At 40.1% G+C, this 72,089-nt stretch overlaps 1 protein-coding gene and 1 pseudogene across 1 annotated transcript; both read left to right on the forward strand.

Annotated features, from left to right (window-relative positions):
- The first annotated feature begins 6,018 nt into the window (after positions 1 to 6,018).
- Positions 6,019 to 30,044, forward strand: LOC148020698 (proline-rich receptor-like protein kinase PERK1 pseudogene; annotated as a pseudogene).
- A 4,927-nt stretch (positions 30,045 to 34,971) lies between these two features.
- On the forward strand, positions 34,972 to 35,622 carry LOC148020699 (proline-rich receptor-like protein kinase PERK1). Its single transcript, XM_087698166.1, has one exon. It carries the CDS (start codon positions 34,972 to 34,974, stop codon positions 35,620 to 35,622), a length of 651 nt encoding a protein of 216 aa, XP_087554292.1.
- Positions 35,623 to 72,089: the final 36,467 nt, after the last annotated feature.

Raw genomic sequence — 72,089 nt, forward strand, 5'->3', positions numbered from 1 at the left:
TAAATTTGCAAAGGCTGCAAATTATGCAGAAAAAACAGCTTATTACAGGTTTAACCCAAGTTCCAATATTTAGATATTGGTCATGTATGTAATGCTTGCCAGTTTGGTAAGTAGTCGAGATTGCCATTTGTCAGGCATGTAAGGCAGGGTACACATCCGTTGCAGTTAGTGCACTCTGATGTTTGGGGGACTAGCCCATAATGCATCCATGGGAGGCTCGAAGTATTACATGACATTCATTGATGATTACAGTTGCTATACTTGGGTTTACATTTTGAAGACAAAGGATGAGGTGTTTGCTATTTTTCAGCCGTTTAAATAGCAGGTTGAAAAGGAATTTGACTGTTATATCTCTTGCTTGAGATCAAATAGCGGTGGAGAGTATGTATCAAATGAGTTTGACAATGTTTTGGCTCAAAATGGCATACGCAGCAGCTTACCTGCAGCTACGCTCCTCAACAGAATGGAGTAGCTGAAAGAAATAATAGGATGACGCTCTATTATTGGGCTGAGGCGGTTATGACAGCCATGTATATCTTGAATCGGACTCCCACTGTAGGTATTCATGAGATGACACCATTTGAGAAGCTGTATGGCTATAAGCCAAATGTCAATCACATGAAAGTCTTTGGCTATCTTGCTTGTGTGCATATTCCAGATGAAAAAAGGAAGAAGTTGGATCCAAAAGCGCATAAGTGTTTTTTCATTGGATATTCGCAGGAGAAGAAGGCATGCAAATGCTATGATCCCTCTACGAGGGAGACCTTGGTGAGCAGGGATGTTTTTTTAATGAGATGGGTTCTTGGTATGTATCACCGACAACAGTGCCATCGAATATGCCTTCCACTCCTGTATCTATAGTTGATATGCAGCAGAGCACTACTATGACAGGACCTAGTAGTCAGACAGTATCCCCATGGATAGGGAGATTGAGGAGCTCACCGTCCACCGACACCAGTATGTCAGTGAGGGGGAGATATGATGTTGTGGATAAAGGAAAAGAGAAAGTTACTGAGGATGTATCTGGGATGATGACACCTGGTAGAATGACTTCTAGATATGAGTCTACTGACACTTTAGACAGTGAACTTGGTATTCCGACTGTCTATACGCCTGGCGCAAGGCAAAGCAGGTACACTCCGCCTCATGAGAGAGGGGAATCGAGCAATGCACCACATCTTAGATGCTCTAGAGGGTCAGATACCCTGTTGACAGGTTTACATATAGTGGCTATAGTGCAAAGCATTATGCTTACATGACAAAAGTGATGGAGATCAAAGAACCAGGTACATATGCTAAAGCAGTGGAAAATGAGAACTGATGTGCAGCTATGGATGAAGAAATGAATGCCTTGGCTGAAAATAAGAAATGGGATCTTGTGCCACTACCTGAAGGAAAAAAGACCATTGGCTGTAAATGGGTTTACAAAATCAAATGTAAGTCGGACGGCAGTGTGGAAAGGTACAAATATAGGTTGGTTACTAAGGGGTATGCCCAACAATATGGACTTGATTATGAGGAAACATTCAGCTCTGTTGCCAAGATGGCAACCATACGCACTGTGATTGCCTTGGCTGCTGATAGAGGGTGGAAATTAGAGCAGATGTACGTTAAGAATGCATTTCTTAATGGTGACTTAGTAGAGGATGTCTATATGGTTCAGCCAGAAGGGTATGTTCACCTTGATTTTCATCATTATGTATGCAAGTTGAAAAAGACACTGTATGGGCTGAAGCAGGCTCGGAGAGCTTGGCATGCTAGGATCAGTAATTACTTGCAGAGGTTGGAATTTATTATTGGTAGGGCTGATCATAGCCTATTTACAAAGAAGACCGACAGTGGCTTGGTAGTGCTGGACATATATGTTGATGATTTGATAATCACGAGTGATGATGACTTGGGCATACAACATGTAATGAAGATGCTGAAATCTGAATTTGACATGAAAGATCTAGGTGAATTGAAGTAATTTTTCGGTATTGAGGTAATCAAGGCTGAAAATGGTTTACGGTGATGCAGAAACATTATGCCATGGAAATGCTGAAGAAGTATGGCATGGCTGAATGCAAACCATTGGATACACCCCTTGATCAGAATGTTAAGCTGGACATTAGCACTAGAGCTGAAATTCAGGATGTGACTATGTACAGGCAGATGGTTGGAAGTTTGATCTACTTGACCATCAATAGGCCGGATTTGAGTTATGTAGTTGGGCTCATAAGTTAGTTTATGCAGAAGCCTAGGAAGCCACATTTGGATGCTGTTAGGCGGATTATGAGATATGTTAAATCCACTGTAGATTATGGGTTGTTCTATATGAGAGATAAGCCCTTAAAACTAGTTGGATACACAGATGCAGATTGGGCAGTATGCTCATATGATCATAGGTCTACGATTGGTTATGATTTTGGCTTTGGAAGTGGCATGATCAGCTGGAGCAGCAAGAAGCAACCAACAGTTGCATTGTCTAGCACTGAGGCAGAGTATAGGGGTGCTGCATTAGCAGCATGTGAGATTTCATGGCTGCTCAATCTTATGGGGCTGATCTGGATATTCAGGTGGATGCTCCAGTGACCTTATTATGTGACAATCTCAGTAGTAGTGTACTCCTAGCAACGAATCCAGTTTACCATGCCAAGAAAAAACACATAGAGGTACACTACCATTTTATCAAAGAGATGGTTCTTGCAGGGAGAGTAGATCTTATTCATGTGAAGACTGATGAACAGGTTGTAGATATCTTTACCAAGTCTTTGGATAAAGATAAGTTTAGTAGTTTTAGACAACTACTTGGAGTTCATCAGATGATTTGAGCTTGAGGGGGAGTGTTAGAATATCATCCTCATAGTATGTGTGACCGACATTAGTCTTGTCCAGCTGTATCAGCAAGTGTGGGACATTAAATAAGTCGTTGGTCTTAGACCCAGTGTGAATGGTCCTATGGACCTTAGTACTATTGTATACACTTACTCTTTGTGTGTGGTTATGATAGAATGAATGAATGAAGAAGATGAGAGCATGCTTGCTCCTCACTTTGTCTCTGCCTCTCTGAATCTCAACACCAACACCTTGATTCTGTCGGCAGGATTATTCGAGTCACTTTCTCGTACAGATACGTGTTTTGCTTGACCTTTCCACTGCCAACATGTAGGGTTTCATTTGCGTGAGCCTCAACAAAGATGAACAGCTTCATGATCTTTAGGTCCTCCATCCACTTGATTCTTTTCAAGTTGGTTCGAAGGCACGCAAGTCGATGGGTAGCTATGTAATAAATTCCTGAATCACCCATCCATCTCTGTTCCATGTACAAGGGTGAAGGATTTTAGATGCGGTCAAGGATATTCATCATATCGAGTCTCCGACGATAATTCGAAGCTCGCATCGCAGTCATAAACATAACCTGGAACACCAAGAATTGTTCCATGCTTCGCGACTCTGCAAGTCAGCATTGATAAGTAAGTAAGAAAATTTCTTAACAACAACATTTGATCTACTTCTCCTCATTAAGTTTTCTTGTAAATATTAGTTCCTCCTTGGTTTGCTCTGATACCAACTGTAATGTGCCCACCTATTCACTTGTAGAACGCGTCTTAGTAGCCCATCAGAAAGAGAGTCCAGAAAGTGCCACCCGACACTCCCACGGAATGTCTCAGGGTTTGCGATCTAGGTCTTTCCGAGTCAGCCATGAAGCGGAAGCATTCCAGCCATTCCCACTTAGGACGACCTGAAATCAGGGTTTTCCTAGTGGTCAAATTCCTAGAATGATAGCTAGCATCGAACCCCAGGTGAACTATTTTATGCAAAAACGTCAGGGTCAAAGCGGATTCATACTGCAGTTGGTTCAAGGAGAATGGGAAACGAGAGGGATGCAAAGCTCGACCTCTCTGTCCATAAGGCATAGTCCCATTCCGTTCCCCTAAAACAACATAAATCGGAACTCTAGTACTGTAGATTCTAGGTCATCATTTCTTGCTGTCAATTTCCTTTGAGAAAACTTCCCGGCCAATGGGGACAGCTAACAACCCCCTTGGATAGGGTCAGGCAGACAGTCGAGGGTAACTGAGGTGCCTCTCCCTCCAGACCTTCAACCTAAAGCATTAATTATTTTTCAAGCTTTAATTCCTTGAGCAAAGAAGTACAAACAGTGCTCCTAACTGTACAAACACAATCAATATAGTGGTCGTTTATTTGGCCAACTGCTAAAGTGTGAATCCTTCTCTCCGAATGCATCTAGCATTCGGTCTGGGATCAATTGCGACTTGGCAAGATTCCCAAGGGTTTTGTTGTTTGTTTACCCTCTCTCCTTGGGTTAGGGTTTATACCCTATTAACCCAAATTAAAAAACACCTTAGGTTTCAGTACATTAGGGTCAATAATTCGTGGGCAACCTCATCGCCCTAACTTGATTGGTCAATTGCTTGCTAGGCAATTCATAAATCCCCCTAACTTGGCAATCAGCCCAAGAAAGGGTGATGAAGCAGGAAGACTACTCGTCCTCTTGCAAATTAAACTTGTACCTAGAACCTGCCAACCTTGTTTTAGGGAGTGGCAATACTATTTTGTGGTTTAGTCACAAAATCATGCAACATTGCAACTTGTTGCACGAGACAAGTGTTGCACCTAACTTGCAGGATCATTTCTCCCATCGCATGGTATTCCTTGGTCAGGAATACCTTTGGTCAAGGTGTAGGGTTTGGGATGTCCTCTTGACCCAACCCAACCCTAATCCTACTAGGCCGACAACGTTTGGCCCTAGGGTTTCTAAATTCAATCGGAAGTCTAGTATTTGGTCAATTGATCCTTAGGGTAAAACCCTAGATCATTCTTGCATAGGAATTTAGCTAACCGTAACATTCCGTGAATGTGGGTAGGATCTTTGGGATTGGAAATATTAAGTTGGTTTCCTTAGTGCAATACTAGGCATAATTTTGTCACGGCTTAGCTCTACTTAGCGTATTGAGGTAATTGTCATTTGAGTTATATCATTACAAGCGATTTACCTAATTGATGTAATTGTCTTGCGACAATAATTTTCCTAAAGGATGTCAATAATTGCAAGATATAGCATTCCATGCAAAATGCGATTCATAGACTTTTCCCTTCTATGCAACTATAAAATGTACATTTGACCATTTCTTTTCCTTGCCTAATCTATAATGATAGACAATTTACGGCTAACTCATATAAAACCTATGTGGAATTTCAACAAGAACTATGCTCATAACCCTTCGCTTAATGCATTGAATTCAAGCTTTAATATGAAATGCATTCTTTCCTAAATGCAATCTTTGATGGAAAGACTCCATGCATGAACGAATACCATGAGACCATTATTGATTTAATTCGTCCTTCGACACCTAGCCCAACCTAGGATGTAATTTTCACCACATGCAATTTCCAAGGTCTGTAAATCCCTTTCATGCAATGCAACTACTTGGACAACATCTAATGGATGTCAATGATTAACTCATACAAATCACCACTAGGAGATTATTATCTAAATGCATTATGCGTTGTTATTTTTCGCGAGGAAATCAAGGATGCATTTAGAGAAGTCCACCTTTTATGCAATATGCGTTTAGAAGTGCAAGCATTTTCAAATGCACGACATGCACTAACTTCATAAACAAATGAATAAATGCATTTAAACTTTTCCTAAAACCCGTCATGCTTAACGCATCCCTTTCATGCGAGAATACAATTGGAACCTGGGCATGAGGACTCGTAGCGTTGTCCACGCGTGAACTTGGGTTGGAGGCTCCCGCATGTGCGCCTCGCATCCTTTGTTTGGGGGCCATCGTTGACGTGGATCCTTGACTCTATAAACTTGTCCTTGCCTTTATCCGATCTCTGAACTTCCTCCAGGCTTGGCAAATCAGCCTCAAAAACTGCCTACTCTCCCCCTTGTGCAGGAATTTCCTTTACAAGATGTGGTTTATGAAAAACCCAAGAAAGGCCGTGTGTACAAGGCTTATGGAAGCCTTTATTTAGAAGCTTCTAAGATTTTGAGGTACAGGGATGACGTGGGAGGAGGAAATGATTGGGAAGGGGGAAGATGACGACAAAGGAGCTGAGGATGATGATTATGAAGGTGATGGTGATGGAGATGAGGCGGCAGTGGGCCAGCGTGGCGGTGGCAGGCAGCGTGGAGGAGGATGGCGGTGGCCTGGTTCCACAGGCGGGCAGCACGATCACAATCTTCTCTCCTCCCTTCAGCAGCAGCACGGCTCCCTCCTCTTCCCTCTTCTCAAGCCTAAGGGGGAGGTTCATATAGTTAGAGGGGGGGAGGGGATAGCCATACACGTGGCTATTGCATGCTTCCTCCTTCCCCCGTGCTCTCCTACTTCTCATCACTCCTCTCACACTCCCTCTCCCCCTAGCATTATCCCTTTTTCCCTCTAGAAGATGTGTTCTCATTCGGGCTTGCGGTCTTCAAGCCACGGCCTCTTATGCATGTCACAGAGCTAGAATTTATCAATGTACGCGGGGTAATCACTTAACCACCACATTTATCAATGCAGGGGATTATTTTAGTTTTCTTTTTGGCGTGGATTACGGGCCTTCAATATTTTGAGGTGAAAATATTAAACTCCATTCATCAGCGGTGGTCTTTAACACAAGATCCTCTTGTCGGCCCTCCTTCATGTTGTAGATAGTGCTCTTCTATTTTTCCTACAACCCCTTCTGTGGCCTTACCTCTAAAGCCCCTGTATCCCAATCTTGTCTGGCTTTCATTCCCATTAGCCATGGTCGCCCGAGAATGAGTGGATAGCCTTCCCCCTTCACTGGCATCACATACATGTCAAGCTCCAATTGCACTCCACACACCTTTACCTTGACTTTCTTTATAACTCCCAAACAATTTACTACTACATTGTTAGCCATTTTGACCCCAAATTCAGTAGTTTCATTTACCTCTAATCCCAAACGATGCATCAACTTTTCCGTCATGACACAAATCTCTGCACCTCCTTCCACATATGTCTTTGATACTCTCTGCCCATTGATTTTGGCTTCCACTAGAGGCACAATATCTTTCGTCTTTCTAGCCTAGATTGCATTCACATGTCTATTCTTCATGGGTCTAATGGTTACCATCTTTGACCATTTTCGCCGCACTGTTGGAGATAGATGTAGTAATTGTGGCCATGAACCTTTTGGTCCTTGATCTCTCACATCAGCAAGAAAATCATAAGCTCTAGTACCTTTACCCAGGGAAAAATCATCTGGCTCAATGTGTTGGCGTGAGCGAGCCCTCCTCTTTTTACTACTGCGTGTCTTTGCAGCCTTTGAAGACTCTGCCTCCTCATCCTCTCAATTCTACGGGCTTTCTTCACCGGCATTGCTTCAACCTTTGCTACTTTGGCCTTCCCTTTGACATCACTCTCATCCTGATATCACGATTCTCTGGCGAGGCTGGACAGGCAAGGGTGGCACCTCTACAAGTGGTCGAGGATGCTAGAGAACTTGAACCGGCGGTGGAGCCCTAGATTTGGTGGAACAAGCCTCTCCCTAGGTGGTGTCACTTTTTGTCCCCTCCTTCTTGGTTGGAATCCATTTCCTAGCAAGTGCCTGGGATGAGGGAAAAAGTACATACCATGGCCAGTCTCCCTACAATTATAGCAAACATACTCTCTTTCTTGTCTCCTTGGACCTTGATTGCCTTCATTTGTGAGGGGAGGGGGCCGTACTCCTTGTACTAAATTCAATAAAAGTCTTTCAAATTGATTAGTAATGCGTTATAGGAGCTCTTGCTATGGTATCTCTGGTTCGGGTGGGGCCTCTGCTATTTCTCTAGGCATTGGCATAGTTGGTAAAACCTGCATGGGCTCAACGCCCCCCTTCAATTGGGCTTGATACTTCAATTTTCTGTCTTTCTCCTTGGCATAAGTGACTGATTCTTCATAGGATGTGGGAAACTTTCCTTTGACCTTCTCCCTTAGTAGAGGATGGAGTCTGGCTAGAAAAAAATCTTTCTTAAGGCAATCAGGTACTCTTTCTCCCTCGGCTAAGAAGGCTGTCCATTTATCCCACAATTTTATAAACATGCCTTCATATGCTTGGTACTCCCCTGGTAAGGTTTGACAAAGATCTAAGAGCTATCTCCAAATATCTTTATGTGGCTCTGTATCTTGGTACTTGTGCATGAATGCCGTCTTAAGATCCTCCCAATTACCCCTTGTAGCCTTTGGGAGAGCTTGATACCACACTCGAGCATCACCCTTTAGAACTAAAAAGAATGCCCGTACTTTGGTTGCTTCATCGTCCCGGCCTGTGACTAGAAAGGCCATTTCTAAGTCATCCAAAAATTCTAGAGCTTTCTCCCCTTTGTGGCCAAAAAAGCTTGGAAAACCCATGATAGGAAGATGTTGATCTAGCTCAATACAAAATAAATATGAACACATCTAGGCCCAAGTCATATCTTATTAAGGGTAGAATAAATGGATTCACAGATGCATTAATCTCAGCAAGACGACGAGGGCCTAATAAGACCCTTATAATATTTTAAAACTTGAGCTTTGTGCTAACGATTATATGCACAGTTTGTCTAGCAAGTGAACGGATAGGTCCATACAAATCTCTATGGTTCATGGGATACACTTAGAGTAGAATGAATATGTGCACATTAAAGGAGATGTTATAATCCAAAATAGGGAGTATTATGGGATCAGGGAACAACAAGATCTCTCTCAACCTCTCAGCTCCAAAATAGAAGACCAACCTTTGCTGAAAATGCATCTTTCTACTAATGCAAACATCCACCCGAATGTTTTGAGCCAATTAAAAGTTGTAGAAAGTAGGAGTAGTCATTTATGCATTAACTACAAATTTTCACTACAAACTTTCATGAAGCGTGTTGCTGAAGCTCTGGCCTCTTAGATCCCACCATTCGAGAGATGCAAAGGATTTGCTCACCACTGATTAGCGTAGCTTTGGTGTGACCATCATCAGCCTTATAAAGTTCATAGGCTTCGATAGCTACCTTCTCAATTACTTTGAGTCTTCTTGCTAGTAGTTGTTGAAGCACATCACCATATGTAGCCTCTCGCCAATACCACACCCCATTGATGTGTAACTCCCCCTCCAAAAACTTGTTAATCCCCAAATTTGAAAGTGCATTCACCACTTGAAGACGAGGCTCATTTGGGAGTGTCTTTACACTAGATACCAAAGCACACACAATGCCTCGACCTAGAGACTTGATGAGAGCAAGATTTCTCTTGAAGCAAAGAAGGGTGTGTGTAATTAACTTGCTTTACCTGCATACGTGTCGTTTGTTGATAAAGATTCTTCTTCTCTCGAGCTTCTTTTGGAGACCATAGTGGTACTCTTGAGCAATGAATTCCTTGAATAGGGTTTGATGAAGATTCCTTCTTAGTGATTCCTTGACAAACACTCGTTGAAGAAGAGGACAACTCCTTAGATGTTTCTTCCTTCATAGAAATTGTAGAGCATAGCTTGAGAACTCCTCAGTGGGGGCACAAAAAATGAGGGCAAAAATGATGAATGGGTTGCCTCTTACCCATCCAACCTCCAATCCTCACTAAGAGAACTAAAGAGGAGCACCACCTAGCCAAAGGGAGGATGGACTAGGACATCCCTTTTCTAAAAGAGAATCAAAAGAACCAAGACACAACTTCATAAGAGAGAATATATGTACTAGATACCATATTAGAACATGAGAGAGAGAGAGATGAGAGGAGAGGGAGAGAAGAGGAGAAGAGGTAAAGAAATTTTGCCACTATGTATTCATGGAATGAGAAGGTGAGAAGAGAGGGATACAAGAGGAGAAGGCGTAGAGGGAACTTGCCATTAGGAGAAGAGGTAGAGGAAGCTTGCCATTATGCTACATAATAAAAGAACTCACTCATAGCTTACCTCAAAGAGATGGACTAGCATGAGGGTATTCTAGAGTGCTCTCATGTGCTTGTCATTCTCCTTTCTATTGTCCTTGTCATTCTTTACATCTCGACGGGCTCCTTATATAGCCTCCATGAGAGATTAATAAGCTAATCTTCTTGATTAACATAACCCTAGATGATGTATGGCATCTTTAAAAATATGGAGAATAGTGGATGGGACAAGTCCCCACCTTGGTCATCATGCAAGAAGCCAAGGGTGGTGGTAGACAAAATAGAGAAAGGGAGCTAGATTACAAGAGGTGGGTTCCCAAAGCATATCATTATATATTTACAAGAAGGATAGAATGGAAAGTTAATGTGGTGAAAGAGAGAAGAAAATTGCATGTAGCCAGCAGTCTGCGCCTTCGTAACTTCAAATCGATGAAGAATCTAAAAAAAGTTTCTTTTGCAACTTTGTAGACCAGGTCGAAAATGATTGGGTATCGTGGGGATTTTCTTGAAATTCGTGTTTCATTGGGAGTTATTGAGACTATAAAAAATGGCTTTCAAAAGCTGCTTTGACTTTAGTCCACCATATATATAAATACATATAAGCATGTGACAGAAGGGGCCCATGCTTGTAAGCTTTTGTGTAAGATCCAAATGACACCATGATGTGGATATTGACTTGTGTATTAGGGTGAGGTGTCCTCTAATGATGGTGATAGATTCCAAATCTTAGTGATGCAGGCGGAACCCATGTGTAGTTGGAGGCTAGTCCTTTGAAAAATCTATGCACTCACTCAACTCCTAGATGTAATCCATTTCCATCTTCACTAAAATGACCATCCCTTTTACCCTTAACATTGGCATCCCTCCTAAGAACTTGTTCCCCCCATTTGCTAGAGTTATCATAATCGAGAAGCAATGTAGCATACCTAGTGCTTGAAGAGTAAACCCAAAGTGATATGGTAAGGCTCTTGATAGGGGTTTTGGCCAAATTTTGTGATAAAAATTCGGTTTGTAAAAAACCCAGATCAGCATGTCTTCTCAAATAATGTATTTCTCAAGAAAAGCAAGTTCCAATCTATGTGACATACCAAGTTAGATGTGTATGTATGACTCTTAATCCTAGTTTCTATCTCATTTCTCATAATTAAATTCAATGGTTTAAGAGAAAGTACTTATACATAACTCAAAAACAAAATAAGTAAGGAGTAGAAACTCCTTTTATCCATGTAATTTGAAGTGTCCTAAAGTAGTATGCAACTTGTTTTCGTTGTAATTTTCTCCTTTGAACTCAGAATATAGATGTATGGATACTCAAATCCACCGAATCAGGTGTATTTGACAAGGGAACGCGGGCCAAATTACGAAATTAGTCTTTTTGTAAGATAAAATGATGATTTTAGGTCAAGCATCGTAAAAAGTATGTTTTTAACTTTCTACCACTCATATATACTATTTCAATATTTTTAATATTTTTAATTCAAAAATATAATAATATCTATTTAAGGTTTGATAGTTTTACAGAGAAGATCCTTACATACATGGATCCCTCTTCAAAGCTTTGCTATCTAACATGGATTAGGAAAGATAAATGACATTTGATCTCTTTAATCATTTTATTTTTAAATATTATTTATTACTTTCAAATAAAATTTAGACTTATTAAGCTAAAATTTCAAACTTATCTTTTGCATTGCCTCTATATTTAGTATTGTATCATGAATGTGGTTGTAAATCTTGAGCATCACTTGCATGAGTATTCAAATTCAAATTCATATGTATCTTCATAAGAGTAGAGTCTTCAAATTGGAGACTCTATTAGAATTTATCCATATTAAAGAGTATTTTCAATAGCTCATATAATCTTCATAAAGTTTTCATAAAGAGTCTTCTGGGTAGCTAGACATATTCTTTTATTCTCATTTAAAGTTGTGTCTTTTGCAAGATACTTATATGATATCCCCTCCAATGAAACTCTTCATCTTAATATCTCTCAAAAGAAGTATTCAATCACCATCGATAATATAACATCACAAAAAAAGTCTCGCATAATAAGATTGAAGCTTCCCATTTCAATGTTTCTATAATATCCATCATGATATTTATATATAAGACGATATCATAGAATATGAATCAACACATTCAAAAGACTAACACTCTATATATCACCATCATGATATGTATTATATCTATATCTATAGAATAAAATATATTTGATATTTCATAGTAAGAGAATATAAATATTTGTAAAATATATCATTTGCAAACACAAAATAGAATTGAATTTTCTTCCATCTCTCTCTCTCTCTCTCTCTCTCTCTCTCTCTCTCTCTCTCTCTCTCTCTCTCTCTCTCTCTCTCTCTCTCTCTCTCTCTCTCTCTCTCTCTCTCATAGTTACATGTATATTCTCTCATTTAGTCCACCCTCAATAACAATCACATTATTTATAAATAATATAACTTTAATTTTTACAATATATGTAATTATACTTTGTTTAAATTAAAAAATAAAAAATAAATGATAAAGAATATTTAAACATACATAATTACATACACCACCTTATAATGTAGATTTCATACTATCTAATTACAAAATAAAGCTCATGAAGTAATTAGTTTACTTAAAGTATTTGATCATAATACCTAGCATTTATAAAAAATAGCTCATTCTTAAGAATCACAAAATGACGACTCTAGTGAATTTAAAATACTCTAGTGTATGCATTTTATTTATTTTACTTTCTTTTATAATTCATATAGTTTCGAAAAGAATGAATATAGAAAATATGTTGAAATTTATCCGCATAAGTAAGAGAAGTAAGAGGTTATCTATTGAGTGTCATATAACTTGAATATTCTTATGATAGTTACACTATATATTGCTCAAAGTTGTCCAAATAATATGGTCATATATGATTCTTACTCTTTTTCTCCAAACAAGTTTTGAGATTCAATACTCCATGAAACATAATATAAGAATCACCATATAATAAATAATCCTCATAAAGTGAGTTATAATTCACCACAAAATTAAAAAGATAAACCTATGAGTTGCAACAAAGGAGTTTAGATACCACCCTTTCTCCCTCATGCTACTTCTATATTTAATTTTTTAGAGCATGCGTTCTATACAAAAACTAATCCTATGAAATAAAGTAATTTCTTAATAGAAAAACTCCATTCACTTTTAAAAGAATAAAAAATATTGATCACATCATTCTCAAAGAAAATCTTGACTAGATTCGAAAAGAGAATTATCTAAGCTTGGATCTTGTAATAAAATATTTTTATTTAAAAATTTATAATAAATAATTAAATATTCTTATTAAATTTTACTCTTAATATTTCTAAAAATAAAATTTTAACTAATTAAGAAATATTTTATTTTTTATTTTTACTAAAATAAAAAATCAACATTTTAAATAAAGCTACATAGATTTAAAAATTATATTTTAATAAGATAAAAAGCTATTATGCTTCACTATATTTGAAAATTACTCTACTCATAAAGTTAAAAAAAAATCATCCCTATTAGGCATATAATTATATATCGAATCTATATTGATGACTAAGGTGTGATTGTATTTTTCTATTCTTTGTTTGTCATTTAGTACAAAAACAAGTTGTATTCTACTTCAAGATAGTTTAGACTACAAAGACACATGGAGTTCCTATCCTTACTTCTATTATGTATGATTTATTTCTCTTAATTTGTTGAGTTTGATTATGAGAATGAAGATCAAAAGTAGGATTACAAGTCATGCATACACATCTAACTTAGTATATCATATCAGTTGGAATGGGCTTTTCTTGAGAAATACATTGTTTAAGAAGACATGCAATTCACAAATTCATATAGAAGAGCTAATTGAGGCAATTTTTATTCTTCATCTTCATTCAAAAATTTGAGATTGTGATTGTGATTAAGAGTGAGAGTAAGATTGAGATCCCGTATTATGTGCATGATATAAGCTCGAGGACGGTCAAGAGGTTCGAGCTCCATATTGGAGTGCATGTTATGATGTTTCATTGTTCCTACTCTATAGACTTGATCAGATATTATATCGATTTCTCTTCTTCTCTAGTTTCCCTATATTTCTCTTCAATATTTAGTTTGATTGGCTATATGATTTATCATGACTATGAAAAGTCATGTTACACAATGCCTATTCATAAGGTGGCAAGGGTTCTACAAGTTTCCAAGTAATCCTTGTATTGGGCAAGGTCCCATGTGGAAACCAACAGAGGAGATGGAAATGGCTTATTCTCATTTGCAAGATATTGAAAGCAACCATAGAGCGGTACTATTATCTAAGAAGTTAAACAAATGGTTTACGTGTTTTGGGAGACAGATTCCCGTATTTCTCCTAATTAGAATGTCATATGTAGAGAAAGATTAGGAAAGAAAACTCGCCTCAAACATCCAGGTCCATCTACTTGATGAGCCTTCAATGTAATAATTATGCTCAAATATCTTAGATTCAATCTATAATTTAGTATACATAGCATTGTTTGTATGTTGCTATGATACCTTGCATGCTACTTTTTAAACATCTATCATATTTTGTAAGAAGCTGGGAAGACATGTTTTAGTGAGAGAATTACCAATAATACCTTTGGGCAATGATGGATTGTAAGAACTTGGAAATGCATGTTTTAGTGAGAGAATTATTAATAATACTTTATCACACTGATATAGGTAAAAAAGATGTGAGACATGTAAGTTTTGATATCTTTTTACCATAATACAATTACTATCTCTCATCTCACTTGCTTGTACTTAACTTTCATGGCTTCTTTCTCTTCTTTCCTATATTTGTAGTCTTTCTCTCTCCTCATCACTCATTCTCTCCTCTTTTCCCTCTCTTCAGCTCTTCTTTCTCTCATGTCTCAACCCTCTCCTTAACATATTCCTAGCAACAATTCATTGTAGTGTTGACTAAAATACACATGTATTGACTAGATAGCATATAGGTTAATATGGATTAGTATACATGCCTCCAACTAAGAAACTTATAGGTTAATTCATTAATATTAGTGTTGAATAGAATATATATGAGTTTCCTAGCATATAGATGATTGTTAACTAGCATGTAATTTCATGTTATCTATTAAATTTTGCTTCTTGTAACTGTAATGATATCTCTGTGAAATAATTTTTTTCCTCATCCTCACTCAATTTTTCAAACATCCTCAAAGACTGTATTTCTACTTCTAAAGATAACAAGGATTCTCTTCCATAAACCATCTTAAATGGAGAAAATCCTATACTATCTTTCTTGGATAAACGGTAAGACCATAAAGCACTTGGTAGTTCAATATCCTATGTTCAAGGACCGTCTTTTGTCATTTTTTACAACATTCTTATTATACCCACCATTGAATAGCACATTTAGACCATTACACAATGGATAATATGGTGAAGCAAACCACTTTATTATCTTCATTTTCTCACAAAGATAATCAATCAACTCTCCGTTGAAGCCTGGTCCCCTATCAAAGAGAATCTCCAAAGGTGTCTCGAGCTTGCAGCACATGTTCTCATATAAGAATTTACCCACATCAATGGCTCTAATGTTTTTAATTTCTTTAGATTCTGCTCAATGAAAAAGGTGACCAATTGCATTCAAAATGTATATCTTTCCTCTTTATGCATGCAGTAATGGACCAATTGCATCTATTCTCCATTTTTCAAAAATGTCATAAGTAAGACCTTTTTTTCTTGTTTCTGGTTTTAATATTTTCTTACTTATTCTTTGACATTCTTGACATGATTTACACTAGTGATTGACATCTTTATGCACACTTGGCAACATATATCCTTTAATTAATTTTTTTAAAGAGTTCTTTTATTTGAAATTCCTTAAGTTCAAATATCCCTTTTATAACTCTCCTTGAAAGATTTAAGCTATTTACTAACTATGGAAATAATGTATAGTTTGTCACAATTGTAAAGGGTTTTGGTACCTCCTAAACTTTCTGCAAGCAAATATTACACTAATCATTACCAATTTAATTTCAGTATAAGTTCTTTCTACTTGCAAAATAGACAAGTCTCATGTATCAAGAATTCTTTCCTTGTCACATAAGGATTGCTCCAATAGCATTTTCTCCTACTGATGGACTCACGAAAAAATCCCTTTTTCAATTAGCTACCTGGACCGATGATGCATGGCCTACAGTTTCCTTAACCTATTGAAATACTTCCTCAGCTTCTACTATCCACTCTAAAGGATCTTTCTTGGCTACCATTTGCAACAATGGATAGAGCAACTGAGACACCAAAGGTATGAATCTTGATAGATATCTTACCCTATGAATGAAAGTCATAAGCTCCTTTGTATTTGTAGGTGATACTAAAGTAACCAGAGCTTTAACCTTTTTAGGATCAGTCTCAATTCCATTTTCCAAAACCACACGACCAAGAAGTTTCACTTTTGGTTGAGCTATCTTGCATTTTTTTGTGGATTTAATTGACAACCATAATTGTCCATTCTTTGAAACACTTTGTTTAGCTTTTCACAATGTTCAAGTGTTGTACTATGTACATAAATATCATCAATGAAATATCTCACAAACTTCCCTAAGAAAGGAGCTGGATTACCCTCCCTTGATAGCAAGCTGTCCATTACTAAGTCCAAATGATAGAACTCTATGACAAAAACATCCCCATGGTGTTATAAAAGTTATTTTCCTCTCAACTTTAGGAGCAATGGGTAATTAAAAGTAACCTAAATATTCATCACGAATACTATACCTTTCATATCCTGCAATTGAATCCAAAATTTCATCAATGAAAGAAAGTGGATAATGATCTTACTTTGTGACCTCATTTAGAGGTTTATAGTTTAAATTTTTTTTCCAACCTCTAGTATTCTTTGGTGCTATGACTATTGTGCTTACCATTCAAAATGTTGAATAGGATAAATAAATCCTTCTTGTAAAAAATTTTCAACCTCTTCTTTACCAAACTCCTCTACACTCAAAATTCTTACTATTCCTTTTCTTATTTATCTCTCTTTTGGATTTACTAATTTCTTCCATCGTCCTCTCAACCCGGATAAACTCCTTTAGCAGCAATTGAGCAAATGTTATATCTACTCTTCTTCCCATTAAATCCTTTCTTAGGCCATAGTCACTTTCCCCTTCTCCTAAAAGGGATATCAAATGCATGATAATGTTTTGTAGGTTTTCTTTCTCTCTCCTTCGTCCTTTTCTCTTTTTTTAATATTTCTGCCTTTTTCTTCACCAGCCTTACTAGTCTCACGTTCATCTCTCTCTACAATTCTCCTCCTTTTGGTTGGTTGCTAGCATCACATCTACAATTTTATCATCCTTACCCTTTTTTTCAACAAGGATACAATTTATGGCAGTTTTTCCAGTTCTCTTCTTTCATTGGCTTTAGCGTTTGAGAAGAAGCACGGTCTTTAATTTCTATACCATAATCATTCTATTTATTGAAGTAAATGATACATATCCCCTCGTGCTCTTGGTGGATATGGACAATTTGTGCTCAATGTGACCTATCTCCCCATAGGAGTAACAAATCAATGGTTGTATAAAACATCCTCTTCCATTTCCTCCTCTTCCTCCTCTCATATTTTCCTAATTAGTTTGTCCCATCAATCCCCCATTACCTCTTTCTAAAGGCCTACCTCTCAAAGCTCCTAACCTCATGTTTTGCATTTGCCCATACAATTGATTCTCAACCTCTGGAGCTAATTGAGTATTATGTCTTGTTAAAATCTAAAAATTTTGTCCATCACCTTGCCAGTTTTGATCTTTGTTTTGGAAGTTAGTTGCTTTATATGGTTTTGTCTTTTTTATTTTCTTAAAATTTCTTTCTTTTCTATGGCAATCATCACTGCTTCCTCAAAGGTGCTTGGTTCCTTAATTTCTAATTTTATTCTCACCAATACTATATTAGGGAATTTGAAAATTTTCATGCGCTTTGGGAACCCCCAATACCTTTTTTAATTGACCACATGGTCAAATCTTGTTGTCTTACTTAAAGGTGAAGTTTACCCTAAATACTATATAAGGTACCTTTCCAAATCCCACTTGCAAATATGGATCAAGATTTAGCCACGTGGTCAAATATTTATCACTTATTTGAAATTGAGACTCTCTCTTAGCAAAAATTCCACAAAATGTTTTATTTTGAACATTTTATGTGCTCTCTCTCCTAGGCCTAATGATATTTTCTAACGTTCCCAAATTCGGGTGTATTCTAGAGCAAGACAATCTATAGTCTAGACTTATTTTTTCTAGCAGCTTTCTATTTTTTGCCAAAGGTCTTGTAAAGTTTTGATTTCTTTAAATTAGTCAAGAAAGTTTTGTTTTGTAGCTTCATATTCCATAGGAACAAGAGGATTTCTCAATTTGAGATTTTTTTAATAATCCTCAAACCAATTTCTACCTTCATTTAACAACTGAATTTTTAAATTTTTGAGTTTCAAGTCGAGTGAGTTATGTGCTAGATTATGCATCCAAGCTTTAAATTTTTGAGGAATCACTGAGGATCTTCTCTTGTTGTACTATGAAATTCTAAAAAAGAACTAGCCATTTGAGAATAGTCTCAAGTACAACAATTCACAATTCTCAAGCAAAGTCAATTTTGGCACTTCTTAGGAGGGGCACCAAAAGAATATGTTTCATGAGTGGTGTGTGAAGACAATCCTCTCACACAACCCAAAAACGAGATGCCAAGGAGTTCCAATAATGTAATTGATTTGTCTATATACTAAACTTAACGAGAAACTATGACAATTTATGGCCAAAACACTAGCACACCCAATTCACAATCCAACTTTGAAACTTCATATTATCACACACACACAATGACAACACATAAAATGTATAGGATTGACCACCTCAAAGGAAATAAGGAAAACCTTTTAAGAAAAAACTCACACAAAATCTTCATAGCTCATATTTTGGTTGTGATGATACATTGAACTATTTGCATCAAGCTTGTAGAAGTTAGACAAATACAAACTTGGTTCCAAAAGACTTGGGAGTGACCCTCCTCTCCTCACCATTCAAAAGAAAACATTCACAAAAGAAGGGCCCCCTCCTACTTATTCTTCCATGCTTATACAATTTCTAACTCCTTCATACACAACATATGCTTTTTAAAAAGCTTTATTGCTTTTCCTTTCTGTTTTCCTTTTGGTAAAAAACTTTGAATCTTTTCCATTTTTTGCGTTAATGTTTTTTCTTGTTTTGCAATAGAAATTGTTAAATTTTTTAGTACCATGTAGACTTCTTTTCAATGCGGCCATCCCCAGATATAGCAACCACCTTACTAAAGTTCATGAATACTTTGATGAATTTGGTTGCGATGATATACTACTTGTCTCCTTACACTAGCTGAAGCTTGGAATTAATCATGGCCTTCCTTCTTTGGATGCCTTGTAGGGTAGGGAGTTGTAGGGATACCGCATGTACTATGCTAAGATTAAGAGGAAAAAGCTCACGATATCAGGGAGAATCAGAACCTTGAGGACCTCAAGAAGGGATATGGAATTTATCATGGTGTGTCTCCATTTGCACTCTGCACGATGGTGAGGGTCTACTAATTAGTGCCTTGAGATGTACTTGCCACCTTGAATTCAGCTGATTACTACAATGCATCACCTCTTCATTAGACTAAGGGTCACATCTGAAACCACTTTGCCATCTTTCTTTCAAGTCCTATAGCACTGTGGCTACAAAATCAATTGCATCTCCTCATCAAATCTTGATGACCCTTTCCCCTTACTCAAAACTGACCCCTTGCATTGTAGATAATCTCCTACTCTTTCATTTGTTGATGAAGGCTCTTCATGATAGGCAAGACAATGCTACCCTCCTTCCCATCATTTCCCATCAAGACACAAGCTTGACAGCTCATGACATAGCCCTCCCAATGTATGTTAAATCTACTACTTTCTAGCTATCTTACATAGTCTCTAGCTCCACACATGATTGAAAAGGAGAAGAGTCTATTACAATCGATGGTGCTGCTCTTCATGAGAAGGTTGTTCCTCCCCTTCTTGAAGCTTAGATGGTGTGCCCCCAATAATTGTAGGCTACCATAAGACTAATTATAAGAGTGAACTTCCACATAATCACTTTTTTTCTTGCAAGGGCTATATGAGGTTTTCAAGAAAGATAATTTCCATTTCCCCCCTTGAGTCTTCAAAGAGTGTTGTCTTCCATACAAACCTACTTTTGATATAATGCAAAGTGACCTATCAACAGAAAAATCATGCTTTGAAGATGAACCTCATTCTCAGTCAGTTGTAGTATTTGAAAAGGTGCAAAGTCAGAACCAATGCCATGCAGTCACACAATCCATGCAATACATGAAAAGATGGATACATTGAAAATGTAGTGCCTAGTCTAACTACAAGTGCTCGTGAATTATGGAGGATGCAAACATATTTCCTTGATTACTTTACAATCCTTAACCTCACCTCGCATCAGCAGCAAAGAAGAAATGTTGTACTCCACTCCACCCACCCAAAGTCTCATAATCACTCAACAAAATTATGGTCTTCATGATGTTGACCAAATAAAACAACCTTGAACTCTCAAACTCACCCAACCACCTTTCCCGCTCATCTTTGAGTTCCTAATTTGGTGGTGAAAATCCCAAACTCTTGTATGTGCATGGAACTATGCATGTATAATGAAGGTGCTTTCTCAAGTGTGTGTGCATCTAAGATTTACTACATATAGTTGCAGCAGGTATCATGCCGTACTAGTGCTCAATGATGGTGTAACAAGTGCATCAACCCAACCCATGGTATGGAAATAATTGAAAAATTCAAGAGATGACCCTCGATTCTAGTGTATCTAACAAGTACAACATTGTTTCACAAGCGGTGATCAAAGATAATCCTCTCCCACAACCCAAAAATGAGACGACAAGGAGTGCCGGTATTGACTTTGTGTAAATACTATACCAAGTGAGATATTTTGAAAATTGAAAACCAAAATATGAGCAAAACCGATCCAAAATATACAACAAGTACGCCTCTTGCAGCCTCAATTACACAAAAAACACACACAGTGTAGAGCATCTTCAAACAATAAAGTCAAAAAGACTTGAGTCTAAAAAAAATAAACCTCTTAAATCTTCATACCTCCAGTTTTATTGTGATGAAACCTTCAACAACTTGGTCTTGTGATTGAAGATGTTTGCAAAGAGTAGGCCTAGCTTCAAAAATTTTGTATGTGACCCTCCTCTTCTCACATTCCAAGTCTTGTGCATGAGTCTCGGGGGGGTCACTCATGAATATATGTATATATAACGTGAGTTCAAAATAAGGGGTTTTTAAAACACCATTTTTATACATTTTTTACATACAGAAGGGTGTCATATAAAGGGGTTACTTACAGATTAAATAGAAATTAGTTGTGTTTTATTCAAGAAAAATTCACAGATTAGGATATTTATAAATAGGCCATGAATGCACATTATATAGAGAATCCATATATAGTGAACCCCCTGAGGCACGAGTCCAAAGAGAAGGGCCCTTAGTTTCTTTCTCTCTCCCTTTTATAGTTTTCCATTCTCATAAAAGATGTGTTTTTGAAAAGCTTATATCTTTTTCTTTAATGTTGTTTCATGGGTGGTGATCGAAGAAAATTCTCTCACAATGGGACAATAAGGAGTCCTAGTTATTTGATTGAATTTGTCTAAATACTACACCAAATGAGAAATTTCAAAAATCTACAACCAAAACAGGTCCAGCAAAATTGAACAACTATGCCTCTTTAGCCTCAATTTCACAAAAAAAAAAACACTCACAATGTGGAGCATCTACAACCTTGAACAATGTTAAGAATGCAAGCTTGAAATTTTTTTTGCATAAAATCTTCATACCTCTTTGGGGTTGTGGTAATACATTGAGCCTTGAACATTAGGCTTGTGGAAGTTTGATAAACATAAACCAAACTTAGAAATCTTATATGTGGCCCTCCTCTGTTCTCACATAAGAGGCAAGAAATAACAAACTCATGAGAAGGGCCCTTAGTTTCTCACTCTCCCCCCTTTATAGGTTTTTCTCCTTCTCTTATTTGTGTTATGCTTTTTTAAAGTTTAAGATTTTCTTTAGTTTTTCTTCAATGAAAAGCACCAAACCTTGGTGCTTTTGCTTTTAATACAGCTTGAACAAGTAGGCCGTCACCCTCTCCCATATTCAGAAATTCACGATATCCTCCTCTTGACAGCTCCCTAGCATCGATCTCTCATAGAAGTTTGTGTCCACACTTTGGTTGGCCTATGGAGCTCTTTATCTTCCATTGCATTCAATCCCTTTTGCTATAGTTTCTTATGTCTGATTCCTTAGTAGTAGCCGTCTCAAACCGTCTTCAAACTATCTGAGCCTCTAGCTTCTTGATATCATGATGATTGCAAAAATCCCCCTCTTTCTAATGCTATGGTCCAAGAGCATCATCCTCTGGTCACAGTCTTCTCCCTCAACATGAACTGATCTAAAGTCTAACTCTTTACGGCTCTCTCTGCAAGCTCAAACTTGAGCCAACACGTCATCATGACAATTGGCTTCCATGTTTTGATCCCCCCTCTTAAGCTTGATCACTATCTCCTTCTCTCCAAACTATGACTAAATCCATGGGTGAGTTATGTTTAACTTGTACTAGCACATACACTTTCTCAATCAAAACCATGATATTGTTTCAGCTATATAGCATATACAATCGTATACAAGGTCCACCAACCTATAACAAGATGCCAGATGGAATTGATATTTGTAACAAGATGCTAGATGGAATTAATATTTTTATGATAGTTAGCATCGCTAGAAGAAGTGTACCCAAAGATTGGTCTAAAGTCCTTGCACTCTTCAACTCCAACCCTCAAGCAACACTTTGACTTGGATTAATAGCACTTCATTTTCCTGTGCATCATTCCATGTGAAGTTTTCTCCCTTATATCAGGAGATACACTTCCATTAGCAGATTTGGAATTCTTCTTTGGTTGAAGAGATTTGATGAAATACTATAGTTTCTTAAAACCAGTGAGTCCAATGGCGAGTGAGGGTGACCACTCTAATTGAGCCTTCCTAGAAAAAGGATACATTACATAAAACAACTGTAACATATCGGGTTTTGGTGAGCATGTTAGGCCTTGAACAAATTAGTAAATAGACAACTCCTATATTGGTAAGATCATGCTTTCCTTCAATTTTATCTATCTTTGTCTTCAAACCCTCAACAAGCTGTTGCACACATTCAATGTCCATGCCCATTCAAGCCAAGTCCTCACTTTGTATCTATAGACCCAACAAGGACTTCGGGAAAAAAACTCTCACAAATGATACTTTAAACTTCTATAAGTCTTCTTTCTTTTCCAGGAATACTGGCACCGAAAAAAATTGACCTCGAGTAACAATAAGCACTTCGATGCTTCTTAATTCCTTCCTATACTTCCAAACTTAACATTGATATATCCTCCAATTATTGTTCCCATCATAGCACCTACAATTACTCTTTTGATGACAATCTTCTTTTGTTTTCCTAGTTTTGGTTTCATGCAAGTGTCCTAGTAAAAATATGCTTTTGAAAATGAACTTTGTGCTCAATCATATATGACTTCCAGAAGAAATGCAAAATTGGATCCATGATGCTAAGCAATCATACAAGCAATGGTATAGTCTAAAAGATGTATGCACTAGAAATATAGTGTCTAGCCTATCTACATGTGCTCGTGTGCTATGCAAGATGCAAACACAATTCATTTATTACTATAAATCCTTAAACTCATCTCTCATCCCTCAACAAATAAGGAATGTTGTACTCTACTCCACCCTCCCAAAATCTCACATTCTCTCAAGAAAATAGTGGTCCTCATGATGTTGACTAGGTAAGACAACCCATCTCAAAACTGAAGGTGTCCTACACGACCATGAAAACTCACCCAACCACCTTCACCCCTCAACTAGCAATTCCTATTTTGGTGATGAATATCCCATTCTCATGCATACAAAGAGCTATGGCTGCACAATGAAAGGTGCTCTATCAACTATGCATGCATCTAGGATTTGCTGCATATAGCTGTAGTGGGCATCATGCCATACTAGTGCTCAATGATGGTGCAAAACATACATCAACCCAACCCTTGGCATGGAAGTAATTGATAAAATCAGGAGAGATGACCCTGGACTGTTGTGTATTAGGCAAGTGCAATGTGAAGTGCTCATGAACCTACAATCCCTATGATGTGTAAAAATATTGAGAAGAAAATATACCTATTTCAAGATATCGAATAGCTACCAATAGAATCTAACTCTAACCTATCTAGAAAAATCCAATCTCTACCAAGACTATTAAGTTTTCATGCTAAAAAAATCCCAAAAAATAGGCAAAAATAACTCATGATCTAGAAAAACACAAAAAATCTAGCTACAAAATAATAAGACAAACAATCACACAACAATTAAGCTACAAAGATCCAACCTACCTAAAGTTTTTCTAGGGGGTTTTTAGTTTATGGGAAAGCGCTTGACATATTTAGCCCTCCCCCTAGTCTGCAAGTAGTCACGTGTAGTAGTTACTTTCATAAAGTGATGCTACATCTATCATCAATTTAGTTTCCTCATTCTTTTATTCTACATGCTTTTGTTTTGACAACTCTTCCAGTTGAATTGTCATCAACCTTGAGACATACTTCTTTGATATATATCCATTGATTCTTTGTCTATGTGTCTTTCCATCTAAATCTTCTAATGCATAAGTCTCATTTTTATATGTTTGAGTGACCTTGAATGGTCCTTCCCATTTCATTTGAAATTTCTTTTGGAAAGTATAATCACATTTATTGTTATACCTTAAAACCAAATCTCTTTTTTTATATTTTTATTTTTGATATTTTCATTAATTTGTTGAAGATTTCTTTCTTGACTCCATTCATAATGATCATAAGCCTCTTGTCTGTTCAATTGTGCTTCTTGTAATTGCACCAATCTCTCTCTGAGATAATTTTTATCATTACCCTCACTCAAATTTTCAAACATCCTTCATGCTAGTATTTCCACTTCTATAGGTAACAAGGCTTCTCTTCCATAAACCATCTTAAAAGGAGGAAATCCTGTACTCTCTTTCCTGGCTAAGCGAGAAGCCCATAAAGCACTAGCTAGCTCAATATCCCATGTTTGAGGATGGTCTTTTGTTATTTTTTATTACATTCTTATTAACTCAGCATTGGATCCCTCATTTAGAGCATTACGCTAAGGATAATATAGTGAAGGAAACCTCTTTTTTAACTTCATTTTCTCACAAAGATAATCAATGAGCTCTCCTTTGAAAGGTGGTCCCCGATCAGAAAAAATCTCTAAAGGTGTCCTAAACTTGTAGCATATGTCCTCATATATGAATTTACCCACATCAATGGCTCTAATGTTTTTAACTGCTTTAGCTTCCACCCAATGAGAAAGGTAATCAACTATAGTAAAAATGTATATCTTTCCTCTTGACATATGCAATAATAGACCAATTGCATCTATTCTCTATTTTCAAAAATTTCAAAAGAAAAAAATATTTTCCTTATTTTTTGTCTTAATATTTTCTTACTCATTCTCTGACATTCATGACATGATTTACACTAGTGATTGGCATCTTTATGAACACTTGGCCACATATATCCTTCACTTAGAAATTTTTGAAGAGTTATTTTGTAAGAATAATGTCCTCCACATGCTCCCTCATGATTTATTTCAAGAATATGATATATTTCCTCCTTCCAAGGTACTCTTCTCAAAATCAAATCCACTCCATTGGCTTAAACAATATCATTCACTAACTTATACCTTCCAATTCTTCTCAAAAACCCATACTTCTTTATTTAAGAACACTCAACGATACTCTCCCAATTAAGAGAAATTCCTCTTCAAATTCAAGGGTTTCTCTTCCTCTGTACAAAGGAAAATCTGCTTTCATAGCAAATACTTGATAGATCGCTTCTTGGGAAATATTACAAGCTTCTTGATTCTCTTCCTTGGGTATGTGTTTTAAACTCCAAGCCTCAATGTAATTTAAATCTCTTCGGATTCTATTACACATTATCTTAAGTTTGGGATTCTTGTTTTGCCAAAATCCAAGGATTTGCTTTATTAAAGTAAAGCATCACCTCTAATCCTCAATCTTTGAATTCCCATCCTTTGACAAAGTAAGATACCTACTTGCAAGGTTGCATATTATGCTTCATTGTTAATGGTTGCCTTAAGTCTAAAAGTTTCTTTCCTTATCAAATTTCCATGTGGATCATAAACTATAATCCCTCCTAATGATGCTTGATGTGCTTTTTGATATGATCCATCAAAGTACCTAAAAAATGAGTTTTCAATTTCTAGTTTCACTTCTTCTTTATCTCCAAATTTTCCTTTTAGCAAGAATGAACTTCCCCTACAAGTCAAAAGATCTACTATTGTAGCTTGAGTTGAATCCTCTACTTGAAATTGATTTAGAAATTCCTCAAGTTCAACAATCCATTTTATAACTCTCCTTGAAAGTCTTGAGTTAATCTAACTGTGGCAACAGTGTATAGCTTTTCAAATTGTAAAGGGTTTTGGTGGTAAATATCTTCTAAACTTTTTGTGAGCAAATATTATACTTATCATTACCAATTAAATTTTAATATATTTCCTTTCTACTTACAACTTCACTCGACTTGAAAAATAGATAGGTCTCATGAATTGAGAATTCTTTCCTTGTTGCATAAGGATTGCTCCAATAACATCTTCTTCTACTGATGGACTCACAAAAGTTTCCCTTTCCTAATCAGGTGCTTGGACTGATTATGCATGGCCTATAGTTTTCTTAACTTATTGAAATATTTCCTTAGCTTCTACTATCCACTCTAAAGGATCTTTATTGGCTACCATCTACAATGGATAGAGCAACTGAGACACCAAAGGTAAGAATCTTGATATATATCTTACCTTGTGAATGGAAGTCATAAGCTCCCTTGTATTCACATGTGATACTAAAGTAACTAGAGCTTTCACCTTTTTAGGATCAAGCTCAATTCCATTTTTCGAAACCACATGACCAAGGAGTCTCACTTTTGGTTGAGATATCTTGCATTTTTTTGGATTTAATTGACAACCATAACTATCCATTCTTTCAAACTCTTTGTGTAGTTTTTCATAATGTTCAAGTCTTGTACTATATGTATGTAGATATCATCAATGAATTCTCTCAAAAACTTCCTTAGGAAAGGAGCTAGCACTTTGTTTACTCTCCCTTGAGACCAAGAAAGCCCATTACTGAGTCCGAAAGGTAGAACTCTATAACAAAAAAATTCCCATAGTATTATAAGAGTTGTTTTCCTCTGATCTTCATGAACAATGGGTAATTGAAAGTATCTTGAATAGCCATCACAAACACTATAACTTTCATATCCCGCAACTGAATCTAGAATTTCATCAATTAAAGGAAGTGGATAATGATCTCTCTTTGTGATTTTGTCTAGACGTTAATAGTTTACACAAATTCTTGAGCCTCTAGTTTTCTTTGGTGCTATAACCATTGTACTTACCCATTCCGAATGTGCAAAAGGATAAATAAATCCTACTTGCAATAACTTTTCAAGCTCTTCTTTCAAAACATACATTTTTTCTAAAGTCAAAGGTTTTAGTTTTTGACAAAATGGCTTGGCATCTTCCTTAAGCTCAATTTTTAGCCCTTCCTCTCACATACCTTTGATTTCTGTGTAAGAAGTTTCAAAGATATCTAGATATTTATTAATAAATGTTTGGTATTATTTTTCTCTACTTCAATCAAGTCTAGAGTCAACATTTTCTCCAACAACTCTCTTTTTTTTTTTTTTTGAAAACTTGATGTTGTTTCATAAATCTTTCTAATTCCTCTAGTTTTCTTTCTTCATCTTCTTCGATCATTATGCTCTCCTTATCTTCTTTAGTTTTTACATTCATAACTTGAACTCTATTTGTTTCTTCCTTTGAAATTTCTTCTTCAAATGATAATTCTTCATCCTTTAGTAAAAATAACAGTCATTTTTCTTTAATCCAATGTACATACTCCACTTGTGTGTTTGTGTTTGTGTGTGTTTCAGTTTGTATGCATGTTGTGTGTGTGTCAGAAAAATATGAAAAACTGATGCGAAAGAGTAATATTATGTTGTCAATTACAATGATGAATTCCAAGAAAAGTGCAGGATATCGTGGAATTGAAGGAAGGCTCGGGAATTCGATGTGGATGCTGCGATGAAGTGGTTAGCTGTTCATCATTTGAAGCTCATGCTGGTTGGGGTTCTCGACGAAATCCGTATTTGAGTATATTTCTATCAGATGGGCAATCACTACATGAGGTTGCAGTAGCTCTTTTAGTGAAGAGACAGGATAGAGCTGCTGGTATAAGCCCAATGATAATGTTGACATTTGTGCAGAATGTGGTGATGGGGGGAGATCTTGTTCTTTGTGATGGATGCCAAGGAGCATAACACATAGAATGTGCTGGTCTATCCTGCATACCGGAGGGAGATTGGTTTTGTTCTCTCTGTCAAAACAATCTTGGGGGAGATAAGAGACAAGTGTCTAGAACAAGTGTAAGAGGTGGGTTAGGCTTCCTGTTTGGAAAGTTGGAGGGAAAGATAAAAAGCTTTGCATTCTCAAAATAGCCTTATCAATGCTATATTGAGATTGGGGCGGGGGAGGGGGGGGGGGCTGCCCATCTAACATGGAAAATTTTGGAAATTTACGGAGGCGCGGAGACTACAATCTCTATTCTCGGATACACCCTGTTTCCCCGGACCACCATAGCCTATCTTTGGCTCTTACAATTTTTGGGTACCACATGTAGTTGTGCCTGTCTCTTGAGCGGAAGAGGCGTCGGAGGATTATGTCAGCTTCTCTTTTCCAATGTTCAATGGTCTGATTGATCAAAAAAAAAATCAATGTCTTCATACATTACTCCTTCTTCCTCATCATCAACAACCTTCGCCCTGACCAGAATGTCGAGTGGAGAGGGGGGGAATCGAATCCACAACTAGAAACAGGTCATTGCTGTTTGTTGTCCTGGATGTGCATCGAATTGGGGGACCTGCTGATCGGCTCCAGCTCCATTGACGCAACAGTCCCATCAGGTGAATGTGGAGGCGGTCATCCGAGATGTGATCGGCCAGCTCCTTCTTGACGTGGATACCACCAACGTGGATTACATCGTTAATGTTCTCAAGGACAAGACTTTCGATTTTGGATGGAAAGGCGAAGGAGCATAAGAAGCTCTAGTGGACTGCTTGAGAGAAAAGATAGCAAGCAAACAGCACGACTCAAGCTTGCTCACATACAAGCATCAAAACGTAAGCAGGAGAATGCTCTGGCATTTGTAATCATGATATCCTGATCCTCAACGGAACGAGCACAAACACATTGTTGTTGTTAGGATTTTCTTTTTTGGTGGTTTGCTAGAACGCATCCTTCCCATCCAGCAGCTGGTGCGTCCCCATCCATGGCCACCTACAGATTTAACCGCCTCTCCTCAAAGTCCTCAGACGCCGAGCTTGGGAAATTCCATGCCATTGTTTACTTATAATGAGTTTTCAAAAGCCACACAGGGATTCTCAGAAGCCAACTTGATTGGTGAAGGAGGATTTGGATGTGTGTATAAAGGAATCCTACTTGATGGAAAGCTTATAGCTGTTAAGCAGCTGAAGACTAGGAGAAGCCACGGTGAAAAGGAATTCCAGGCCGAAGTGGAGATCATCGGCAGAGTTCATCATAGGCATTTGGTCTCCCTGGTAGGCTATTGTCTGGAAGCAAAGCAGCGGCTTCTTGTGTATGACTACGTCCCAAATGGCACTCTAGAATGCCATCTACATGGGAAGAATGGAAGGCCTCCAGTGAGCTGGGAAACACGCATGAAAATTGCACGAGGTGCTGCTCGTGGTTTGGCATACCTGCATGAAGATTGTCATCCTCAAGTTATCCACCGAGACATCAAATATTCTAATATTCTGCTAGACAACTGTTTTGAGGCACAAGTTTCAGATTTTGGCCTTGCAAAGCCAACATCAGATACAAATACACATGTGACCACTAGAGTTATGGGAACATTTGGGTATCTGGCCCCTGAGAATGCCTCAAGTGGAAAACTCACAGAAAAATCTGACATGTACTCTTTTGGAGGTTTGCTGCTGAATACAGTTTTGAAGTTTCTAAACTGAAACTTGTTGATGCAAAGCTACATTTTTCAGATAACTATGTTCTTGTAAGAGAATGTATCAGTGTGAAGATTGATTGGGTGTACTCTGGTTCATGCACTAGAGGGAAAATTGAAGCAATTAATGACCAAATTGAAGTATGGCCGATGGCTCAGTTGTACTAGTTGTACTTTGATGCCATAGTTTTGCAGTGAATGCAGTTTTTGTATGTTATACCAATTGCTCACAGAACTTCAATGTATTGGCACTGTATGGATTTCTGAGAATTGATCACAGGGATTGCTGCCCAGCTGAACTCATCAAGCCTATGTGCCAATGGCAAAACTGTTCTTGAACACCTAAATGCAAAGCTGGTTATGAGATACTACAGATTTTTCTGAACATGGACCTCATGTAATTTACTTGACAAACAATATAGTGATCTTTGGCATCAAATATTGAGTTATTGAGATCTTCTTGTTAGCCTCTTTCCTTGTTGTACCTTGAACCCCGTGTGTGAACCCGACGTGAAAGTGTTGCGTCAATTTTCAGCAAGATGGGAGACTCGCAAGAAGAGATGACAGATGACAATGTCATGAAGCATCTGTTTTAGTCATTTACACCATATAGGCTGCACCCATGCAGTCCATAGAGCAAAGGGCTGAGATCTTTCAACCAACAGAGTTGAGAGTTACTGAAAAATTGCAGAAATTGCAGCAAAGAAAAGAGTGCCAAGGTTGACACGAAGTATAAAACAGTTGATAAGAAGGTTAAGCCGGTTGCAGGGCCGCTTCCTCCTGATAGTGATGAGCAGATAGAAAAAGCTATGAAGCAGCCTATGTTGAGAGATCCTGCAAATATTGGACATAAATTTACAGCTGAAACTCTTGCAGAATTGAAGATTGGAAATGATGATTTCTTGCTTCCAGTGGAAAAAGAATGTTTTAGAGAGATGCTTGGACGTCATGGTAAGGCATTTACTTTCTTTCCTCATGAAATTGGCTGCATTAGTCCCGAATTGGTTGCGCCTATGGTCATCTTCACTGTCCCTCATGTGCCATGGAATATACGTCCTATACCTGTGCCTAGAGCACACTTGCCAAAGCTAATAGAGTTGCTAAATGAGAAGATTAAGATGGGGATTTTGGAACCCTCTTCTGCGCCTTATTCTAACATGTGGTTTACTATACCAAAGAAGAATGATACCTTGAGATTTATTCAGGATATGCAGCCCGTGAACAGAGTGACAATCAGGAATGTGGGAACAGGTCCAGTTGTGGATGAGTTTGCTGAGGCTTTTGCAGGACGAGCCATCTATTCCCTAGGTGACTTGTATTCTGGTTATGATCAGTTTTAGCTTGCCTTGGAAAGCAGGGATATTACTACTATGCGGACACCTATTGGTCTTGTGAGGATGTGTACCTTGCCTCAAGGTGCCACCAACTCAGTTGCTCATATGATGAATGCTATGCATAGAGTTCTACGAGACTATATTCTGCAGTATACCATGCCTTTCCTAGATGATGTGCCTATTAAGGGTTGTGCAGAAGAATAAAAGAATGAGAGTCTTGATTTGCAAGGATGTAGACAGTTTGTGGCTGAACACTTGGTTGCTTGTGAGCAAATATTGACACGATTAGAGGAGGTGAATTTGACTCTTTCAGGGCTGAAATCTGTCTTTGGTGTTAATGAAGTTATCATAGTTGGGCACATGGTTGGTTATTATGGCAGGAAGCCTTCACCTGCAAAGGTGGATGCCATAAGCAGGATTGCAGAGTATTGCTCGACTACTTCAGAGCTACGGAGATTTGTGGGAGCTTGTGTATTTTACATAATTTGGATTCCTCATTTTACTCACATAGCAGATGTGCTCTATTAGCTGCTTCGAAAGGGGCAGAAATTTCATTGGGATGAGAAGCATTCGAAAGCCATGCGTAAACTCAAGAAGCTGTTGCAGTCAACTCCTACTCTTCGCAAGGCGGATTATCAATGTGGACGGCCAATCATGTTGACAGTTGATACTAGCCCTATTGGCATAGGATGGGAAGTGGGACATGACGATGCTGATGGGAACAGATATGCAATCCGCTTTGGAGCTAAAGTTCTTAATGAGCGATAGAGGAGATATTCGCAGATTAAAAGAGAATTGTGGGGAGTAGTCACTACACTGAAGTGTGATAAATGGTATTTTATTGGTGCTTCAGATGTTGTGGAAACAGATTGTTTACCTTTGCTTGGCATGATTACTAGCTGTTTGATTCCAAATATAGCGATGCTTCGGTGGATTGCCTACATCAAATCATTGAATCCAGAATTTCGACACATAGCAGGAAAAGATAATCCAGTTGCTGACATGCTGTTTAGAGCGAGATATGAGGATGAGGAGTCAATTCTTGTTGGAAGAAATATTTTGCAGGTACGGATGTATAGGCAAGATTACAGCTGATCGTGGAGAGCTAGATGCAGACGAAGCTAGAGAATTTTTCTCACGGCTTGGGATTAAGTTGGCTCTTACTATTGCCTATAATCCAGAGGGGAATGGCAAGAGCGAAAGAGGACATCCGCCGATAGTTAAGGCATTGGCAAAAGCTTGTAGAGGTCGGATTGGAGATTGGCCAAGATTACTACCTTTTCATTGTGGGCAGACCGCTCTACACATAGCGTGACTACTGGGTATATGCCTACAGAGTTGATGTATGGGCAAAAACATGTCATGCCTACAGAAATCTGTGCTCTCACGTGGAGCGCTCTTCGATGGCATGAGAATTTATCAAGGGAGGAGCTTCTAGCTCTTCGGATTCGTCAACTAGAGAGAAGGACAGAAGATGTGCAGCTACTAGCAGTTGATCGTTTGAAGGCAGCCCGACTCAGAAACAAGGACAGGTTTGATTTGAGGCATCGCTTGAGGCCTAGAGCCATAAAAGAAGGAGATTGGGTTCTAGTCTACGACAGTAGCTTAGAGAATCAACATAGTAGCATGAGAAAAATGGTTCAAAGATGGTTTGGACCATATGAGGTGAAACATGTTTTTGACAATGCTACCTATGAGTTGGCTGAATTGGATGGGACGATATTGAGGGTGCCCATTGCTGGAAAACGAGTCAAGATTTTCAAGAGAAGAGAAGATGAAGAGTATGCACTTGAAGCATTGGCAGAAGAAGAGCAGGTAGAAGAAAGTCTAGCAGAAGAAGCAGAGAATATGGATGATGAAGCTGATGGAGAAATAGGTCTATCAGAAACTGATGAAGGACTGGACCTATTTGTGGACTTGGATGATCCTGGATAGTTGGCTCATCCGGAGGATGCGCAGGTTTAGAGGGGGTGGATGTCATGCTGCTGCGCATCCGAGCCGTAAACACCTCCATTTTTGTTGTGCATCTGTGTTATCTTTTCACGTGCGTTTCATTGTGTGTGATTGCTGCATTATCTTCCCGTCCTTTCAGTACCCGCATCCAATGTACATGCTCCACTTTTGTATTTGTGTTTGTGTGTGTTTCAGTTTGTATGCATGTTGTGTGTGTGTCAAAAAAATATGAAAAACTGATGCCAAAGAGTAATATTATGTTGTCAATTACAAAGATGAATTCCAAGAAAAGTGCAAGATATCATGGAATTGAAGGAAGGCTTGGGAATTCGCTGTGGATGCTGCGATGAAGTGGTTAGCTGTTCATCATTTGAAGCTCATGCTGGTTGGGGTTCTCAACGAAATCCGTATTTGAGTATATTTCTATCAGATGGGCAGTCAGTACATGAGGTTGCAGTAGCTCTTTCAGTGAAGAGACAGGATAGAGCTGCTGGTATAAGCCCAATGATAATGTTGACATTTGTGCAGAATGTGGTGATGGGGGGAGATCTTGTTCTTTGTGATGGATGCCTAGGAGCATAACACATAGAATGTGCTGGTTTATCCTGCATACCGGAGGGAGATTGGTTCTGTTCTCTCTATGAAAACAATCTTGGGGGAGATAAGAGACAAGTGTCTAGAACAAGTGTAAGAGGTGGGTTAGGCTTCCTGTTTCGAAAGTTGGAGGGAAAGATAAAAAGCTTTGCATTCTCAAAATAGCCTTACCAATTCTATGTTGAGATTGGGGGGGGGGGGGGGGTCTACGCGTCTAACATGGAAAATTTTGGAAATTTATGGAGGCGCGAAGACTACAGTCTCTATTCTCGGATACGCCCTGTTTCCCCGGACCACCATAGCCTATCTTTGGCTCTTGCAATTTTTGGGTACCACATGCAGTTGTGCCTGTCTCTTGAGCCGAAGAGGCGTCGGAGGATGCTGTCAGCTTCTCTTTTCCAATGTTCAATGGTCTGATTGACCAAATAAAATATCAATGTCTTCATACATTTCTCCTTCTTCCTCATCATCAACAACCTTCGCCCTGACCAGAATGTCGAGTGGAGAGGGGGGAATCGAATCCACAACTAGAAACAGGTCATTGCTGTTTGTTTTCCTGGATGTGCATCGAATTGGGGGACCTGCTGATCGGCTCCAGCTCCATCGACGCAACAATCGCATCAGGTGAATGTGGAGGCGATCATCCGAGATGTGATCGGCCAGCTCCTTCTTGTTGTGGATACCACCAACGTGGATTACATCGTTAATGTTCTCAAGGACGAGACTTTTGATTTTGGATGGAAAGGCGAAGGAGCATACGAAGCTCTAGGGGACTTCTTGAGAGAAAAGATAGCAGGCAAATAGCACGACTCAAGCTTGCTCACATACAAGCATCAAAACGTAAGCAGGAGAATGCTCTGGCGTTTGTAATCATGATATCCTGATCCTCAACGGAACGAGCACAAACACATTGTTGTTGTTAGGCTTTTCTTTTCTGGTGGTTTGCTGGAACGCATCTTTCCCATCCAATAGCTGGTGCGTCCCCATCCATGGCCACCTACAGATTTAACCGCCTCTCCTCAAAGTCCTCAGACGCCGAGCTTGGGAAATTCCATGCCATTGTTTACTTATAATGAGTTGTCAAAAGCCACACAGGGATTCTCAGAAGCCAACTTGATTGGTGAAGGAGGATTTGGATGTGTGTATAAAGGAATCCTACCTGATGGAAAGCTTATAGTTGTTAAGCAGCTGAAGACTAGGAGAAGCCACGGTGAAAAGGAATTCCAGGCCGAAGTGGAGATCATCAGCAGAGTTCATCATAGGCATTTGGTCTCCCTGGTAGGCTATTGTCTGGAAGCAAAGCAGCGGCTTCTTGTGTATGACTACGTCCCAAATGGCACTCTAGAATGCCATCTACATGGGAAGAATGGAAGGCCTCCAGTGAGCTGGGAAACACGCATGAAAATTGCACGAGGTGCTGCTCGTGGTTTGGCATACCTGCATGAAGATTGTCATCCTCAAGTTATCCACCGGGACATCAAATATTCTAATATTCTGCTAGACAACTGTTTTGAGGCACAAGTTTCAGATTTTGGCCTTGCAAAGCCAACATCAGATACAAATACACATGTGACCACTAGAGTTATGGGAACATTTGGGTATCTGGCCCCTGAGAATTCCTCAAGTGGAAAACTCATAGAAAAATCTGACATGTACTCTTTTGGAGGTTTGCTGCTGAATACAGTTTTGAAGTTTCTAAACTGAAACTTGTTGATACAAAGCTACATTTTTCAGATAACTATGTTCTTGTAAGAGAATGTATCAGTGTGAAGATTGATTGGGTGTACTCTGGTTCATGCACTAGAGGGAAAATTGAAGCAATTAATGACCAAATTGAAGTATGGCCGATGGCTCAGTTGTACTAGTTGTACTTTGATACCATAGTTTTGCAGTGAACGCAGTTTTTGTATGTTATACCAGTTGCTCACAGAACTTCAATGTATTGGCACTGTATGGATTTCTGAGAATTGATCACAGGGATTGTTGCCCAGCTGAACTCATCAAGCCTATGTGCCAATGGCAAAACTGTTCTTGAACACCTAAATGCAAAGCTGGTTATGAGATACTACAGATTTTTCTGAACATGGACCTCATGTAATTTACTTGACAAACAATATAGTGATCTTTGGCATCAAATATTGAGTTATTGAGATCTTCTTGTTAGCCTCTTTCCTTGCTGTACCTTGAACCCCGTGTTCTACAGCTCTTGCATGAACTCTACGACGTCTCCCTAATGTTTGAGGACTTTTTTTTTCCTTCACCTTCTCTATTATTATTAGTGAAACCTCTAGGTGAGTCACTTTCTAAACTCTCATCCTCACTTTCTTCTTCCTCAGAACTATCACTCTCCTCCTCTTCTTCTTCTTCAATATCATCCTCATTTACTAATTCTTTTCTTGAGGCCATATCAAACTTCTTTACTATTCCTCTATGGTCATAAATTGTTATGATTCCTCTCCCCCAATCCTGTATTGAACCTACCTTTCAAATCCAAGGTCTACTTAGGATCAATGGAAAAGCGCCCAAACCTATTGGCGTAGCATGACAAATTATTTTCATAGCTGCTCCATAGACCTTGACTTCCAAATTTTGGATTATTTCTATACATTTCCAAATCTAGATCCAGCAATTATTTAGAGTTTGAATTGTTCTACACATGCTTGTGTAATTACATTGACTTGTTCTCCTCCATCAATATATGCCTCTCCTCTGTTTCTGATTTCTATACCAAGCATCAATCACAGGACATATATTAGGTGACCCTTCTATACTCAAAATTCTTATTGTTCCTTTTCTTCTTTCTCTCTCTTCTGGATTTACTACTTTCTTCCATTGTCCTCTTATCTTGGGACACAACTCCATCAATTGTGCAAATGTTATATATGCTTTTCTATCCATCAAATCCTTTTTTAGGTCATAGTCACTTTCCCCTTTCCCTAAATGAATATTAGATGCATGATATTGTTTCATAGGTTTTCTTTTTTTCTCACCTTCTTTCTATTCTCCTTTTTTTATCTTTCTCCATTTTTCCTCTCCATCTTTACTAGTCTCAATTTCTCGCCTCTCTTCACATTTCTCCTCCTTTTTGTTGCGGGCATCACATCTACAATTTTATTTTCCTCACCCTATTTTTTCAACAAGGATACAATTTATGGCGGTCTTTCCTTTCTCTTCTTCTGTAGACTTTGGTGTTTGACAAGAAGTATGGTCTTTTATTTCTATATGGTAATCGTTTTGTCTATTGGGAAGATTTTGAGGCAAATGATACATGTCCCCTCTTGCTCTTGGTGGATATGGACAATTTGTGCTTATGTGACCTATCTCCCCATATGAATAACAAATTGGTAGTTGTCTAAAATATCCTCTTCCATTTCTTTCTCCTCCTCCTCTCATATTTTCTTATTTTGTTTGTCCCATCAATCCCCCATTACCTCTTCCTAAGGACCTACCTCTCAAAGCACCTAGCCTCATGTTTTGCATTTGTTCTGACTGTTGATCCTCAACCTCCAGAGTTGATTGAACATTTTTTCTTACTAAATCTGATAGTTTTGTCCATCCCGTTTTGCTAGTTTTGATCTTGGTTTTCATGGTTAGATGTTCTACAGGGTTTTCTCTTTTTTATTTTCTCAAATTTTCTTCATTTTTCTATGGCGATCATCAGTGCTTCCTCAAAGGTACTTGATTCTTGAATTTCTAATTTTGTTCTTACCTCTCCTTGTAAAATTTCCACAAAATGTTTTATTTTTAACATTTCTGGTGCTCTTTCTCCTGGGCCTAATGATGTGTTCCAACAGTCCCAAAGTCGAATGTATTCTAGAGCAAAAAATTCTATGGCCTAGTCTTATTTTTTCTTACAAGTTTCTATTTTTTGCCAAAGGTCTTAGGAAGTTTCAGTTTCTTTAAATTGGTCAAGAAACACATGTTTGGTAGTTTCATATTCTATAGGAATAGGAGGATTTCTCATTTTAAGAGTTTTTTCATAATCCTCAAACCAATTTCTTCCTTCATCCAACAATTGAAATTTTAAATTTTAAAGTTTCAAGGTTGAGTCAGTTATTCCATGGATGATACATCCAAGCTCCAATTTCTTGAGGAATCGTTGAGGATCTTCTCTTTTTGAACCGCGAAATTCTAAAAAAGAGTTAGCCATTGAAAACATAGTGTTAAACAAAACAATTCACAGATCACAAAAAACAAGGTTCATTTTTTGGCACTTCTTAGAGGAGGCAAAAAAGATGCTTCATGAGTGGTAATCGAAGATAATTCTCACACACAACCCAAAAACAGGATGACAAGGAGTGCCAATTATTTGATTGACTTTGTCTAAATACAACACCAAACAAGAAAATTTGAAAATATACAACCAAAACACCAGCAAAATTGAAAAACTGTGCCGTTTTGTAGCCTCAATTTCACAAAAAAAACACTCACAAGTAGAGCATCTACAACCTTGAACAATGTTGAGAATGCAAGCTTGAAAAAAAAATTGCATAAAATCTTCATACCTCTTTGGGGTTGTGCTAATACATCTAGCCTTGAGCATCAGGCTTGTGGAAGTTTGATAAACACAAACCAAACTCCAAAATCTTATATGTGACCCTCCTCTCTTCTCACATAAGAGGCAAGAAAGAACAAAATCATGAGAAGGGCCCTTAGTTTCTCACTCTCCCCCCTTTATAGGTTTTCTCCTTCTCTTATACGTGTTATCCTTTTTAAACTTTAAGCTTTTCTTTGCGTTTTTTAAAATGAAAAGCATTAATCTTTTCTTTATTTTTGCTTCCAAAGCACTAAACTTTGGTCCTTTAGCTTTTAATACAGCTTGAACGAGTAGCCTGCCACCCTCTCTTATTTAGATATTCATGGCATCCTCCTCCTGACAATTCTCTAGCATCGATCTCTCATAGAAGTTCATATCCACACTCTGGTTGGCCTATGGAGCTCTTGATCTTCCATTACATTCAATCCCTTTCACTATAGTTTCTTTTGTCTGATTCCTTAGCAGCCACCTCAAACCATCTTCAAACCTCTTCATTCTATCCTTCTCCAACATTATCCTTAGCATGTGGATCAATACTATTTGAGACTATCTGAAACTCTAGCTTCTTGATATCATGATGATTGCAAAAATTGGCCTCTTTCTAATGCTATGGTCCAAGAGCATCGTCCTCTAGTCATAGTCTTCTCCCTCAACATGAACTGATCTAAAGTCTACCTCTTCACGACTCTCTTTTGCAAGCTCAGTCTTGAGCCAACACTTCAACATGACAATTGGATTCCATGTTTGATCCTCCCTCTTAATCTTGACACTATCTCCTTCTCTCCACATTGTGACTAAATCTGTGAGTGAGTTATGTTTGTAGTTGTGCCAGTACATGCACTTTGTCAATCAAAACCAGAATGTTGTTTCAGCTATATAGCATATGTAGTTGTGTACAAGGTCCAAACATGGACATCCTGTAACAAGATGCCAAACATGCCAAACATGGACATCCTGTAACAAGGTCAAAAGTCTACCGCAAGGGTAAGAGACATCATAGTAAAGGGAGATTCAGGGTGAGCAGAAGACAGAAGAGAAGGGGCTAAAAGAAATACAAGATGTAGAAGAATAATTATAGAAAGAAATACAAGATGTAGAAGAATGTAACGTGTCCACCTGTTCGCTTTCAGGACATGTCTTAGCAGCCCATCGAAAAGAGGGTCTAGAAAGCTCCGCCCAGCACTCCCTTGGAATGTTATGGGGTTTGCGATCCAGGTCTTCCTGAGTCTTCCACACATAGTGGAAGTATTCCGGCCGTTCCCACTTAGGACCGACATGAATTAGGGTTTCCCTAATGGTCAAGTTCCTAGAGAGTATCTAGCGTCGAACCCCAGGTGAACTGGGTTACGCAGAAACGTCAGGGTCGAAGCGGATTCATGTTGCACTTGGTTCAAGGAGAATGGGAAATGAGAGGGATGCAAAGCTTGACCTCTTTGCCCATAAGGTATAGTCCCATTTCGTTCCCCTAAAACAACATAAATCGAGATTCTAGTAACCTGAACTCTAGGTTAGTGTTGCCTACTATTCATTCCTTTCGAGCAAAGTTCCTTGTTGTCGATTCCATTTGAGAAAAGTTCCCGGCCAACCGGGACCACCCATCCGTAGGACGGACCCATGGCCACATCCATCGCACTTTCCTCAGAGTTGTTTTAGTTGTCTAATTACCTACCACATTTAGTTGGACACACATAAAATAGCTTCCTTAATTAGCCAATTAGACACCGGTTCCTTCATGTAATCTTAGCACTGACATAGAAAAGCAGTGTCAACCAAGTTCCTTTTCAATAGTTGATCTTATTTATCTTTGGAAAACATCATATAATCCAGCCCGTAGGCTGATCCATAATCCGCCCGAAGGCAATCCATAATCCGCCCGAAGGAAATCCAACAATCCAGAGGGATTACTAATCCAAGATTCCGCCTGTAGACTAGTATGCGGGCCTCGAGATCCAATCCCAAGTCGTGTTGGCCTCTTGTGCAGGGCCCGGAAGGAAAGGGATTTACGGCGAGATCCCCCCTTGGAACCCAAGCATCCTCCTGCTCCAAGTAGTGCCCAATAGAGAGACCTCTCGCGACGGGTTCGGTCCACATTTGTAACATACCGAACATTACAAGTCACACGTGAACCCCCCCTTTATAAGTAGTGGGGATAATAATATTGCATTTTGATAATTTAGTAGGATAATGGCAAATTTTTCTTCCTTATCCCCCCAGCCGACTGTCGTGCTGGAGGGGGAAGGGAATAGAAGCTATGTGGAAGCTCCTCAGTGGAGCTCGCATGCAATAAATCGCCATGCCCGCTGACACCTTGGGAAGGGAGGATCCCCCTCCCCTTACCTATATAAATGGGGGGGGATGCAAGCGAAAGGCAGAGGGAGGCACTGCCATTAATACCAAAAGGGGCACGCTGTGTAGAGACTCATGAGGGATCTCTCTCTCTCTCCCATAGCCTTTAAGGCTACCTCTTTTTTCCCTGGAATTTCCTCCCTAAGGGCCCCCTTAGCCCTTTCCCTTCCCCCCTCAAATTCCCCCCTTGGACCCCTTAGGCCCTTTCTCACCCCCTCAAAAGCTCTTACCTAAAAAGCCCTTATTCTCCCCCCCGTATCTTAAACCCCCTTAAGGGCCCCTTAGCCCCCCTTTTCTTTTTCTCCATGCGAAAATACCCCTTTTAGGCCATTTTTATACCCTTTTGTTTGCCCCCTTACAAAAAGAAGTCAGGGTGTTAAGGGCCTTTTGACACTTTTCCTTCCCTATATAAAAGCCCTTGTAAGGGTTTTTACACCTTTTATTCCCCGTTTGTGTGAGTCTTTATAAGGCCATTAAGCCTTTCCCATGGCTTTAATGGGCCTTATTCGTGAAAGACTTTGAAACACCCCCGTCCCAGTTTGGACCCCTTTTCGTGGTCTCTTCCCTCCTCCACAAGTATCTCTTCGAAGAGTTGATACGAAAGGAAAGAACAGAAGACTCATAAAGGATGGTGGTATTTTAAAAAGGGAATTCGCAAAGCTGCATCCACAATGGAAAGGCTGCAATTATGATGCCTCCTAAGAAAGCCCAAGGTGCAACCGCAGGAGGATCGTCTCCTAGCATCCACGTGGACATCTCACCCCAAGTCTAGGTTTTTCATCCTAATTTTTTCTTGGTATTGTTATAATTCAATCGTGCAAGGATAATTGTTGGAAATAGGATGCATTTTTTGTCTTAAATGCTTTAGAAAAATTAGCTCACGATAGAGGAATTTAGTCATTAATATTTTCAATAAAATAGGCAAAATAAAGGGAGCATAAATGCATTTCTAGCAAATAGCTTTATGCATTGCAATGAATTAAAATTAGATTAATGTGCATTGTTATAAAATGGAATTAAAATAAGTATATTTCATTTAAACATGGAAGTATAAACTGCATATCACATTATAAAGCCATATCCTCTTCACAATGAATCATCATGGGAAGTGCTAGGAATCCTTAGGAAAGGTGCAAGGCATGAAATGATTCTTACGATGCATAACTCTAGGCAATTATCGTTTGTCAACTGCATAAATTATCAAGTAAAAGGTTGCTTGTTTAGCATGAATTTTGTTCGCAAGTTATAGGAAGATTAGTTGGAATTAACCTAACCTATGCCTGACCTTAAATCGATAAGTTAGGGTTGAAAAATCAATTTACGCATAGACAACGAGTCATGTGTTTATGAAATGATAATGTAACTATCTTCAAGAGTTAAACAAATTGGCATAAACCTAAACACATAAACCGCGGAGTACTCATTTAGAATGAGTTAAATTCCAAGAAATTCACTAGGAATTAATATGTGACCTAATCGTACATAATGCTAAGACTGAAACTCCTATACCCTAAATACTTGCCCACATTCACCGAATGTAGGAATAGTGAAAAATAATTGGAAAGTGATCTAGGGTTTGTCCCTAAGAATCTTACGAGATGGAACTTGGAACCCTAGGACTGACGATGTCAGCGTAATGTAATCGGGAACAGATTGTTTCGTGACTCCATTACATGAGTAGAATAGTCTCATAGTCAATGCGACACTTGTGCAACAAGTGCAGAGTCATATGATCTTGTGTTTGGATCACAAGGGAATGGCCAATTCTCGTAATGAGGTTGGCAGGTCCTTACGCAAGTTATCTTGCAAGAGGAGGAATAATCATCCTAATATAGTATCTTTCTTGAGTAAAGATAATTGTTTGAAAGCAAAAGACCAGCCGATAAACTGAAATAATCTATGAACTTAAGATTTGACCAAGTCGGGTTAGTAGGGTACGCCCTAACCCACGATATAGGGGATCTTGCCAAGTCGCAAGTCATCCCGTATCGAGTGTTGAATGCATTCGAGAGGAAGGATTCAATCCTTTGCAGTTTGATAACAAAAACGACCAATGGAAATATTTGTGCTTGTTACAGATTTAAGAGAAATGTTTGGCTTTGTTTGATCAATGAATTAAAAGATAAATGGATATCTAATACTTCAAGTTGAATGCCTGAAGGGAGAGGCAGCTTCAGTTACCCCCGACTGCCTGCCTGACCCTAACCAAGGGGGTTGTTAACCGCGTCGAGTAAGTGGACCGAACCCGCCGTGAGAGGTCTCTCCGTTGAGCGCTACTTGGAGCAGGAGGACGCTTGGATGCCAGAGGGGGCTCTGGCCCCCGTAAATCCCTCGCCTTTGGAGCCCTACACAAGAGGCTAACGTGACTTGGGATTGGATCTCGAGGCCCGCATACTAGTCTATGGGCGGAATCTTGGATTGGTAATCCCTGTGGATTGCTGGATAGCCTTCGGATTGTGACAAGCCGATGGGCTGGACTTTATGTATTTCCAAGATAAATATGATAACCTGTTAACAAGGAGCTTGTTTGACATTGCTTTTCTATGTCAGTGCTATGGTTACGTGAAAGAACCAGTGCCTAACAGGCTAATTAAGGAAGCTGATTGATACATGTCCAATTAAATGTGGTAGGTAATTAAATAACTAAAACAACCCGTGGAAAGTGCGGTGGATGTGGCCATAGGTCCGTCCTACAGATGGGTGGTCTCGGTTGGCCGGGGACTTTTCTCAAATCACGATGGATAGTAGGAAGATCGTCAAAGAACACGAACAACAAAAGTGTTGACCTAGAGTTATGATTCATCCCGATTTACGCTGCTTTAGGGGAACGGAATGGGACTATGCCTTATGGCAGAGAGGTTGAGCTTTGCATTTCTCTCGTTTCCCATTCTCCTTGAACCAAGTGCAGGGTGAATCTGCTTCGGACCTGGCGTTTCTGCGTAAAGTAGTTCGCTTGGGTCCGACGCTAGTTGCCGTTAGGAAATGACCAATAAGGAAAACCCTAATTCAGGTCGATCCTAAGTGGGAACGGCCGGAATATTTCTACTATGTGGCAGACGCAGAAATCCCTAGATCATAAACCCCATAACATTCCATGGGAGTGCCAGGCGAAGCTTTCTAGACATCCTTTCTGATGGACTGCTAAGACGTGTCCTGAAGATACAAGCGGACACGTTACAGTTGGTATCAAAGCCAACCAACAAAGGATTTGTTCTTTATCAAATCTTAATGAGATGAAATAAAGCAAATGTTGATGTTCCAAACATTTCCTTACCTTCAATGCTATCTTGCAGAATTACGAAGCATGGAACAAGTTCTTAGTGTTCCGAGTCATGTTATGACTACGATGCATTCCCCTGATTATCAACAAAGGGTTGAGATGATGAACATCCTAGAGCGAATCTATAATCCATCGCCTTTGTACATGGAACGAAGATGGATGGGTGCCTTAGGAATCTACTATATAGCCGCCCACCAGTTTGCTTATCTACAAACCAACCTAAAGAGGATCAAGTGGTTGGAAGACCTGAAAGTCGTGAAGCTGTTCATTTTTGTGGAAGCTCATGTAAACTCAACTTTACATATTCGAGGTTGAAGGGTTGAGATGAACTCATATGTATATGAGGAAGTAACCTGTGTGATCCCCGCCGACAGGATTAAAGTGTTGGGGCGCCATGAGAAGAATGGGTTCTAAAGGAAAGGATACCCTGAACTTCCAATGAGTTACCAATTCCTGAAGATCCATGACCTGAAACCATACTATTATACAGTTCCTGTAGATAAATGTAATACAACATTGTTCTCCCCAAACTAAATTTAACAGTTGGCTTATCATCGCAAGAAATGTTGTATTCCGAAAGGGCTATGTCCATATAAATACAAATAAGACTTCTTTTTATCAATGTCTGATTGTGCATGAGAATTGATAAAAAGTTAAGTGGTTAGATTACTTGGGTGATAGCGGAATTGAAGATGTAATATAAATCAATAACGTTTATCGTATAATAACGTTAAGAAACCTTTATCCAGGCACAACCCCAGGTACAGGTTCCTAGTTTGCCTCCTACATCAAGTACTGCTGTAATCCAGGAGAAGTTTCTTCTCAAGCAAATTAAGCCACCCGAGTTTGACGGGAGAAGCAGGTCCGTCCAAGCAGATGCTGAAATTTGGATTGAATCCATGGAGGATTACTTCCAAGCAGCCGGTACTGCACCTGCCAATCAGGCTATGCTCGCCAAGTTAAAGCTCACTGGCAAAGCCAGGCTTTGGTGGAAGCAATGGTGCAAGGATCAAGGGATCGCGGAGGGATCCGTTACCTGGGAGAAGCTGAAGAAAGCCGTGTAGGGAAGATACTTACCACCTGCATATCGCACGCAAAAAATGAATGAGTTCTACGAGCTAAAACAGCTGGGGCTCACTCTTGATGCATACTACTCTAAATTTGTCTCACTTTTAAAGTATGCGCCGTAGATGGACATGACACAGCAGGTGTCCAAATTTTGTGCTAATTTAAATCCCCCAGTAAATACCCGTCTTGAATCTATGCGTCCATCAGATCTTCAAGACACACTCATTCGAGCTGCACCTATAATTCAAGAGGTGCAGACCAAGGGGTAACAAAACTTGGTCTTATAATGACCCAAACAGAGGAGCATTCAGACCTCAGATGAAGAGAGTTCAAGGTCACAATCAGGGACAAAGAAAGAAAGCAAGGACTAATAACATCAACAACTTTGTTCCTACTCAAGGCAATGGCCGAAACCTTCGTTGTTTCCATTGCAACGAGCCTGGTCACTTCAAGAGGAAATGTCCCAAACTTGGAGGAGGACATCGCCAAGCACCTTTCCAAGGAACGAGCCGTGGTCAAGGAGCCGCTACCCAAGGTAGAGGAAGAATGGCCTGCGTTGCCAATAGGCAAATGTGCAAAGAAGAAGAAGAAGAAGATCCGACCATGGAAGCAGAGTTTGAAAGGGCGATAGTCCATGCCGCTCTACACAAGAAAGGCCCAAATTGCCAATTCTTGGTGATTCAGACACTGTCGGACTATCAAGGTAAAGGTTTCAAAACCTTGATTGATTGTGGCAGTATACATTCCTTTATCTCACCAGCTTGTGCAAAAAGATTAGGAATAGCCACAGTAGAAGCACCTATCTTGCTTGTGGAATTGGCAAATGGTCATGAGGTTACTTGTACCAGGCAAACTGCTAAGGTGGAATTCTTTCTGGGAGGAAAGAAGACTTCGGTCAAATTCAGAGTCATGAATTTAGGTATCCATGAGTGTCTACTCGGAATGGATTGGCTTAAGCCTAATGATGCCCACATTCATTGTGGGAAGGGCCAAATTTCCTTTCAAAACCTTGAAGGGGAATTGGTCACAACTCAAGGAGAAGCAGGGAAGCCAAAAATTCAATTGGCCAAAGCATCTCGGATCATAAAAGGAGTCAGGAAAGGATTACCTGTCTACTTGATCAAGCTCAACAAGTTAGATCAGAAGCAAGAGTCTAGTGAAGGATCTTCTTGGCTAAAGGAATATGCGGACGTATTCCCTGAAGAGTTGACAGAACTCCCGCCTCAAAGAGAAGTGGATCATGAGATTAAGCTAGTACCAGGAGCTGTGCCAATTACAAAAAGACCTTATAGAATGTCTATACCGGAAGCAATTGAGTTGAAGGAACAACTCAAGCAACTACTAGATCAGGGCTAAATCCGTCCTAGCAGTTCACCATGGGGAGCTCCAGTACTATTCCAGAAAAAGAAAGATGGGACACTTTGACTATGTATTGATTACCGAGGGTTGAATCAATCAACTGTCAAGAACAAGTACCCTATTCGTAGAATAGATGAGCTTCTTGATCGCCTTCAGGGTGCAAAGATCTTCTCCAAGATTGATCTCAAGTCAGGTTATTATCAGATAAGGATCAAGGAAGAAGATATCCCCAAAACGGCCTTCAACACAAGATATGGGCACTTTGAGTTCCTAGTTATGTCATTCGGGCTTATGAATGCACCTGGCACTTTCAACAGGTTAATGCAGGATATATTTAGACCATATCTTGATGACTTCCTGCTCGTCTTCTTCGATGACACTTTAGTCTATTCTAAACAGGAAGAAGATCATGAACCCCAACTTCGGATTGTCCTTGAGATAATGAGGATACATAAGCTGTATGCTAAGATGAAGAAGTGTGCATTCTTCAAACGTCAAATTGAATATCTGGGATTCATCGTATCAGCGGAGGGAATCTCAGTAGACCCGGCCAAGGTCAGAGATGTGCTAGAATGGCCAATACCAACATCTGACAAAGAAATACGCAGATTTCTTGGATTTATAGGATGGTATAGGGTCTTCATCAAAAACTATGCTTTGATTGCAACACCTCTAACAAACTTACTGAAGAAGCAAACATCCATTGCATGGTCAACTCCCGAACAAAATAGCTTCGACAGATTGAAGCAAAGTTTGGTATCGGCACCTATCCTAAAACTTCTAGACCTCAATAAGGAGTTCGGGGTAGTAATTGATGCTAGCACACTTGCCTTAGGATGTGTGCTCATGCAGGAAAGCCATCCTGTAGCTTACTCTTCAAGGGAACTGAAGAGTCATGAGAAGAATTATGCTACCCATGATCTGGAATTGCTAGCTGTCATCCATGCTCTAAAGCTTTGGAGACACTACCTGTTGGGTAACAAGTTTATTCTAGTAACTGACCATAAGAGTCTCAAATGGATCTTTACCCAAAATGAGCTCAACATGAGGCAACGTCGGTGGATTGAAGTGCTGGAGGAGTATGACTTTGAAATCAAGTACCGACCAGGAAAAGAGAATGTAGTTGCCGATGCACTTAGTCGCAAGGCATTCCTTAATTCCCTAATCTTGCAGAACCCATCAATAGCTAGATCCCTAGCTACAAAAGTATCTATGCCAAACAACCCAATACTTGAGTTAGCTAGAGAGGAAGCATGCCATGATCCAGCCTACCAAACGATGCTAAGGGAGATTTCTATCAGGGATTAGAACTAAAAGCTGTGGGCTAAGTATCATGAATTCTCTATCAATAGTGGACTTGTCTACTATAGAACGAGGTTGTGTATACTGGCAAGTCAGTCACTTAAGCAGAAGATATTGTGGAAATCTCATGATTCCCCTTTCTCAGGACATGCTGGCTATGCCAAGATTCTCAATGTAGTTAGGAAGAGCTACCATTGGGAGAGGCTTAAAGGTGACGTTCTCAAATATGTCACCGAGTGTTTGTCTTGTCAACATATCAAAGCCGAACATGTCAAGATGCTAGGGAAGCTGCAACCGCTTGACATTCCCCAAATGAAATGGGAATTCATCATGATGGATTTTGTTGTTGGCCTACCCCAAGTTCAGGGAGGATACAACTCCATCATGGTTGTGGTTGACATGCTGACTAAGGTTGCACACCTTATTCCAGTTAAGACAAACTATAAAGCCTCAGACATTGCAAGATTGTTTATCAGGATTCAAGCTACATGGGTTACCCAGAAGAATCATTAGTGATCGTGATTCTCTCTTCACATCACACTTGTGGAGGGCTATCTTTTAAGCCATTGGGACTCAACTCTGCTTTAGCACAACTTACCATCCCCAAATGGATAGCCAAACAGAGCGAGTCAATTAATTCATTGAGGATATGCTTAGGGCATACTGTTGTCTTGAGCCAAAAAGGTGGATTCAATACTTACCTTTGGTTGAATTTTCCTACAATGCTTCTTACCAACAAAGCATTCAGATGACCCCTTTCCAAGCATTGTATGGTCATGACTCTCGAAGTCCCCTAAACTTCTCAAATCCAACCTTAAGGGTTGAAGCTTCAAGGCAGATGTTGGAAGAGATGGATGACCAAATAAAGTTAATAAGACAGGACATCCAAGCTGCCAAGGACAGACAGAAGGCCTACGCGGATTTGAAGCATCAAGATAGAGTCTTCGAAGAAGGAGACATGGTCTTCATTCACATATGCCAAAGAAGATTTCCCTATCCTTAGGAGATTGCAAGAAGCTAAGTCCAAGGTATTGTGGACTGTACAAGATCCTCAAATGCCTAAAACCTAATGCTTATAAACTGCAACTCCCTGAGAACCTAAAGGTTCACAATGTATTCCATATCAGCCTATTGAAGAAGTATGTACCTAATCCTAACCATGTACTTGACGACCAACAAGTTGTAATGCCTAGTCAAGGAGTCCTTGAACTAAGGCCTGACAGGATCTTAGATGTTAGCGAGAGACAACTGAGATCCAGAACCTTGAGAGAATGCCTCATCTAGTGGAAAGATTATCCCGAAGAGGATGCCACTTGGATAGATGAAGGCACTCTCAACCATCAATATCCCCAGCTTATCTCGAGATGAGGACATCTTGATTCCTCCAAGGGGGAGAGAATGTAACATACCGAACATTACAAGTCACGAGTGAGTCCCCCCTTTATAAGTAGTGGGGATAATAATATTGCATTTTGATAATTTAGTAGGATAATGGCAAATTTTTTTTCCTTATCCCCCCCCCCAGCCAACTGTCGTGCTGGAGGGGGAGGGGAATAGAAGGTATGTGGAAGCTCCTCGGTGGAGCTCGCATGCAATAAATCACCATGCCCACTGACATGCTGGGAAGGGAGGATCCCCCCTCCCCTTACCTATATAAATGGGGGGGGGGGGGGGGAGAATGCAAGCGGAAGGCAAAGGGAGGCGCTGCCATTAATACCAAAAGGGGCACGCTATGTAGAGACTCGTGAGGGAGAGATTGAAGTCATCGGATTCTGTGCTGTCGTGACGCTGGACGAGAGAGAGAGAGGTGGTCATCACGCTGGAAGAGGCCGTGAGCTACAGTAGTAGCGTAGATAGGTCGCCGCCAAGGAGATCGCCCTACCGTCGAAGTCTTACGACATTTTGTGAGGGCCAGCTGTCGACTGTACCCCCCCTTCCCCACGTGCTTCTAGAAGCTTCCAAAGCTTCTAAGGGGGGGCTTCATAAGCCCCCTTTTCCCCCCAAAAAAAGTTTGACCTTAAAAGGTCCTTTTTATCCCCCGTGTTTGTAAATACCCCCTAAGGACCCCCTTAGGCCCCCTTTCCCATAGCCTTTAAGGCTACCCTTTTCCCCCCCTGGAATTTCCACCCTAAGGGCCCCCTTAGCCCTTTCCCTTCCCCCCTTAAATTTTCCCCTTGGACCCCTTAGGCCCTTTCTCACCCCCTCAAAAGCTCTTACCTTAAAAGCCCTTATTCTCCCCCCCGTATCTTAAATCCCCCTAAGGGCCCCTTAGCCCCCCCTTTTTTTTTCTCCATGCAAAAATACCACTTTTAGGCCCTTTTTATAGCCTTTTGTTTACCCCCTTACAAAAAGAAGTTAGGGTGTTAAGGGTCTTTTGACACTTTTCCTTCCCCATACAAAAGCCCTCGTAAGGATTTTTACACCTTTTATTCCCCGTTCGTGTGAGTCTTTATAAGGCCATTAAGCCTTTCCCATGGATTTAATGGGCCTTATTTGCGAAAGACTTTGAAACACCCCCTTCTCGGTTTGGACCCCTTTTTGTGGTCTCTTCCCTCCTCCACAAGTATCCCTTCGAAGAGCTGCTACAAAAGGAAAGAACAGAAGACTCATAAAGAACGGTGGTATTTTAAAAAGGGAATTCACAAAGCTACATCTAATGGCCTTTCCCATGGATTTAATGGGCCTTATTCAGGAAAGACTTTGAAACACCCCCTTCCCAGTTTGGACCCCTTTTCGTGGTCTCTTCCCTCCTCCACAAGTAACCCTTCGAAGAGCTGCTACGAAAGGAAAGAACAGAAGACTCATAAAGGACGGTGGTATTTTAAAAAGGGAATTCACAAAGCTACATCCACGACGAAAAGGCTCCAATTGCGATGCCTCCTAAGAAAGCCCCAAGGCACAACCGCAGGAGGATCGTCTCCTAGCATCCATGTCGACATCTCACCCCAAGTCCAGGTTTTCCTTCCTAATTTTTATTTGGTATTGTTATAATTCAATTGTGCAAGGATAATTGTTGAAAATAGGATGTATTTTTCGTCTTAAATGCTTTAGAAAAATTAGCTCACGATGGAGGAATTTAGTCATTAATATTTTCAATAAAACCAGCAAAATAAAGGGAGCATAAATGCATTTCTAGCAAATAGCTTTATGCATTGCAATGAATTAAAATTAGATCAATGTCCATTGTTATAAAACGGAATTAAAACAAGTATACTTTGTTTAAACATGGAAGTATAAACTGCATATCGCATTATTAAACCATATCCTCTTCGCAATGACTCATCATGGGAAGTGCTAGGAATCCTCAGGAAAGTGCAAGGCATGAAATGATTCTTACGATGCATAACTCTAGGCAATTATCGTTTGTCAACTGCATAAATTATCAAGTAAAAGGTTTCTTGTTTAGCATGAATTTTGTTCGCAAGTTATAGGAAGATTAGTTGGAATTAACCTAACCTATGCCTAACCTTAAATCGATAATTAGGGTTGAAAAATCAATTTACGCATAGACAACGAGTCATGTGTTTATGAAATGATAACGTAAGTATCTTCAAGAGTTCAACAAATTGGCATAAACCTAAACACCTAAACCGCGGAGTACTCGTTTAGAATGAGTTAAATTCCAAGAAATTCACTAGGAATTAATACGTGACCTAATCGTACGTATTGCCAAAACTGAAACTCCTATACCCTAAATACTTGCCCACATTCACCGAATGTAGGAACAATGAAACATAATTGGGAAGTGATCTAGGGTTTGTCCCTAAGAATCTTACGAGATGGAAGTTGGAACCCTAGGACTGACGACGTCAGCCTAATGTAATCAGGAACAGATTGTTTCATGACTCCATTTGATGAGTAGAATAGTCTCATAGTCGATGCAACACTTGTGCAACAAGTGTGGAGTCGTATGATCTTGTGTTTGGATCACAAGGGAATGGCCATTTTTTGCAATGAGGTTGGCAGGTCCTTACGCAAGTTATCTTGCAAGAGGAGGAATAATCATCCTAATATAGTATCTTTCTTGAGTAAAGATAATTGTTTGAAAGCAAAAGACTAGCCGATAAACTGAAATAATCTATGAACTTAAGGTTTGACCAAGTCGGATTATTAGGGTATGCCCTAACCCACGATATAGGGGATCTTGCCAAGTCGCAAGTCATCCCGGATCGAGTTCTGAATGCGTTCGAGAGGAAGGATTCGGTCCTTTGCAGTTTGCCAACAAAAACGACCAATGAAAATGTTTGTGCTTGTTATAGATTTAAGAGCATTGTTTGGCTTTGTTTGATCAATGAATTAAAAGATAAATGGATATCTAATACTTCAGGTTGAAGGTTTGAAGGAAGAGGCAACTTCAGATACCCCCGACTGCCTGCCTGACCCTAACAAAGGGGGTTGTTAACCACGCTGGGTAAGTGGACCGAACCCGCCACGAGAGGTCTCTCCGTTGAGCGCTACTTTGAGCAGGAGGACACTTGGGTGCTAGAGGGGGCTCTGGCCGTAAATCCCTCGCCTTCCGGGCCTTACACAAGAGACTAACGTGACTCGGGATTGGATCTCGAGTCCCGCATACTAGACTACGGGCAAAGTCTTGGATTGGTAATCCCTGTGGATTGCTAGATAGCCTTCGGGAAGATTGTGACAAGCCTATGGGCTGGACTTTATGTATTTCCAAGATGAATATGATAACATGTTAACAAGGAGCTTGTTTGACATTTCTTTTCTATGTCAGTGCTATGGTTATGTGAAAGAACTAGTGCCTAACGGACTAATTAAGGTAGCTGATTGATACATGTCCAATTAAATGTGTTAGGTAATTAAATAACTAAAACAACCCGAGGAAAGTGCGGTGGATGTGGCCATAGGTCCGTCCTACGGATAGGTGGTCCCGGTTGGCCGGAAACTTTTCTCAGATCACGATGGACAGTAGGAAGATCGTCAAAGAACATGAAAAACAAAAGCGTTGACCTAAAGTTATGATTGATCCTGATTTATGTTGTTTTAGGGGAACGAAATGGGACTATGCCTTATGGCAGAGAGGTTGAGCTTTGCATCCCTCTCATTTCCCATTCTCCTTGAACCAAGTGCAGGGTGAATCCGCTTCGGACTTGGCGTTTCTGCATAAAGTAGTTTGCTTTGGTCCGACGCTAGTTGCCATTAGGAAATGACCAATAAGGAAAACCCTAATTCAGATCGATCCTAAGTGGGAACGGCTGGAATACTTCCGCTACATGGCAGACACAAAAAGCCCTAGATTGCAAACCCCGTAACATTCCATGGGAGTGCCGCGCGGAGCTTTCTAGACATCCTTTCCGATGGACTACTAAGATGTGTCCTGAAGATACAAGTGGACATGTTACAACATTCCGGGCGTGGCTAACAACCCCCTTGGTTAGGGTCAGGCAGACAGCTCGGGGGTAACTGATGCTGCCTCTCCCTTCAGGCCTTCAACCTGAAGCATTAATTTTCTTTCCATCTCTAGTTCCTTGAGCAAACAATGCAAACAGTGCTCCTAAACTGTTACAAACACAATCAATCCAGTGGTCGTTTATTTTGCCAACTGCTAAGGAGTGAATCCTTATCTCCGAATGCATCCAGCATTCAATCCGGGATCAATTGAGACTTGGCAAGATCCCCAAGGGTTTGTTTGTTTCCCCTTTTGTCCTTGGGTTAGGGTCATACCCTGTCAACCCAAATTAACCAACACCTTAGGTTTCTTAAGTTAAGAAATTGAATCTTGGCGATCACGTCGCCCTAACTTGTTTGATCCTTTGCTTACTAGGCAACACATAACTTCCCTTAACTTGGCAAGTTAGCCCAAGAAGGGTGATGTAACAAGATGTCTACTCATCCTCTTGCAAGTTAGACTTGCACTAGAACCTGCCAACCTCATTCCAAGGAATGGAAAATCTATCTTGTGATTAAACCACAAGGCCATGCGACGTTGCAACTTGTTGCACAAGTGTCGCACCTAACTCATGGGATCATTTCACCCATTGAACGGCGTTTCCTCGTCAAGGAATTTTTTTTAGACAAGATGCAGGGTTTAGGGTGTCTTCTTAATTGTACTAGGCCGACAACGTCCTAGGGTTTCCAAACTCAATCCAAGTTTTAACATTACATCGGTCGATCCTCAGGGTAGAAACCCTAGATCGTTGTTTGCATGGGCGTCCAATTGACCCAAACATTCCGTGAATGTGGGTAGGACCTTTGGGTTTGATGGTCTTGACTTGGTGTCTAAGTACGATACTAGGCTGCATTTCTAACATGCCAAGCTCTAGCTAGTACTTGAGGTGTTTATCGTATCGACTAGTTATGCCTATATGAATCCCTTTCGGGTTAGGTGATTTAGCTAAATTGATCAACTTGTCTTGCGACAAGGACAATCCTTTCCTAGAGATGCTAAACTTGTTCTGGAGGTGTAAATAAGTGCAACATGCAATTCATTACTTTTAGGAAACTATATGGATTGCAATAACCCTTCTCTTTCCTTGCTAAAGTCGTGGCAAACAACAATTTGGAGAATAACTTACATAGGACCTACTAGGATTTACGTTAAGGAACTGTGCCTACAACTCTTTGTCTAAGCAATTGAATTTCATGTTTTGATAAGCCATGCAACCTTTCCTAAATGTAACTCTTGATGAATGAATTTTTCGCATGATGAATATGTAGCATGCAACCCTTTCCTAGATACAACACTGTTATTGAAATTCATGTGACATGCAACCTTTAATCCTGTTTGACAAACATCTTCACATGCAATGTGCAAGTCTATGGTCGCATTTCCATACTACGCATCGGACGTTAACAATTCTTTCCATGCGAGTCATAACAAGGAAGTTATTGACGAAAAGCAAGATACGCTTGTTTTTTCATGACCAAACAAGGATGCACTTAACAACTTCATCTTTTAACCCTAGGCAATATGCGTTTAGGCTTTTCACTTCAAAATGCACGAAAAAGAAACATGCAACTAAGCTCCTAAGATGGACAAGTAGTTTATGTTCACAACTTTTGGAAATGCAAACGATCCAATTTCATGACATGCACCAACCCTTGTCCATCGTTCAAAGAGATAATTTCTCAAATGTACTTTTATCACTACCACATGAATTAACGATAAGCGTAAAATGTATTCTCCCTATGGAATTTAGCGTGCTTAAAGCATTTATTTATGTGGAATTAAATTCGTGAAACCTGGGCTTGAGGGCTCATGGGGATGTCCACGTGTAAGTTCGGGGAAGAACCTCCCGCGGGTGCGCCTTGCGTCTTCTTGGGAGCCATCGTAGATGTAGTGTGTTTGGAGAGGTCTGCGAATTCCCTCCAAGTTCCAAAATCTGGTCCACTTCTTCCTTACGCAAGAATACGCTTTACAATTTTGGGTTATAAGCACCCGGGCCAAAACCCGCATGCACAAGGCCTAAAGTAGCCTTATCCTTAGAAGATTCTAAGGAAGCTTCTGTGACGTGGGAGGAAAAAGGGGGTAATGATTGGAGTAGAGGTCGATGATGGAAAGGGGGAGGGAGTAATGATTGATAGCGATGATGGCAGGGAGTATGGGTGGTTGCCCAACGCTGGCGTAGTAGGGTGCCGGATTTCGGCGGCTGTAGCACGGCAGGCGGTGGTCCCAAGCAGCACAGCAGCCCTTCTTTCATGATCGTGCCTCCCCCCAATGCCTAAGGGGGAGGTTATATAGGCTAAGGGGGGGAGAGTCACTTCACACACGTTGAGTTCTCATGCTCCTCCCTTCTCGCCACGCACTCCACCTCTGCACATCCCTCTCCCACTTCCTCTCCTCCAGCCATGCATCGGCTGGGGGAAGGGATAATTAATTGTTTTTGGCCTAAATCTCATCATTATCCATTTTACCCTTTTTCCCATAAGGGTGTTCTCATGCGGCTTTGCGGTTTTGAACCCCGGTCTTGATTGCACCTCGCGGGGATGGGGATTTTTATCGCGCGCACGGTAACCACTTGGCCACCGTCATTAGTCGACGTGGGAGATGATTTTGCATAGTTTTTTCACGGCATACAGTGATCAAAGGTCCTTAATATTTCGAGTGAAAATATTACATTCTCTCCCCCTTGGAGGAATCGAGATGTCCTCATCTCGAGAAGAACTGGGGATATTGTTGCTTGAGAGTACTTTCATCCATCCAAGTGGCATCCTCCTTGGGATAATATTTCCACTGGACGAGACATTCTCTCAAGGTTGTGGATTTCAATTGTCTTTCCCTAACATCTAAGATCCTTTCAGGCCATAGCTCAAGGACTCCTTGGCTAGGCATTACAACTTGTTGATCATCAAGTATATGGCTAGGATTAGGTACATACTTCTTCAGTAGACTGATATAAAATACATTATGAACTTTTAGGTTCTCAGGGAGTTACAGTCTATAAGCATTGGGTCCTAGGCACTTGAGGATCTTGTAGGGTCCACAATACCTTGGACTTAGCTTCTTGCATTCTCCTAAGGATAGGGAACTCTTCTTTGGGTGTACGCGAATGAAGACCATGTCTCCTTTAGCGAAGGTTCTATCTTGACGTTTCAAATCCGTGTATGCCTTTTGTCTATCCTTGGCAGCTTGGATGTCCTGTCTTATTGACTTCATTTGGTCATCCATATCTTCTAGCATTTGCTTTGAAGCTTCAACTCTTAGGGTTGGATCCGAGAAGTTTAAAGGACTTCGATAGTCATGCCCATACAATGCTTGAAAAGGGGTCATTTGAATGCTTTGTTGATAAGAAGCAATGTAGGCAAACTCAACCAGTGGCAAGTATTGAATCCACCTTTTTGGTTCACCGCAGTAGTGTGCCCTTAGCATATCCTTAATGACTTGGTTGACTTGCTCCGTTTGACCATCGGTTTGGGGATGGTAAGCTGTACTAAAACAGAGTTGAGTCCCAATGGCTTCAAAGATAGCTCTCCAGAAGTGTGATGTGAAGAGAGAATCACGATAACTAATGATTCTTCTGGGAAACCCATGCAGTTCGAATATCTCCTTGATAAATAATCTTGCAATTTCTGAGGCTTTATAGTTTGTCTTAATAGGAATAAGATGTGCAACCTTAGTGAGCATATCAACCACAACCATAATGGATTTGTATCCTCCCTGGACTTGGGGTAGGCCAATAACAAAGTCCATATACTGATGAATTCCCATTTCGTTTGGGGAATGTCAAGTGGTTGCAACTTTCTTGGCATTTTGACATGTTTGGCCTTAATACGTTGACAAGACAAACACTCAGTGACATATTTGAGAACGTCACCTTTAAGCCCCTCCCAATAGTAGCTCTTTCTGACTACATTGAGGGTCTTGGCATAGCTAGGATGTCCTGAGAAAGGGGAATCATGAGCTTCCCAAAGTATCTTTTGCTTGAGTGACTGGCTTGCCACCAGTATACATGATCTTGTCCTATAGTAGACAAGTCCATTATCGATAGAGAATTCTTGATACTTAGCCTGTAGCTTCGGGTCTTGATCCTTGATAGGGATCTCCCTTAGCACTTTTTGATAGGTTGGATCATGGCATGCTTCTTCTCTAGCTAGCTCAAGTATTGGATTGTTTGGCATGGATACCTTTGTGGCTAGAGATCTAGCTGTCGATGGATTTTTGCAAGATTAGAGAATTAAGAAAGGCCTTGCGACTAAGTGCATTGGCAACTACATTCTCCTTTCCAGGTCCGTATTTGATTTCAAAATCATACTCCTCCAGCACTTCAATCCATCGGCGTTGCCTCATGTTGAGCTCATTTTGGATAAAGATCCACTCGAGGCTTTTATGATCCGTCACTAGGGTAAACTTGTTACCCAATAGGTAGTGTCTCCAAAGCTTTAGAGCATGGATGACAGCTAACAGCTCTAGATCATGGGTAGCATAATTCTTCTCATGGCTCTTTAGTTTTCTTGAAGAGTATGCTACAGGATGCCCTTCTTGCATAAGCACACATCCTAAGGCAAGCGTGCTAGCATTAGTTACTACTTCGAACTCCTTACTGAGGTCTGAAAGTTTTAGGATAGGTGCTAATACCAAACTTTGCTTTAATCTATCAAAGCTAGATTGTTCAACAGTTGACCAGGCAATCGATGTTTGCTTCTTCAGTAGATCCGTCAGAGGCGTTGCAATCAAAGCATAGTTTTTGATAAAGACCATGTACCATCCTGTCAATCCAAGAAAATTGCGTATTTCTTTTACAGTTGTTGGTATTGGCCATTCTAGAATATCTCTTCTGACTTTGGCTGAATCCAATGAGATTCCTTCCGTTGACACGATGAATCCCAGATATTCAATCTGACGTTTGAAGAATGCACACTTCTTCATCTTGGCATAAAGCTTGTGTGCCCTCACTGTCTCAAGGACAATGCGAAGCTGGAGTTCATGGTCTTCTTCCTGTTTGGAGTAGGCTAGGGTATCGTCAAAGAAGACGAGTACAAAGTCATCAAGATATGGCCTAAAGATATCCTACATTAACCTGTTGAAGGTGGCAGGTGCATTCGTCAATCCGAATGACATGATTAGGAACTCAAAGTATCCATATATTGTGTTGAATGCCATCTTTGGGATATCTTTTTCCTTGATCCTTATCTGATAGTATCCAGACCTAAGATCAATCTTGGAGAAGATCTTCGTACCTTGAAGACGGTCAAGAAGTTCATCTATTCTTGGAATAGGATACTTGTTCTTAATGGTTGATTGATTCAACCCTTTGTAATCAATACACGGCTGAAGCGCTCCATCCTTCTTCTTTTGGAACAGCACTGGAGCTCCCCATGGCAAACTGCTGGGACGGATGTAGCCCTGATCTAGCAGTTGCTTGAGTTGCCCCTTCAACTCAATCGCTTCCGGGATGGACATCCTATAAGGCCTCTTTGCAATTGGTGCAGCTCCCGACACTAGCTTGATCTCATGGTCAACTTCCCTTTGAGGCGGAAGTTCTGTCAGCTCTTCAAGAAATATGTCTGCGTACTCCTTTAGACATGAGGGTTCTTCACTAGACTCCTGCTTTTGATCTAGCTTATTAAGCTTAATCAAGTAGATAGGTAGTCCCTTTCTAACTCCCTTTATTATCCGAGATGCTTTGGCCAATTGAATTTTCGGCTTTCCATCCTCTCCTTGAGTCGTGACCAATTTCCCTTTAGAATTTCGAAAGGAAACTTGCCCCTTTCCACAATGAATGTGGGCATCATTAGGTTTAAGCCAATCCATTCTGAGCAAACACTCATGGATATCTAGGTTCACGACCCTGAATCTGACCGAAGTAGCCTTTCCTCCCAGAAAGAATTCTACCTTAGCAGTTTGCCTGGTACAAGTGACCTCATGACCATTTGCCAACTCCACAAGCAAGATGGATGCATCTATTTTGGCTATTCCTAATCTTCTTGCACAAGCTAGTGAGATAAAGGAATGCGTACTACCACAGTCAATCAAGGTTTTGAAGCCTTTACCTTGATAATCCGATGGTGTCTGAATCACCGAAAACTAGCGATTCGGGCCTTTCTTGTGAAGGGCGGCATGGACTGTTGCCCTCTCAAAGTCTGCTTCCATGGTTTGGTCTTCTTCATCGCACATTTCCCTGTTGGCAACACAGGTGGTTCTTCCTCTGCCTTAGGTGGCAGCTCCTTGCCACGGGCGGTTCCTTGGAATAGTCCTTGATGTTGTCCTCCGCCAAGTTTGGGACATTTCCTTTTGAAATGACTGGGCTCCTGGCAATGGAAGTAATGGAGATTGCGGCCATTACCTTGGGTAGGAACAAAGTTATTGATATTGTTGGTCCTCGCTTTCTTCCTTTCCTCTCGGTTTTCACCTTGAACTCTCTTCGCCTGGGACCTATATACTCCTTTGTTCTGATCATTATAAGACCAAGTCTTGTTATTTCTTGGCTTGGTCTGTACCTCCTGAATTATGGGTGTAGCTCAAATGAGTACGTCTTTTGAAGATCTATTGGGCGCATTGATTCGAGGCAGGTATTTATAGGTGGATTTAATCCGGCACAAAACTTCGACACCTGTTGTGTTATATCCATTTGTGGCGCATACTTCAAAAGTGAGACAAACTTTGAGTAGTATGCGTCAAGGGTCAGACCAAGCTATTTCAGCTCATAGAACTCATTCATCTTCTGCATGCAGTACGCAAGTGGTAAGTATCTTCCTTGCACAGCTTTTCCTAGGTAACGGACCCTTCCACGATCCCTTGGTCTCTGGACCATTGCTTCCACCAAAGTCTGACTTCGCCGGTGAGCTTCAACAGCTTGGTGAGCATTGCGTGGTTGGCGGGTTTGGTACCAGCCGCTTCAAAGTAATCTTCCATGGACTTGATCCAAATCTCAACATCAGCTTGGATAGTCCTTCCTTTGTTGTCCAATTCTGGCGGCTTGATCTACTTGAGAAGAAACTTATTCTCCTGAATCATGGCCGTACTTGGTGTAGGGGTCGGACTAGGAACCTGTACCTGAGGTTGTGCCTGGGCATTGAGATTCTTAACGTTAACAACTTGCCAAACGTTTCTTACATTACATTTCATGCCCAATTTAGCTTTTAGCCACATGATCAAATCACTTACTTCTTTATCAATATTCATAGTCAAGACAATCATTGATAAGAAGAAGTCTTATTTCATTCATACGGGTATAGCCCTTTCGGAGTACAATATTTCTTGGAATGGTAGAGCAAGCTCATACATTAATTCGGGGAGAATAAGGTTGTGTTACATTTAGCTACGGGAACCTGGGTAATAGTATGGATTTGGATCATGGATCTTCAGGAATCAATAAGTCATTGGAAGATTAGGGTATCCTTTCCTTTGGTACCCATTCTTCTCGTAGCGTCCCAACACCTTGATCCTGTCGGCAGGGATTATACGGGTCACTTCCTCGTACACATACGTGTACAGCTTGACCTTCCGACCTTCAACATGTAAAGTTGTGTTTACGTGAGCCTCAACAAAGATGAAAAGCTTCATGATCTTCACATCCTCCAACCACTTGATTCTCTTTAGGTTGGTTCGAAGGTAAGCAAATCGGTGGGCACCTATGTAATAGCTCCCTAAGTCACCCGTCCATCTCGTTCCATGTACAGAGGCGATGGATTGTAGATGCGGTCTAGGATGTTCATCATATGGATAATCCGAGGCATGCATTGCGGTCATAAACATCATCTGGAACACCATGAATCTGTTCCATGCTTCATGACTCTACAAGACAGTATCGATAAATAAGGAAATGTTCTTAATAGCAACATTTTCTTTACTTCTTATTATTAAGTTTTCTTATAAAGATAGATCCTTTGTTGGTTCGCTCTGATACCAACTGTAACGTGTCCACCTGTTCGCTTTTAGGACATGTCTTAGCAACCCATCAAAAAGAGCGTCTAGAAAGCTCCGCCCGGCACTCCCTTGGAATGTTACGGGGTTTGCAATCCATGTCTTCCTGAGTCTGCCACGTAGCAGAAGTATTCCGACCGTTCCCACTTATGACCGACCTGAATTAGGGTTTCCCTAATGGTCAGGTTCCTAGAGAGTATCTAGCGTCGAACCCCAGGCGCGAACTACTTTACGCAGAAATGTCAAGGTCGAAGCGGCGGATTCATGCTGCACTTGGTTCAAGGAAAATGGGAAACGAGAGGGATGCAAAGCTCGACCTCTCTACCCATAAGATATAGTCCCATTTCGTTCCCCTAAAACAACATAAATCGAGATTCTAGTAGCCTGAACTCTAGGTCAGCGTTGCCGCTGTTCATTCCTTTCGAGCAAAGTTCCCTGTTATCGATTCCATTGGAGGAAAGTTCCCAGCCAACCTAGACTACCCATCCATGGGACGGACCCATGGCCACATCCACCGCACTTTCCTCAGGGTTGTTTTAGTTGTCTAATTACCTACCACATTTAGTTGGACATCACAAAACAACTTCCTTAATTAGCCAATTAGACACCGGTTCCTTCACGTAATCTTAGCATTGACATAGAAAAGCAGTGTTAACCAAGTTCCTTTTCAACAGTTGATCTTATTTATCTTTGGAAAACATCATATTATCCAGCCCATAGGCTAATCCATAATTCGCTCGAAGGCAATCCATAATCCGCCCGAAGGCAATCCATAATTCGTCTAAAGGCAATCCATCAATCCATAGGGATTACTAATCCAAGATTCCGCCCATATCTTTTGACCTCTTGTTACGGCTCGTAGATTAAAAGTTTCAGCATCATTGACACGTACAGCCTCAATAAGGCTGACTCCAGTGCCATGAGATAACTTCTCTACAACAGCCTTTCCTCTTTGCAGTATTTGCCTTGGTCCATCACCTTGCTGGAGATTATTCCCTTGTGTGCACTGGTTAACTAGACCTAGTTGTTTACTCCCTTGTTGGAGAGAACTGATCTTACTCCAACAGGTAGCAGGTAAGTGGCCAGACTTCCCACAAATATCACATTTAACATTTGGGCAATTCCTAGGGAATGTTGGCCCCTGCACCACTTACAGCTGAATCTTGAGGGGCCACCCTCTTCAGGGTGTCAGCTCCCTATCAAATTCTGTTGCTTCTTAAGAAAATTGACATCCACAGCTATTTGTCGATACTGTTCAGAGATCATATCGGTATAGTGCTTCATCATGTCCTTAACTTCACCAAGGACATTAGAAGCACTCGACTCATAGCCGCGATCGTTAGTTTGTCATCCCATGGGCCTAACCGCTTGATTAGGAATTAGCCATTGACCACCTGGGACAACATTAGAATTCATTGTTTGGTTTCCACCACTATTTAGTGAGGCCACCTGACTAGCCATAGGCATAGTCATGCTAGGAGGAGCTGCTAACATAGGCACATTCGACATAATACTCCCTCTGCCACTCGTATTTAACATGGGGTCCCCTTGACTCCCATTGGTCAAGGCCAAATTATTACCATTCCAATTTATCCTTGCTGCATAATCTGCTTGCAAGCGTGACTCTTCTCCTTCTGCTTGGGTAATGGTAGTGTCAATATCGGCCAAAGCAACACTACTTAGCTACACCTGGATATTAAAATCCAATCCATGTAGGAAATATTACAACTGTGCAGCCGCTGGAATGGGAATATAAGCGTTAAGTTTGCAAAGAACTTGCTTTAGTTTCTTGGCATATGCCTCGACATTCTCATTTGGCTCTTGGCATGTTATGTTCAGAACACGCAACCAATATTGTCCACCCTTCTTAGGGGCAAAATCCCTACGGAAAGTCGTAAAGAATTGGGCACTGCTAGTTATGGTTTCGGCTTCTAGACCATGATACCACACTACCACTCTTCCTTTTAATGTCATGTTGAAGAACATCATTAGGTGTCCTTCATCTTGGATTCGATAGTTGAACATGATCGTTTGAAACTCCTTAATGTGGAGTTCTCCATCTTCTTGTAGTAACCCATGGAAAATGGGCAATGGTGCTCCTAATGCCAGTAAATCCAGTGTACCTACTGGAATTGCGATAGGTTGTGCCATGGGTACAACCGGATTGAAAACAGTAGTTTGTGTAGGCAACACTACACCCCCACTTGTTGTGGGTTGATTAACTGGAAATACGGAAGTACCAAGACTTCCACTTGCACTCGATGTAACACCTAGGTTACTAGAACCACTACCACTTATGCATAACGGGCTGCTCCTTTGAGGAGAATAACGTCTTACAATCTCCAACTGCCATCTAGCCCTCTTAGCATGTTCTGCTTTTTGTATTTCGTCTTGACGGTCCTTGTCAGAGGACATAAACCAACTATTTGGTCCCATAGGTCTCGAGGGTTGAGCGAGAGAGCTCCCTTTATTTTGGTTCCATTGCCGAGACCGACGAATAGTACTCTGCTGGTTGTCTAGATTGTTGTCATAGACCAACACCCAATCTCCCTCCTTAATCTCTCTAGATCTCAATCCGTGTCTTCTATCAAATCGGTCTTTGTTGTAAATTTTGGCCTTTTTGAGCTTCTGGATAGCTCTCTCAATATCCTCAGATCTCCTCTCCAATTGACAAATAAGAACAGCCAAAAGATCCTCTCTAGTCATCTCATCCTACTGCCACTATAAATCACTCCAAGTGAGTGTGCAAGTCTCTTTAGGCATGATTGGTTTTTGTCCATACATCAACTTAGCTGGCATATAACCTATGGTCACATTGCCGGTAGTGTGATCAGCCCATAAGGCATAAGACAACAATCTAGGCCACTCCCTGACCTGCACTCCCTAACCCGTCCCACTACATGCTTTGGCCAAGGCTTTCACAATCGGTGGATGACCTCTCTCACTCTTCCTGTTGCCTTCTGGATTATATGCTAAATTCAAAGCAAGTTTAATGTTAAGACAAGAGAAAAACTCCCTAGCCTCATTAGTATCCAACTCACCTCTATTTGTTGTAATTTTCCCAGTGCAACCATACATGCAAATAACATCATCCAACAGAAACTTACAGACCACTTAAGTAGTCTTTCTTCTCAATGCTCTTCCTTCCACCTGATTTGTGAGATCCTCTCATGCCAAAATAATGTAACGCATATGCCACAATCCAATAGGCATAGTAATCAAATCAAGAACCCACTTATAGTGAATACATAGCGGGTAAGTAGGGTGAAGTAGCTCACCTCTATGCCTCACTAAAGAAAACAACTCACAATTAGTGCATGTCTCAACAAACTATGAGATATCTCTATACATGCCTTTCCACCAATAGCACTCTCGAATCTTCTCATAAGTTGCCCAAATAGCTCTATATCCTGCCAAAGACTTTCATGAAACTCTCTCGTGATTCGCACTTGTGAAGCTATGTCACATACAACTCTCAAAGGTTGTCCTTCTCACTTCCATGGATGCTTCCAAAGCAGCCCACTCCACAAGAAGAAACCATAAGCTTTCCTCTTGATCTTCTTGAATTCAACATCAATCCATCCATCCTGTCTACACATGGTACTCAAATAACCAGCAATCTACAAATACTCTCCTATATACAAAAACTCATCAAAGCTCTCCAAATCAAATACATGACAAGTATGATCAACATGCATGGATGAAAGATCGGTCTCATCATCAACATACACAGTGCAATAATAATCCATATCATCATACCTCCCTCATGACAGTAGTCTTTATCTCCTGTGTGCCTAAACTCATGATTCATGGATTTTATGTACCCAATCCACCTAAGCATGGAAATGTATGGAGTAGAACAACTCGTGATCATACCTAGAGGAGATAAGCAATCAGTCTCTACCACCACAGTAGCACCAATGAAGTACTCTTTATCATTCTTCAGAGCTGTGACAACTCCCAAGAGCTCCCTCTTAATCTGTGGATACCTACGGTGCTACTCGTTTAGGACTTTTTTCCCAAACCGAATGGCATACCTATTCCCATCTACATCGTTCTAGCCAACAACCCATCCAATGCCGATATGGCTAGTATCAACAATGAGTACAATAAGTCTCCCACACTCATAATCTGCTTTGTAAATAGTCTCAGCAACTCTCAACAATCTCTTTAGCTTCTGCATAGCTCTAGTGTGTCTCATGTCCCAAGAAAAACGTTTCCCTTTCCTCAAGAACTAGTAGAAATCATCTACAATATGAGTGAAATGAGAAATCCAAATAAGATAAAATACACAAGCTCCAAGAATCCTGCGAGCCTCTAAAGTAGAAGAGCAAGTCTGTGAAATCTTCTCTATGGCATCAACCTTCGCAAGGGAAGGCCTCCTGCCATAATAACCACACATATGTCCAAAAATCAAAACCTCTTTGCCACCAAAAATAGACTTCAGTCCCAACAAGGTCAAATTCACTTCCTCTAGCTTGCAAAGAATCGTGTCAACATCTCTGATATGCACAACTATAAAGTACATGTATCCATGATCATCTAAAGTCTCATCCTTCTCTTTCTCCAAACAACCCTTGATAGGCAGAGCATCAATGAAAGGCATCGTAAGCTCTAGAATAAAATCCTGTAAGACCTTGTTCATCCCATTCATCATATGAGCAATCGAATTAGTAGCTCCTTATGGAAGTGTACACATCTGGACAAGGCCTAAAGGTGTCTTCATCATAGTCAAATCTCTACTCTCAAGGAGGGAAAGCTTGAAATAGTCATAGCTAGTATAAAGACTGCTATGTGAATAGATAGCACGTCCAACAAAAGCTTCTATGAACTCATCCACAATAGGTCATGCACCAACATTCCATATAATGACCCTGTTCACCAGTTGTAAGTCCTGTATGAATCTGAGTGTCCCATCCTTCTTGGGAACTATGAACCATCTATTAGAATATGAAGTTGAAGATGGTTCTAGAATCCCCATCCTGATCCACTCATTCAAAAGCTCCACAAATTCAGGAAAGTGAGCCCTAGGCACAGGAATAGACCGTAGATTCCAAGGGACATGCAGAATGGTAAAACTAACCATAGGCATCACAACCCCAGGATCACAATCTATCTCATTCTGGAAAAAAGTGAAGGCTCTCCCATGTATGCTCAACATCTCCTCAAAACATTTCACCTTTGCTGGAAGTAAAAATTATTCAGTCCCAATCTTCATTTCTTTTAGTGTCTTAGCTGAAAACCCTTGTCCAATACCTGCAGGATCTTGTAAAGGCGGCTACATAGCTTCTCTCTTAATCATCTCATCACTATCCAAAGGTAGCAGTCCTACAACTGGTTTGATCTTCTTGTCAACTGTCTTATATTTTGTTTGTACTCTGGCTTCTTTGGTACAACCTGCAAATTTTAGCCCTTGTTGTAAATACCCTAGTAAACACAAATTTTACTGTGTATAAACATCACCCAACTCTTTTAACTGACAAAAATCAGCCATACTCATAGCTTACTTCAATTGTAAATCTTTTTTATTGCTGTAAATCAGCACCCTATAAATCTTTTTGTTGAAATGTTTCAGCAAAGAACAATTTTTGCTGAGAATTCTTAGCACCCAAAATTTCTTGCAGCATGAAATCAACAATTTCGCAATACATCGCTAGAGAATGGATCTGTAAGACATATGGCAGCTCTTGATTTTTAGTTTTCAACAATGTTGAAAGATCCTCCATAGTATCCCAACATGACAGCCCATCATAAAAACCATCTACCCTGTCTTCATCCTGTAAAACACTTGCAAGCTTCAATTCTTTTTCTTTTCTCTTCAAGTACTGCTTGAAAGCTCTAGGCATGCCTGTAATATGCTGAAAACACAAAGTACTTTTAGGAGATAAACTCCTAAGAAAAAAGTGACGTTGCTAGGAGAGGCGAGAGCTTTCCCTGTCTCGTACCATTGTCATCTCACAAGAGAGTGTACCTATGGCTCTCCTACTGGAAGAGGGGAATCCCTCAAAGAATCCTTATTCCGCTAATGGTTTAGACAAACTATCATGAACTAGACAACCCTCTTTCCATCCTTGCTTCGGATTCGTGCATAGGCAGACCCATCGTCGAGAATCTTAGCCTCCATCCGAGACTCACCGAAATGAATGGCTGTCCCAAAGTAATAGGATAGGAATAAGAGTTCTACATAAAGAAATGATAAGTCTCATCCACATCTCCAATATAAATCTTCAAGTTCGGACAAGCAGCATACAAATCTCCTACAGTGTTGTTGGCCATATGCATGCCCCAACCATGATCCATATTAGCTCACCATCTACCAGTATCATAAAATCCATGCACTATGATATTAATCTCAGAGCCATGATCCAAAAGAGTAACACAAGGGGTCTCCATCTCACCAAGCTTGACTACCATTTGTATAGTCGCACGAGCCCAATGACTGTAAGAAAAATGGCGATGAGGCACTAATCTGGACGCATCATCACTCTTCACATACTGTATGGGGGCTGAAGTAAAGGTTGAAGAGTCTTCTCGAATTGCATATATAAAGCTCCATTTGTAGAATCCTTAGTAACCTCCTCAATTTTCAAGCCATAGATAATAGCCTCAGCAGTTGCTAAAGCCTCTCGATGGATCATATCTTGTGTCGGCTCTTCAATCATTTGTTATTTTCTTGTAATAATGTCAATGATAACATCATGAAATTCTCTTTTGGTAATTTCCAAGACTTCTCCAAGAGTGAATTCAATTTTGCAGTTAAGAATCCGATCCTCAAGCACCTTCTTCAAGTCTGTAGTCATCTCAATGTTAGAAGTAGCTTGAGTCCAAGTTGGTTTTTCAGCTTTCGATCCTTTGTCTTCGAGTCTTTTTGATCTTCTTGTACTTTTGGCTTCTAAACATCAGCGATACTTTGATTTGGACCTAGAAAAGAAGGCTGAGAAAGTGGATCACTCCTCCTAGTCACCCTCTTCAAACCTTTAGAAGACTCATCATTATCCCTTTTTCGCTTCTCCTCAACAAGTGCTTCGAATCCCTGAGATTTCGCTATATGGGCATAAATAGAAAAGACAGCAACTCGATCATCCCATCCAGTCCCTTTCCTGATCTCATCATCTATGACTAAAAGTTTAGATGTTGAAGCTTTTCCCTTTTTCTCTGAATGTAATGCATAGGACCTCTAATTGAAGGCCATAGGCTAGCAACTTCTCTTGCCACCCTCTCGCATTACATAAGAAGAGCGCAAAAGAGACTCCTATAACAATTTCTTCATACCACCCTTACCGAAATTCCAACTTCAACCTTCTCGCCTCGTCAAAATCTTGACAGTCCTTTTGCTTATGATCTGGACTATCACACCATATGCAATGATGGGCACGATCACTCTTAGAAGAACTTGTAGGAGTAGAAGAAGTTGGGGCTAAAACCGAGCTAGACTAAGCGGTTGCTGCTCCATTCTAGTCATCTTGATTTGTAGGTCTTTTAAGTTCTTTGATATCTCTTCCACCATATCTTTGACAGTCGATTGGTCTAACAACTGCAGTGGGAATAGGCATATGCATAGACACAGACTGAGAAATAGGAGAAGTACTGGATGGTGCAACACGAGAAGTAGGAGAAGTCGTGGTAAGAGAAGACATCACTGGTTGTGAGTGCATCCGGTTCTACAAGTGAGCCTTCCATCTCCAGCTCTTTGTCAGTGTAGAACCACATAGACATCATCCTGCCAATTTGTCTTCAATCCCATAGGATGCATATGGTCCTCTAGCAGCTCTCCCAACTCATCCTGAAGTGCAGGATCAATCACCTACAAGAATAACTCCACTTTCTCTGAGTTTAGAGCTCTTTGCTCCAATGCATCCAACTAGTTGTATCGCTCTTTAAACTCCCACAATAGTTCAGAAGCAACAAGTCCTTTGTTTGACTGATAAACCCACTCCCTAAATGTCTTTCATGTAGCAATACCATAATCCTCCGGAAAATATTCTTCTTTGAGTGCTTTCTTGAAAGTATCCTAGTTTGAGTCCTCTACAAAAAGATTTGTCACTCTAACCTACAAAGCAGGCGTGACAAGCTGTAAGAAATAGTTGCTCCAATTGGTCGAAACTTTGAAAAAGCGCATTTGGCTTTCAAAGGCTTTAATGTACGCTGAAACATTCCGGCCATCAAATAATTTTTTCTCACTAATCACAGCCTTCATTGCCGTAGTCGCACCAAGCATATGCTTCTGTTCTTGATACAACAGCCGTTGTTGATCCCCAACTGCTACTAATGCAACATTGCTGCTGCTTTCATAGATAATTGCATTTGCTAATTTTGCATCATAATGGCTATAGAAAGAGTTTGTAAAAAAGTCTTCATCTCATCAGTCGAAAAGGAAGAAATAGTCATCAATGATGAAGGTGGATGATGGGACCTAAAACGGTCCGGCACTGGCTATAGCACTAGCCGGACATCATACTCATGACACAAATACCCTCACGGCCTCACGGACCAGGAGCGTCAATCTAAGGCTGAAGGACAAACTATCCTAAAGCTTAATTCATGGGTTTATAGTTTATAGTCCAACATTTCCCTAAAACTCCTCAAAGGGAGATCCCTTATACATTGGCAATGCCACGATCACACACACATAGGAGGCACTCCACCGACTAATAGTCAGAGCCCCACTGCAGCTCTCCTACATCTCAGGGATTGGCCCTTTCATGCGCTGCTAAACATATAATACATACGAACACAAACTCCTCTCTTTTATATTTCTCGTATTTCTAGGAGATATACCATGCTTCCTCACTTCACAGGCCCTTAGGAAACTGACCCTCTACCCTATGGCAAGGGATAACCTCACACTCTCAAACGTGAGTCAAACTCCTAAGAAAACAATTGCTATGCAGTCCATGAGATTTTTCCTTCGATACCATGAACCATGCATAGTGCATAATGTGAATGGTTTAGTGCGCAAACAATAGAAAATCAGCATTGTGCATCGTGCAAAACCAATCTTTTCATGATTTCCATACTAACGTTTATGTATTGAAACGAGGAGAGACACCGAGCCTTAGGCTCATGTTGCCTTTTCCTTTATTTTAAAACAACGTCCTATAGCCATGATGCAACACATAAATCAGATTTAAGAGTGTACTTTGATGCTCAAACTCTCCTCTCACCCTACCGTTTCATGTTTTGCAATCATTGATCGGTGTAAGAGTCGTTTTATGTGTATTTCTTTGTAGAGAAAGCAATAAATACGGACAAAAACATAGAAATGAGGGTAAACCAAGGCCAACCTCATGCTCTACCTTCATTATACATTGCACAAACACTTATGTGATTTTCTAGAATTTTCCTTTTATTGTTTCCTAATTTTTCCCCATTTAAAACCCATTTTCCACCATTTTTAGTATTTTTCCTCTATTATTTCCAATAAAAAAGGACTAGAAATTGAGATTGATTATGGGCTGTGGCCCTTAGGTTCTTTGACATCAAAATTTTAGATTTTATTGATGTTATATCTCATGTTTCCCCTTTATTTTGCAAAAAACCTCCTTTTGCCTCTTAAACGCGTGTTTTACGGGGTTTATACCATTGATTTCAGTCCATAACACTTATGATTTTCTGATTTTTTGAGCATAAACTGATCAAACTCATAGCAAACAAGAACATAATGCATAATCAGCCCATGGGAATAATATTTCATCAACCAAATAGCATAAAAACTCATTTTTCCTAAATAAAAATTGAATTACCGCTTAGGTTTTGTGTCTCGAGATTTCGATTTTGCTATGGGACTGCGTGTCAGCCCTCATTCAATGTCCAGCATCTTCAAGAACAGCACTCTTCATATCTTCATCCACCCGAAAGCAATTCGGTCTCATCTGGACAAGCTTTCCTCCATCATTCTTCATTGTCTTCTTCCACACAAGAACAACCCCTTAAGGGAGAGAGAGGGAGAAGAGAGAAAAACTGAAATGAGAGATCTCCATTGAGGCCACCATTTGAGGAGTGAAAGGCGGCGATAGAGTCAGCATACAAGAGGGAATCAAGGGCCAATGTCTGTTATATGGGTTGTGTGCAGGCTGCCATCTCCAATCCCCAAGAATTGGGCGCATTTTTCGGCGCCATTTTCTCACGCTCCCTCTTCCTTTCTCTCACCACGTTTTGATGCCCACATTTTATGTTGCATGAAATGCTCCAACTACCCCATGGTGACTTCCCACTTGGCCAAACTTTGGTCCACCTCTTCAAATCTTGCCCATCTGTTGGTTCCGGACTCCGAATTGAGCTCTGAAAAATCTTGGGTGTCCGTCTTGACATCCCACATTGGCCGGTAACTCTTGATAAGTTGCATGGCAGTCTGAAGAATTATCAAAAATCAAGAAGTGTCTCTCGGGCGTCTTTAAAGCACTTTGACGCTTAAAATCGTCCTAGGTCGAGACGCCGCCTTCGACGTTGAATATGTTTCCCTTGATATTCGTAATTTTTAGCTATTTTTAAGCACTTCTTGGCATCAAAATTGTGATCTCATTGGCGACCATGGGATAGGGCGACTCAGCCCATCAAATCCCACACTAGATCTACATAAAACAACCAAAGGAAGCATCAAGCTGATACAAAATAGATACATATTAAAGACAGCACAATGCTCACCGTATCCCCTAATAAAAACAAGGCATTACATCCACAAGGAGTAGGCCTAGCATAATCTGATAAAAGGTCCGAAGCTAGTTACTAAGCAACTGCTCCAACACGGCCAAACTAAAAAGAACTATCAAAGAGGTTGCCCTAAGTTGTGGTCTTAACTACCTACCTAACTAAGGACAACACAACTAGGAGCTCCTATTAGGCGAGGACTCTTATAGCCTAATCAAGAAGTATTTTCTTGTAACACATGTCTTCTTTTAGGATTTTTTATTTTATTGACATACTTGGGCATGTAAAAAGGAGAGAGCTGAGCTTAGTGA

This window comes from Lygodium microphyllum, chromosome 18 (genome assembly GCF_053477565.2).
Source record: "Lygodium microphyllum isolate KBCC chromosome 18, Lygodium_microphyllum_v1.1.10, whole genome shotgun sequence".
In the NCBI taxonomy this organism is placed as follows: Eukaryota; Viridiplantae; Streptophyta; class Polypodiopsida; order Schizaeales; family Lygodiaceae; genus Lygodium; species Lygodium microphyllum.

What these genes read in the sequence shown, in the direction of transcription:
- LOC148020699 (XM_087698166.1), top strand. Translation starts at nt 34,972, where the DNA reads ATGCCATTGTTTACTTATAATGAGTTGTCAAAAGCCACACAGGGATTC.